Source organism: Sus scrofa, chromosome 2 (assembly GCF_054392235.1).
Source record: "Sus scrofa isolate SSC_HxYL_T2T_F1_AM1 chromosome 2, Sscrofa_HxYL_maternal_Yorkshire_Landrace_v2.0, whole genome shotgun sequence".
Taxonomy (NCBI): domain Eukaryota; kingdom Metazoa; phylum Chordata; class Mammalia; order Artiodactyla; family Suidae; genus Sus; species Sus scrofa.
This window is the reverse complement of record NC_139384.1, coordinates 3682761-3754652: the sequence shown is the minus strand read 5'-3', so window position 1 is coordinate 3754652 and position 71892 is coordinate 3682761. Positions and strand designations below refer to the sequence as shown.

Here is a 71892-nt window from a genome sequence, read left to right as displayed (position 1 = left end):
TCTCTCTGCAACCTACCAGCTGAGGATAGAGAAGGTGCCTGGCTTTGCCAAGCCTCCGTTTCCTGACTGTAACAGAGGGTCACGGCCACCTTTCTGGGTGTTGTGAGGACAGCCAAGGCAGCAAGGCCAAGGGGGTTAGCATGGCCGGAGGCTGAGAAATGTGGGTGCCTTTCTTGGAGTTCCCTGGTGGCTCAGCGCACCAAGGATCCGGCACTATCACTGCTCTGGCTCCGGTTGCTGCTGTGGCATGGGTTCGATTCCTGGCCCCAGAGCTTCTGCATGCTTTGGGCATGGAGTGCCCCTCCTCCAGTTTCCTCAGAGCCAGAGTTAGGGCCGGGCGCTGCCACTTGCACCACATTCAGGAGCCCAGGGTCCAGGGCATCCCAGAGTAGAGGCCAAATGGACACCCTCAGCTTAGAGACTGGATGGTGCATGCCGGCTGTGTTCTCGTGGCTTCCACTCTCAAGCAAAGCCTAATGGCAAAGTCAGACCCCACAGCAGAGCTGGGTCTTGGTGGAACAGGGCAATGGGCGGGGGGGGGGGGGTGGTCAGGTGTCACTCGTGTGTGTCAGCTGGGTGGCTTGCATGTGATTGACCCCACACTGAGCTCCAAGACTGGGCTCTGATTGGCCTAAGGCAGTCACACTAACCCCCGCTCGCTTACCAGAGTGATTTCATAAGGGGTGAAAAATCATACCCCATCAGTGCAAGGCATTTCCCTGGCCCAATAGTGATTGGCACAGGTTGGTCCAACCAAGGCGGGCTCAGGACTTCTGTTTACTAAGACCTCTCTCTTGTTCTGACCCACTAAAGGTGCAGGTGCAAAACCTGGAACTCCTGCAGCTACTTTGTCATCATGAGGCAAGCCAGTCTGATAACAGCCCCAACACACAGAGGCAGGCAGGACAAGAGAATAGCTGTAAGTGTGGAACTAGCGATCTGGTTAAATGATACCCAAAGCCCACCTGCCCCAGAGCTCACCCGCCACCAGACTTTTCAGATGGGTAAGCCATTTTGAGTTGGGCTTTCTACCTCCTGCAGCAAAAGAGCCTGAACTGATAGAGAATCCCCAGATGAGTTTGCTGTCATTTTAAGACCTGGGCCTGGTAACGCATAATGAACCCTCTCTACCCGGTGTCTCAAGATTTGATCTTGGAAACCCTTTTGCTTCGGGTCTGCCATGTGGTCTAAACCAGTCGATCGGTTAATGGCTCCTGGGCGATTTTCCATAAACTGTCAGCAGAACAAGAAACCCGGGCTGAAAGTGGGATGCAGACTCATCCAGGGTCACCCAGCTTCTTAGGGCCAAGCCCGGGATTCGAACCTGGGCCTTCTGCACTCCAGGACCCATGGCATTCCTGAACAAGAATTCCGCCAGCTGGCCCGCCCAGCCTGGCCAACTGAACAGCCTGCTAAATTGATACTTTGCAAAACATGCGTGTTTCCAATTGCAGAGCGTCGCTGTGCCTTTGAAGCGGCGAGCCGCCCTCCCCTGATGTGGTGGAGGAGGGAGGTGGCTGGCCTGGGGTGGAGCGGGGGGCCTCCGGAGATGCTCCGCAGGGGCCCCGGGGCAGCCGCACGCGGGAAGGAGATCAGAAAGCAGCCCCCCTCCCGCGGCCACGGGCAGCCCGCTCCCCACTCCCCGCCTGAAACCGGCCCCAGATCAATTTCACTTTTTTTTCCTTCTTGGTGCCGCCCTGATGAGACGATGGTAGAGTTGAAAATAAATAGATGTGAGGCTGGGGAGATAAATAAATAGATAAATAACACGTGGGTTTGCTCCAGAAACGCTGGCCCGCTTTCCCTCCCTGGGGCTGGAGGAGGCATGGGTTTCCGTCGAGGCCTGGGGACCGGGCGGCGGTACCCCACCTCCTGAGCCTACACTAGATGCAGGGCCCCCGGCTTCACTCACTCTCAGACTCGGGGAATAAGGAGGCCTTGCCTGGTGATCTGATAGGGCAACGAGCCAGGGTGGGGGAGTGATCGTGTTCGGAGCAAAGTCCCGAGCCGGCGGCCCACAGAGCCGTCGGGGCTCAGAGACGTCTGCTCTGTCCTGGGAGCCGCCAAGCGCTTGGAGCCCACACGGGGGCAAAGGGCTCCCTTGGGAAATGACAGCAGAACACCCCAGATGGAGAATTCTCACCCCGGTCCCTGTAGGCTTCGGGCAAGGCCACCCCCAAGACCCCCAAAAAGCACAGGGTGAGGGGGGGTGGTCCTTGGTCCCCCTTTCCAGCGCTGAGGCACCAGTGTGGCCAGGCAGTGCTTACAAACCCAGCTAGTATCCACGAGGATGCGGGTTTGATCCCAGCCCTGCTCCTTGGGTTAAGGATCCGGCATTGCCGTGAGCGGGGTGTAGGTGGTAGACACGGCTCGGATCCCGCATGGCTGTGACTGTGGTGTTGGCCGGCAGCGGTCGCTCTGATTTGAGCCCTAGCCTGGAAACGTCCATGTGCTACAGGTGCAGCCCTAAAAAGCAATAAATACATAAAAATTAGAAAATAATAAAATAAAATGTCGCCCATTCCAGACTCTCAAAAAGAAATTGTCTTTTTTCCCTGAAATTCGCATAAGGAGCGGTGTTGCTCAAAGCGCCGTGAGACCTCATCTTCCAAGTTTTACATAAAAGTTAAGGAAAACGCTTGCAAAATGAAAAAGTACAATTAAAAAAAAAAAAAAAAAACTCTGCTAAGAAAAAAATGTTTTTTAAAAAAGGCGTGAAATGACGTCGCCCTCCACGACAGAGGGACGCGTGATGGTCCAGGGTGCCCTGCTCTGGTCACCGCATGGCGAGGGCACTCATCCCCCACAGGGAAGGGCTGACATCTTCCTGGTGTCCCGGACTCTGGCCGCCACGCCCGTCTGGCCTCCGGGCTTGCAGCCACCCGGGCCTCCTACCTACCGGTCTGCCGGGAGCTCCCCTCTCGGGGCTGCCCCAGGCCCCCACAGCCGGGCACGCGCCCCTCCCTCCCTGCTGCGCATCCCCTCCCCCCGGGGTCTCAGTTCTTCCGTTCTTCCTCTAGAAACATCTCTCCAGCGGTGAGACACCCACGGCCACAGGCCCACGGCTGGACCGCCCGTGGAGTTGAGGTAGACCCTGCCTCAAACCCTCTGTCACAGGCGTACCCCCAAGGTGGGGTTACAGGGAGACGGGGCCTTTGGGAGACGGCGAGGGTTAGACGAGGTCATGAGCGTGGGGCCCTAGGGCCCGGGATGGGATTCGAGTCCTTCTGAGAAGAGAGAGAGATCGGTCCTCCCCCTTGTTGCCCAAGTAAGGACACGGCCGGAAGGCGGCCGCCTGCAAACTAGGAGGTGGGTTCTCGCCAGGAGCCAAACCAGCCAGAACCTTGATCTTGGACTTCCCATAGACCTCTCTCTTTTATTTGCTTTTTAGGACCACACCCAAGGCACATGGAGGTTCCCAGGCTAGGGGTCAAATCAGAGCGACAGCTGCCAGGCTACACCGCAGCCGCAGCCACGCCAGAGCCGAGCCACGTCTGCGACCGACACCACAGCTCACGGCAACACCAGATCCTTAACCTACCGAAGAGGCCAGGGATCGAACCCGCATCCTCTAGGATACCCGTTGGGTTCGTTACCTCTGAGCCACCATGGGAACTCCCGATAAATACATTTCCGTTGTTAATTTAAGCCGCTCCGTCAGCGGTGTTCTGCTACGGAGGCCTGAGCTGACCAAGACACCTGCAAGGGTCGGGTGGCCTTGAAAGCCAGCGCTCTCGCTGGGTCTGGTGTGAGGGCCCAGCCTCCCTCCCTGCCTCAGGGACCTCTCCCTGGACCCGTCAGGCCAGCCACCTGCCCTGGGACACCAACCCCGCACCTTGGTCCGGATGGAGCCTCTTCTCAGCTCAGAGCATCTCTGGCTCCTCCCGCCTCCTGATCTCGACTCCTCAGGGGATGTCCCCGCGCCCACCCACCCTGTGGCCACTGCCCACTGTTCCCTTTACAGCGCTGGCTGGAGGGAAGCGGTTGAGACTGAGGGATGAAGGAGCGTGAAGGAATGAACGCATGAATGCCTCCTGCCGCCACGTCTCCACCCATCCCGCTCTGCCCCGGGGGCGTTTCCTGGAGTGTGGGGTCTGTCCACCTTTTCGGTCCCAGCCATCCAGCAGGTGTTCATTCCTTACAAACGCATCAGAGAACATTTTAGGCCGAAGGTTTTTACCCACCAAGTGTGTGGAAGCTTCCTATAAATGGCAACCAGCAAGGCTGGTTATGTGATGCTAATTCGAAATGCTACACTGCTGAGCCCCCAGAGCCGCAGAGGCACCTCGGGGGGGAACGAAGACCCCAGGTGCCGCAGCCCCTCCCCATCCAGGAGCCTCTGTAACCCCAAAGTCACACGTTTTCTCTTTGGTTTTGGGGAGTTGTTTTTGTTTTTTGTTTGCTTTTGTTTGTTTGTTTTTGCTATTTTTAGGGCTGTACCACAGGCATATGGACATTCCCAGGCTAAGGGTGGAATCAGAACTGCAGCAGCCGGCCTCCACCACAGCCACAGCCACACCAGATCCGAGCCACGCCTGAGACCTACACCACAGCTCACGGCAATGCTGGATCCTTAACCCACTAAGTGAGGCCAGGGATCGAACCCGCATCCTCATGGATCCTAGCCCGGTTCATTAACCGCTAAGCCCCGAAGGGCACTCCCACTTCTTCTCTTTGAATTCTGCAAATCAACAAACTAAAATCCAGACTCCCGGAAGGTACTTGCTTCAGACACCATGTAACGGGGCCCAGATAGAGGGTGGTTGTATTTCGATTCAGGGACTTTAAAGAGGAAACGAGTGGAGGTTATGGGGTTACTAAATTCCCCCAGGTTCCAAAGCTTGAGACTCCTGGCCCTGTGCCCCGTGGGTACCCGGTGAGTAATCACGGAAAGTTCCAGAAGCCTGCCCACAGGGAGCACTTTGTCCCTTCCCAACCAGAGGGCAGTGGTTTAGGGGAACCTCGACCTTTTGACCCAGAACCCCCCCCCAACCCTTCCAGCCTTGGCTCTCAACATGCAAATCTGCTTCCTGCCTGCCCCTTCCTGATCCTCTAAAGAAAAGCCTCCTGTGTCCCCAAGTCCCTGACTTCCTCTTTGAGGCCACCACAAAGTCACTTTCTCCTTCCTTGGCCTGGAGGAACCCCACCCTGGTAAAGCGGGGTTCCCACAGCCTGGCCCCCCGGGGCGTGTTTCTTGTAGACGCACTGTTTTCAGCCAGGCAGTGTTATAGCGGGAGACTCTGATGCAGACACGAGGAAAAGGAGCTGACTGAGGTCTAGGGGCCCGGACCCAAGTCCTGGCTGGGATGGGGGACCTGGTCTGAGTCTGGCTGGATGGGGGACCCAGACTGGAGTCCAGCCGTGGCCTCTCTGGCTGAGCAACCATGGCGATCCCCTCGGTGAGTGTGCAAAGCCAGTGAGCACCTGTCGGGTGGCTGGGTGGGCTGTGAAGCACGAGCCTCCTCTCAGGTGCGTCCCTCTCGGTGGCTTTCCGGGGCCACCCGGCGCCTCTCCTCCCCTCCCCAGCTCCCCCAGGCTGCTTTCTCAGTGCCCCCGTCACGGGGAAATGCCTCCTCTGCACAGGTCCCAGCTCCCCCCTGAGAGCCCGCAGAACCAATTGTCCCCTCCTGGTGCATCCCCCACTGGGCAAGGGCCACGTCACAGTCACCGCTGTCCCTCAGGCCTCTCCCAGGGAGGAACTAGTGGATAAGTGAGTCATTGAGTGAGTCAGTGCTTTGGTTCTTTAGGGAGCCCCAGGTGTAGACAGAATCCCAGATTGTTTTCTGCCAAGGGGAGGCTGGAGAGAGAGAAGGGATGGACAAAGCCTTCGAATGCAGGTGGAGTTTTGCGGACCCTGGCTTTGCTCTCCGGCAGGAGGAGCTCAATGCTCCCTCTCAGGGTCAAAGGTGACATCTGACTCCCGCCCGCTGGGTCAACGCCCCATTCACTTCAGAGGCAGACGGAAGCCAAGTCCACTCAGCAGGGCCTTGGGCACGGCTGGTCAATAGAGGCGGTGCATCAATGGCCTCGCTCGGCCTCGCAGCCTGACCCCCCACCCCCGGGGGGGCACAGCCCTGGGGGCCAGGGTGGTGAGGACTGCTCAGGGAAGAGGACCAGCCCTCCGGACTGTGGAGCGGGGCCCCTCCTTTCCCCTGGGGGTTGGAACCAGAGAAAAGGCCTGGAGAGTGCCCTGGGCCCCTTCTCGTGGGCATGACAACACTATTGCAGAGACCTGGGTGAGAGGAGGCGAGATGGGGCAGGTGTAGGCTCAAGCAGGACATTCCCCTGCGTCAGAATTCCTGCTGCTGGGCTCTGCTGGGGGCCAGACCTCAGGGCCAGGACTGAGAGGCTCCCTGCCTGCTGCAGCCCCAGCAACCAGACCTGCCTCCCTTCCCCAGCATCCCCGAAGGCAACCCGTCCAGCGCACGGCCAGGGGACTGAAGCTCCAGATCGGCCAAGTCCAGGGCCAGGGAGCCGAGGTGCTGGACCAGCCTCAAGGAAGAGGCGGGGGCGTCTGACATCAGCCAGCCGGAGCCCCTGCTGCCCCATACGTCGTCCCCACCCCTTCCCAGCCCCCATCCACCATCAGAACCAGCCTGCCCGCCCCATCCGCCTAGAAGTTTCCAGGTGCCCTCAGTAGGCTGTGTGTGGCATGAACAACACTGTCCTGCAGCTACTGGATCTGCCGCCAGGTGTGAAGGGTGGAGGGTGGAGAGGCGTCTGCTGCGACGTGCATGGCGTCGGTGGGACGGGAACAACGGGGGCTGCGGCGGCGCTGCACTGCTTATTTTTAGATCTGGTAACGGAGTGCCCACATCAGCCGTTCAGAAACTTCAACTTGCAGGTTTAAAGACGATCAATAGAGCTGGATAACTGAATAAATAAATAGAAGACCCCCTGCTGGCATCTCTGTAAGGCCAGAGCGTTGCCCAGTCCGATGTGAGGGCTGGAGCTTCAAAACACTTGAGGGAGGAAGCGGGGCTTGATACGTGAGGGGCCCCGGAGGCCTGGAGCCGCCCTGGGCAGGGCCCTGATGGTCCGCAGGGGGCCCTGGGTGCTGCAGGGGACCCCCCTTCACCCTCGGTGCACCCCCAGGGAGGTGACCACTCTGCTGGAACACTAACCGACTGGCTTCTCAGAGAGGGGACGGGAAACCAGCGGAAGCCCCCACCCAGCTCCACCAGCCCCCAAAGAATCCGTGGGAAAGAGGCATCTTTCTGTGTGTGCGGGAGGCCAGCCCCTCCCCCCTCCCCCACCCCCCACTTCCAAGGACCCCACTCCCTTCCGGGAACGCATCAGCCGCCCCAGCCCCCAGCTGCTGTCCAGCTGCCCAGCCCCACATCCTGGGCCACTCCATGGGAGCCCCCCGGGGGCAGAGAGTTGATGCTGAAGCGGGTGCTAGGCGCTGCGAGCTTTCTCTGTTCCCCATAGGCTCTCTCCTCTCTCAGGATTACCTGGATCAAGCTCATCCTGCAAACCCATTCGGCCTCCGAGTAGGAAAAATATTGCTCCTCTGATGCAATGTTTGGAGAGACGAAGGACATGGCCTGGAGTCCCCCTTCCCCTCCCCCATCACCCAGCCCCCCCCCCGCCCCTCTCCCCACCCTTTCTCCTGAAACACACACATACACGCAGACACACATACACCGTGCTGTTTTCTCTGAACTGACAATACCAGTGCCACCGTGCACATGGGACAGCCTAGGGCCACAGAAAACCTTAAAAACGTATCCTTGGCCTCCATCGCCCATCGTGCTGGGTGGCACCAGCCAGACCAGAGTGCCTATAACCCCCAGGGAGGAGGCCCTGCCAGCCGAACCCCACCTAGTTCACCCCCGGGCCCCTGTGTCCTGCGTTGACGTCACACGTCCCGCTACCCTGTTTCGACACAGGGACCAGCAGGCCGGGGGCCCATCCGGGGACAGTCCATCTCCCAAAAACCGTTCTCAGGGCCATGGCTTTCTGGCAAATGAGCCGTAGAAGCCGAGAACCAGGGATGGGAAAGGCAGTTTGGCCAAGGCCGCAGACCAGAACATTCCACTTTTAGATTCAGGAAACAATCACACCCTCTAGGGCCCCCGACCCCGGTTTTACGGATGAGGAAACTGAGGCCCAGACAGGCATCCTGGGCACCCGGGGCGATGGGGACCGGGCAGGGGAGGACCTGGGTGCCCTGCCGCCTGGTCTGCCGGTCACTACGCCGCCTTGGAAATGCAGAGACCGTCATCTAGTCACGGAAGGGGACCCACTGGGAGAGGAAAGGGCCCCCGGGGGCTCCAGAGGACAGACAGGAAGGCTTCCTGGAGGAGGAGGGACCTGCACAGAGGGCTGGCGGGCGAGTGGAGCTACGGAGAAACGAGAGGCAGGAGGGAGGGTCTCCAGATCCTGGGAGAGGAGCGAGGGTGGGGGCAGAAAGCAAGGGCTGAGCGGCGCCCCTGAGCAGAAAACCGTGGGGACCGTGGTTCATTTTTCCACCCGACTCAACGCAGATCTGTGCCCCGAGAGCAGCGCCCTACATGAGGCAAGGTGGGGGAGCTCCTGTGGCTCAGAGGAAACGAACTCAACCAGCATCCATGAGGACGCGGATTCGATCCCTGGACTCACTCAGTGGGTTGAGGATCTGGCGTTGCCGTGGGCTGTGGTCTAGGTCGCAGATGCAGCTTGGATCCCGACCCCCAGCCTGGGAACTTCCATATGCCGCACGTGTGGCCCTGGGAAAAAAAAAAAAAATGAGGCAAGGCTGCCTGAGCCATCACGTGCACCTTCCCCCCTAAAGCTGGCACGGCCTGCTGAGACCCCCTGAGACCCCCAGACCCACGCCGCCCGCCCCCGTGAGTGGCTCTGTGCAGAGCGCAGATGCAAGTTGGCTACGTCCTGCAGTCCCCTCGCCACTGTCACTCTGTGGTGGAAGTCGCTCACAACAGCAGGGGAGAGGATGTTTGACACATAACCCCCCCAGAACGCTCTTGAAAGTCCAGGGTCCTGGGTCTCAAGCTGAGCTCAGTCGTCCTGGTGTTCAAGTTCATTCAATGTTGGCAAAATGCAACTTCCTGTTTACAAGGGGGCGAGCGGGAGGGGGCGAGGAAAGCCTTTTAAGAGATGCCCAGGGCGGCTCAGACACCAGCGAGCGCTTCTAAAGCATGCGAATGAATTAAGGATGGATGAATCAGAAACACGAGGATTAAATTTGCCTTGGAAGACACCCAGTTTTCATAATTAAACGAAAAATAACTTGGCAGATAGATGTGGGGTTTTGCTGAACCCAAAGCATTTGAAAAGATGTTTGGCTAATCCCATCCCCGGGTGTGGCCCGTCCTTTCTGAAAGGGCAGGGCTGGCGGCTAGCGATTGCGGGCCACGCGCTGGAAACCCACAAGGCCCCTGGCTTCCAAGGCTGTCCCCTCTTGTTGACGTTCAAGTTCACCTGGGGAGGGAGGGGGATTTTTTCCAAAGATCCCAACTGACTGCCTCCACCGGGATAGATTTCTTTCTTTTTTCTTTTTCTTTCTTTTTTTTTTTTTTTTTTTTTTTTTTTTGGCTGTGCCTGTGGCATGTGGAAGTTCCCAGGCCAGGGGTTGAACCCGTGCCACAACAGCAACAATGCCAGGTCCTTAACCACAAGGCCACCAGGGAACTCCTGAGAGAGATTTCTTGGTTCTCTAGTTCAAAAACTTCAGCATCATCTCTTGGGGCAGGGCGGTTGATTCCCGGGAGACTTTTAAAGAACTAATTTGGATGATTAAAATCTCAAGGCTAGAAGACTTTTGCTTAACCAAAAAAGACCCACAAATTCAAGAAAAAACAAACCCCAAATTTCAGGAGCAACAGTGCTCTCATTGTGTGAGTGAGGCCTCTCCTCATTGTCAGAGGGTTCCACGAAGGCCTCCGGGGCACCGTCCGAAATATCACAATGGTTTCCAGGAAATTCCCTGCCAGTCTCCGTGCCCGGAGAGAAACTGCCCTGGTACCATTTCTGGGGCAAAGGCAGCTCCCCGCACTGCTTTGGCTGGCAGCCGCACTGTGTCCACCCCTTTGCTCAGAACCTCCCTCCCTGGAGCCTGGTCCCTTCCTGCTGCCTGCAGGCGGCCAGGGATGGTCTGAGCCGTTTCCCACGCTCCTTTCCCACTGAGCCTCTGAGCTCAGGGTGCAATGTCTGCCACGTTTTATAAGGCAAGTCTGTTGGAGCTTCCTGGTCACCAGCACAACACACCAGATCCCCACAGGCATCAACTCAGCAGACACGTCGTGTCCCACTACGTACCAGAGACACCTGGACGAAAAGACCCATGTCCTTGAGCAACACACACAGGGGGGAACCAAACTAACAGAGCATTACAAACCACTGCACGGAGCGGTGTGTATTCATTTACCATCCACCCGCTCATCCCTGCAATCATCGACCCACCCACCCATCTAGTCATCCACCCATTTATCCACATATCCCCTAACCACCCAGCCACCCATCCACCCATCCAGCCACCCAGCCACCCATCCAGCCATCCACCTGCCCAGCCACCCAGCCACCCATCCAGCCATCCACCCGCCCAGCCACACATCCAGCCATCCATCCATCCATCCACCTGTCCACTCATCCACCCACCCATCCAGCCACCCACCCACCCATCCATCCATCCACCCATGCATCCATTCATGCATCCATTCATTCATCCATCCAACCACCCATCTGTCTATCTGTCCACTCACCCATCCACTCATCCAAATACCCACCTACCCATCCACCTACCCATCCACCTTTCCATCTATCCATCCATCCAACCATCCATCCAACCATCCAACAGTATTTATTTATTGAGAAATGTATCAGTCTCCCAAACAGGGTAACTTAAAACGGCAGATGTATTTTCTCACAGCTCTGGAAGCCAGAAGTCCAAAATGAAGGTGTTGGCAGGGCCATGCTCTCTCTGAAGGCTCTAGGAGAGGACCTTCTTGCCCCCTAGCTTCCGGCAGCTGCTAGCGATCTTCAGTGTTACTTGAATTGTGGCAGCATCACTCCAGTCTCTGCCTCCGGCATCGCTCGGCCTCCTCCCTGCATCGCTGCGACCAAACGTTCCTTCCTTATAAGGACCCAAACAGATGGGATTTAGGGTCCTCCCTACTCCAATTTGACCTCATATTCACGTCTTACATCTGCAACCCCCCTATTTCCAAATGGGGTCAACTTCAGAGATGCTGGAAGGACAGGTTTTGGGGGGAAACACTAGTCAACTCAGTACAAGAATGTTCTAGGAGCAAGCACTGTTCAAGAGTCTGTCTTCATGGAGCGTGCATTTCGGGGAGGGAGACCGAGTTAAAAATAAAGGAACAAACATCCAATGGGATGGCCAGTCGAGATGAGCTCTGTGAAGAGAAGCAAGCAGGGGATGAGGCTCTGGTGTGAGGGGTCACCACGGTCTCTAGGGCAGATTGGTTAGAAAGCGATAACTGCGTAGGGGGAGCCAGCCATCTGACTGTGGGGCAAAGACTGTTCCTGGCAGAGGGAGAACCAATGTAAACAGCTTGAGTCAGAAATATGCCCGGATCCCTCAGGGACCAGCAATGGGGCCCAGCAACTGGCATGGAGGGAGCTGAAGGAGGATGAGGGGCAGGTGGGGGCTGGCACCTTCCTGGCCGTGCCAGGGACTTGGGATTGAAGCATGCGTTTCAGAGAGTTTTATCTCCACCCTCTTGTTTCATTCTCACAATAATCCTGCAAGCGTGGGTACGACGATCCAGCCCGGAAATGCAGGTATCAAATCAGCGCCTTGGCAGTGAGCTCCAGTCCATCACTGTGATGGGGCAGGACCCTGGCCATGACTGCTGCCCCTGCCAGCAAGGGGTGGGGCTGCCCTTCCACAGCTACATGAAGTTAGGCGTGGCCATATGACATGCTGCCACAAGAAGGAGAGAGAGGGACGTGTGCCAATCCCCGGTGACAGTTTAGGAGCCAGTGTATGCTCTGCCACAGTGGCTGCTGTCAGCTGTGTCCGGGGGCAGAGACGGCAGAGACACCTGCCTCTCAGGATGGATACAGCGCAGCCAGGACCACTCCGGACTTGGACTTGCTTATTGCTACAGCATCACCCATCCTGGACTGATGCAGAGAGAGTCCCGCTAGTCTCCTGCCCGGGATCTCTTTTTCTCTCCTCCTCCCAAGAGGAGCGCCTGGACCACTCAGCGCTCACACCTGGGGCTGGCCCCGGGATGCAGAACAAGGAGAAGCCATCCACACTGGGTGGAATCTTCGAGAAAGAGCTTTAAAAGTCACATCCTGGAGCTCCCTGGCGGCTCAGGGGTTAAGGATCTGGCATCGTCACCGCTGTGGCTCAGGTCAGTGCTATGGTTTGGGTTCAATCCTTGGCTGGGGAACTTTCGCATGCCGTGGGTGCAGCCAAAAATATTTTTTTAATTTAAAAAATAAAAAATAATAGTAATGAAAAAACGCACTCCATTCTGTCTGCACAAGAAGCGCATGGGATGCCAGGGGTGAATAGCTATTGACAAGGACGGTAGAGGAAGAGAGCAAAGGACCCTGAGGACACCTGCAGCCCCGGAACCCTGAGGACCTGCCTCTGACCTTCAGTATGGACCTAGGGAACTCAATCCAGGGCCAGACCGTCCACTCCAAATCCTGCCTCCTCCACCAGCTACCAGCACTATGAACTTGGCCAAGAAACGTACCTGCCGTATCCTCACCTGAAAAAAACTGGAGCAGCAGTACTAATACTAGCCATGCAGATTCACAAGCTGTTGTGAGAATTAAATTAGGGAATAGACATGCAACACGGAGGGTAGTAATTGGCATTGAGTTTAGCTGCTACAATGCTTATTGTTACATGAGCAAAAATGAGTTTCCTATTTTGTCCAGCTGCTACAAAGCAGATGTTCCGTTAAGCATGGCTTAAAGTCTTCTGACCTGAAATAGCAGTGTTTGTGTGGGCAAATGTCAGCTAGTTCACAGAGGTTTGCATTTTTTTTTTACATTAAAATTATTTTTATTTGGAACTCATCCAGTACCTGCATTTATTTTAAAGGCAGCAAACGGGCAGATAATGAATCTTAAAAGGTCTGTGACCAACTACAAATGATGTTACAGTGCCCATTCACATGCTTATAATCAAGTTGTTCAGGTCTTCATGCCAAATCAATTTAATTTCAATGTATACAGAATCCCAATAATCTTAGTTATCTGGTTTTGAAACCCAAAGCTGGCTCAAAGCAGCCACCACGAAGCGGAATAAATTCTAGGGCTGTAACATTCAATACCACAACAGAATAGACCTATTTAATATAGGGAAATAATCCGTAATGATATAATAATTTTTTGGTATGAAAATGTTTGTTCATATTTATTTCCATTCATCTTGGATAAATTCCCACAAGTAAAAAATCACTGGGTCACAGGAAAGATGTAAGTTTAACTACATAAGAAACCTGCAAACAGGAGGTCCTGTCGCGGCTCAGCGGAAATGAATCTAACATCCATGAGGACGCAGGTTCTATCCCTGGCCGCACTCAGTGGGTTAAGGATCTGGTGTTGCCGTGACCTGTGGTGTAGGTCACAGATGCAGCTCGGATCTGGCATTGCTGTAGGCCAGCAGCTGTAGCTCTGATTCAACCCCTAGCCTGAGAACCTCCATATGCCACAGCTGCAGCCCTAAAAAGACAAAAAAAAAAAAAAAAAGAAAAAGAAAGAAAGAAACTTGCAAACAGTTTTCCAAAGTTTTTTTTTTCCCCTCTGTTATACTCACACCAGTATTATATGAGAATTCCAGTAGCTCCACATCCACGGAAATGTTTGGCGCTAGTCTTTTCAATTTCACCCATTCTGCTATGCATGTTTAAAAAATTAGCTCTAATACAATGGTTTCTCTCTGTCTCTGTGTCCACTTCCAGAGACTGGGGATAAAATACACAGCAGTGCATGGACCGTCATAGGGGATAGACATTTTCCAGAAAAGGAAATATTTTACTGCGGTTACAAAATCAACTGGTTTTCTCGGGTGCCTGGTCTCCTCCATGTGTCTGGTTTGGGGGTTCCCTTCTCCTCTCTCCCCCAAAGTAGCAGCGGCTGGGGAGGAGTGGCAACAGCCATGTAGTTGCATTCTGGACCTGCTCTTGAATGGTGGCATAACTTTGGCTCCAAAACGGGGGTTGAATTCTACCCCCTAAAAGAGCTATATTAGGAGTTCCCATTGTGGCTAGCAGGTTAAGAACCCGACATGGTGTCCTTGAGGATGCAGGTTCGATCCCTGGCCTTGCTCAGTGGGTTAAGGATCTGGTGTTGCCACAAGCTGCAGCGTAGGTTGCAGAAGCAGCTTGGATCCTGTGTTGCTGCGGCTGTGGCTTACGTTGCAGCTGCAGCTCCAACTCAACCCCTAGCCTGGGAACTTCCATATGCCGCAGATGTGGCCATAAAAGAAAAAAAAAAAAAAAAAAAGCTCCATTGAAGACCTCCTGCCATACGTGTGAAGGGGAGCTTATTTGGAAATAGGGTCTTTGTGGATGTCATCAAGCTAAGACAAGGTCTTACTGGATGAGCATGGGCCCCACATGCAATGTCTGATTCTTATAAGGAGAAGGAAATTAGGATACACGCCGAGGGAGGCCACGTGGAGAGAGAGGCAGAGATTTTGCAGTGATGCAAACTAGGGAGCATCAAGGACCTTGGACAGCCACCAGAAGCCAGGACAGAGGCAAGATCTTCCAGGAGGAGGCCACCTCACTGATTCCGATTTTGGACGTTTGGCCTCCAGACCCATGAGAGAATAAATTTCTGTTGTTTTACGCTGTCCTGTTCCTCGGTACTTTATTATGGCAGCCCCAGGAAACCACTGTGGGCCCCGACATTGGCCTCTGTGAAGTAGCTGTAATATCACTGTTCAGCATCATCCTGGAGACTCCTCAAGCACCATCCCGGGGGACAGCATCCTGTGTTCACCTGCCAGCATTGTCTTGATCCAGGTCCCATTTCAGCATCACCTGGAGGTGTGTTAGGAATGCCCCCACCTGGACCCACCGAACTAGAATCTTTGAGACAAGATCCCCAAGAAGTTCCTCTGCACAGTGAAGTTTGAGAAGCCCTCATCTCGGAAGTAGAGCCAGCGGGAGGACCCAATACTGACCCCTGATGGGGGAGGTTCAAGTGAGGGTGGCAGGAGTGAGAGCTAAGGACGTGAAGGAGGCTCGCTGTCCAGGGAAGGGGGCGCAGTGCAGAAACACACCAGGTGCCTGAGCAGGAACCTCGAAGTGACCCGCATCTCTCTTTTGCGACTCTTCAAAATCTACCTCGGGGTGACGGTGGGAGAGGATCAGGAGAAACTACTCAGCGCATAAGGTTTCCTCTCAGGACGGTCAAGAGAGTGGTGGCCACACAATGATGCAGGTGAACGGAGGCCAGCGAATGGCGATGATTCACGCGATGTCATACGAATGTCTCCTTCGCATGTAAAGTTTACTCCATGGACGGTGACCCCTCCCCGGCACTTCTTGGTGGTATCATCAGGTCTCTCCCTCCAGAGGGCCATCGGGACATCTGAATCCTACAAACTATGGTGCGGAGTGTGGGTACCCCTCCTGGGTACCACCAGGGAGAAAGGAGGTGATGGAGAAGAATCTGAAAAAGCACCTGGTGATGAAATCTGGGGGATGATTCCTTTTCTTATTCTCATCATTCTTCTCTCCAAACATTGCACTAGTTTTGCAATGGGTCCAGCCAAGCTCGGCTATCCAAGATCATTCTCATCAGCCCAGATCAAAGGCAAACCATGCCTTACATAGAGACACTGGAATATTACTCAAACATAAAAAAAAGAACAGGAGTTCCCTTGTGGTGCAGTGGAAATGAATCTGATCAGTATCCATGAGGAGGCAGATTCCATTTCTGGCCTCGCTCAGTGGGTTAAGGATCCAGCATTGCCACGAGCTGCCACACTCCACACTGTAGGTCACAGATTTGGCTCGGATCCTACATTGCTATGGCGTAGGGTGTGCCTAGGCCATGTTGTGGCTCCAATTCGACCCCTTGCCTAAGAACATCCATATGACACGTGTGTGGCCCTAAAAAGCAAAAAAATAAAATAAAATAAAAATAAAATATAAAAGAAATAATGCCATTTCCAGCAACGAGGATGGACCTGGATATTATTGTACTAAGTGAGATAAGTCAGACAAAGTAAGACAAATATCAGGTATCGCTTATGTGCAGAATCTAAAAAAAAAGAAACGATACAAAAGAACTTATTAACAAAACAGAAACAGACTCACAAACTTTGAAAACAAACTTATGGTTTCCAAATGGGAAAGGTAGAGGGGGAGAAATTAGGAGTTTGGAGTTAACATACTCACACTACTATATATATAAAATAGATAAAGAGCAAAGACCTACTGTATAACACCACTCAACAGTCAGCAATAACTTCTATGGGGAAAGACTCTGAAAAAGAATGAATATACGTGTATATGTAACTGATTCTCTTTACTGTACACCTGAAATTAACGCAACCTTGTAAATCAACTGTACTTCAATGAAAAATAAAAATTAAATTTATAAAAAGAGAAAACCACCCTGGAAAGGACAATGAGAGAAAAGAATGGTCCACACTATTGAGAGAAATGTACCAAGCTAATACTCACCTTTCAACTCCAGGTAACCTTGGGTCACAAGATTGCCGCTCGGGGTTTAGCCACACCCTCCTAAACCAAAGGGAATGAAGACGAACCTGTGAGAGGGTTGGCGTGGAAGTGGAGGCAGGATTCCTATGAGTACAAAGAGACTGGGCTCGACAAACTAGGGGAAGAACATGGACCTAGGAGTCAAAAGCCCTTGGTTCACGTCTTACCCGCCACGTCCTGCGCAGGTAGCCTTGAACGGTCGCTTAGCCATGCTGAGTCTGTTCTCTTATCTGTAAAATGGAAGCAGTATCCACAAAAACAGGGCTATTGGAAGGAACACGAGTAGATGCAACTTTAAACCCAGCCTCAAAAAATTCCCATAAAGTTTCAAGGAAAATGAGCAGCTCCCAGTAAAAAATTACAAAACATGAGGAAGTAAAAGCCGGATGAGATAACAAACAGTAGACTCAAACCTATAAAGACTTTAAAATGGGAGCGTTCCCATCATGACTCAGTGGAAATGAATCTGACTGGCATCCATGGGGAAGCAGTTTGATCCCTGGCCTTGCTCCGTGGGTTAAGGATCCTGCATTCCGTGAGCTCTGGTGTAGGTTGCAGACATGGCTTGGATCTGGCATTGCTGTGGCAGTGGCACAGGCCAGCAGCTACAGCTCTGTTTCGACCCCTAGCCTGGGGACCTCCATGTGCCATGCGCCTGGCCCTAAAAAGACAAACAACAACAACCACCACAAAAAGACTTCAAAATGGAAATTATCAAACTTAAGAGATAACACAAATATGTTAGAGGAAATAAAAGAGAAGCTTGAAAAGTAATTGAGGGGGGAAACCTATAAATAACAACCAAGGGGATTTGAAATATACATATATAATTGCTAGGAAAAACATAGCTAATACAATTTCAAACTCTTTAGACATAGAGCAGCTGTATTAGTCTCAGAGAAAGCAGATTTTGGAGCAAAGAAACTGTTGGGGATGAAGAGGGGCCCTGTACAATGATGAAAAGGATCGATGCATTACTAATGTAGCAGTCCTAAATATGTATGCACCCAATAACAGGGCTTCAAAATACATGAAGAAAAACTCATGGAACCGAAGAGGAGAAGTGTATACATCCACAGCTAAGGCTGGAGCCCTCCACACTCCTGTCTCAATAAAAGAACTAGTAGAAAACCAGCAGGATGGAAAAGAACAGAAAATACCTTTAAAATCTAAATCCAAATGACACTTTGAACATTCTACGCCACAGAGCAGAAAAACGCAAGATTTTCAAGGTCACCTTCACCAAGATAGACCATATCCTGGATCCCAGAACAAATCGTAACAAAATTTAAAAAGAATTTAAAGCCTACAAAGTTTTTCCTATGATGCAATTAAACTGAAAATTAGTAACAGGAAGATGAGCGAAGATTATCCAAGCATTTGGAAATTAAGCCACACCCTTTGAAAGAATCAATGACCCAAAGAGGAAGTCTCACGGAAAAGGAGAAAACATTGTGAACGGAACAAAAATTAAAACACAGCCCATCACGAGGTCACTGTGCAGCACCGCAGAAATGGACAGAACATTGTAACTCCACTCTAGGAGAGAAAATAAAAATCTTAAAACAATAAAAGAATGAAAATTAAATACAAGATATCGAAATGCGCAAGGTGCACCTAAGTGCTTAGAGGGAGGCTTATAGAGTCTTAAATGCTTATATAAGAACGGTCAATCACCTAAGCTTTCTTCTGAGGAACCTCGAAAAGGGAGAGCAAAGTAAACCTGAAGGAAGGAAATAATAAGGACAAGCATGGAAATCAATGAATTTTAAAACAGAAAAACGAAAGAGAAAAACCAATTGAACCAAAAGGTGGCTCTTTAAAAAGATCAATAAAATTACTGATGCTTTAGCAAGACTAACAAAGAAAAAAAGAAGACCCCATAGATATCAAAAGTCTAGCAAAGGAGTCCCATGAGCAATCCTATATGCAAAAATGCCACATCTTAGATGGAATAAATTCCTTGAACGATGCAAACTACCAAAATTCATCCAAGATGAACCAGATAAATTGAATAGCCTTGCAACAGTTAAGAACATTTAATTCATAATTTATTTTTTATGTATTCTGAAGAAAAGTCCTATGCAAATATTTTTTCTTAGTCTCTAGTTTGTTGTATTCTTTTAAGAGGATCGTTCTCAGCACAAGGTTTTTACTTTTATTTTCTTTTTAGGGCCATACCTGAGGCATATGGAAGTTCCCAGGCTAGAGGTCAAATCAGAGCTACAGCTGCAGGTCTATAAAACAGCCACAGCAATGCCAGATCCAAGCCACATCTGCAACCTCTGCTGCAGCTTGTGGCCACTCTGGCTCCTTAACCACTGAGCGAGGCCAGTGTTTGAACCCACATCCTCACGGACACTATGCTGGGTTCTTAAGCCACTGAGCCACCGTGTTAACTCCCTTTACTCTTAATAAAGTTCAGTTTATAATTTTTTTCTTTTATGATTATGCTTTTGGTGTCATATCTAAGAACTATTTGCCTAACTTGAAGTCACAAAGAGGTTCTCGTATTTTTTTCTGTGAAAGTGTCAAAGGAGCAAAAAGATAACCAGAAAAAAAACCCGTGGGTTTGCAAATTAGAAAACATGCAGCTAAAGGACTCACAGGTCGAGGAAAATAATCACAGTGGAATTTTTTTAAACACCTAGAACCGAGTGATTAAAAAATAAGATTCCATATCATAAATTATCATATGTAGCATGACGTGATGTTTGTGTCTCTCCAAATGTGTTTGTTAAAGGCCCAACTCCCAACATGATGGCATTTGGAGATGGGCTTTTCGGAGATAATTAGGCTTAGATGAGATAACGAGGACAGAACATGACCAGAGCTGTTTCTCTCCCCACCATGTGAAGATAGAGCAAGAACGCAGCCACCTGCCTACCAGGAAGAAAACTCACCAGGAACCAAATTTGCTGGCACCTTGATCTTGGACTCCCAGCCTCCAGAACCATGAGAAGTAACTTTCTATTATTTAAGCCATTCATCTATGGCATTTTGTGGTATGAGTTAAGACACAGTATATGCAATACTTAGAAGGAAATTTAGAGTCCCAGATATTTAGTGGTAAGTCACATTCAAGTTGCATGTATGTCAGCGATACAAGATTGGTTTGGAAAATTTATTCATGTGATTTACCAAATAACAGATCAAAACATAAAAATGAAATGACTGTCTTAATAAGAGCAAAAAATAAGCATTCAATAAAATTTAATATCCAATCATGGTTTTAGAAAATCTTAGCAAAACGGCAATAGAAGAGAACTTCTATAATATGATAAAGAGCATCTAGCAAAACCCCTTACAAGAAACAGACTCACAGACATAGAGAACAGACTTGTGGCTGCCAAGGGGAAGGGAAGAGGGAGTGAGTTGGACTGGGAGTTTGGGGTTAGTAGATGCAAACTATTGCATTTGGAATGGATAAGCAATGAGAGTCTGCTGTATAGCACAGGGAACTATGTCCAAACTCTTGGGTTAGAACATGATGGAAGGTAATATGAGAAAAAGAATGTGTATTATATGTGTAACTGGGTCACTTTGCTGTATGGCAGAAATTGGCACAACATTATAAATAAACTATACTTTAAAAATTCAAAAGCCACAAAAACCGTCATACTGACTGGAGAAGTGCTGAAAGAAATCCGTTTAAGATCAAGTATCACACACTTCTATATATGTCCAACTGGTGGTCCGGACCTATGCAATAAGACACGAAAAAGAAATATAAAGGAAGAAAGAGAGAGAGAAAATTGTTGTTAGTTGTGAATGAAAATATTGTCTACATCGAAAACTCAAAAACAATCTGTGGAAATTATTACTGAAAGAGTTAATCAGGTAAGTAGATATGAAACTGATACCCAAACTCAATTGCATTTCTAATGAAGTAGCAAAACCATTTGTCAAAAACAAGCAAATTTTATCAGTGCCATTTGTAATAGCAACAAAAACAAAGTGATATAGACACAGACTTTAAAAACCTAGGAGTAAATACAACAAAAATGTGTCTGTGGGTGGCAGGTTTTGGATAAGGGACTCAATGTCGTAAAGGTGTTGGTTCTCCCCCAAATTGTAGACAGATTCAGTGCAGTGTCCGTACCCGCAAAGGATGCTTCAACTCTTCTTTCATGTATTTCGGTGAAATTTGGTCGTTTTCACCATAAAGGGGTCATTGGACACTTGCCTTGGGACCTTGAACAAAGCTTAAGCTCCTCACCTGCAAAACAAAAGGATGGGAACCAATGATCCTTAAGTCCCTTCTCACCTTGAAATCCCAAGAACTCTGGGGCCCTCAGGAGCAGGGCGGGGAAGGTACACCTGACGGATCTCTCACTCCTCCTCTGCTCTGCCCACCGGGGAGAAAGGAAGCGATAAGCCAGGGTGGGAATGGGTCTAAAACTCCACCCCGAAACCTTGATTTCTAACAGGAGAAAGATGTAAAACAAATCATGACATGTCCTGAACATGATGTAATCACTGTAAATGGCTTTTCAAAGATTACATAAACGTGGAAAATATTCATGACATGTTAAGTGGGAAAAAAACTGCCCATATACTCTAATTATCATCCTAAATGCGAAGGCGAGAGCCGGGACGCAAGGTTGCCCAGACAGTAAGTCTCACCTGAAGATATGCTTTGGCTGGCCAACGCTTTATTTTTAATTCTAACTTGGAGTAACATTTCAAAGTCCAGAGACTGCACATAAAAGCCCAGATTTCTCGCTTCTCTTCAAAAATATAAAGATCAGCCAACACTGGGCCAAATTCCCCTGTGGCAAAGTGACAGGAGTGGCTCTGAGGTTGTCCCTCAGAAGTGGCCTTATCTTATCTGGCAGGTCAGGTCCCTGCCTGTCCTGCTGTTCTTATTCCAAGTGAGTGTGCGACGCCTGGACTCTAACGCTGTTCCCACGTTTCATTCATGCTCTTCCCTTTGCCCCAAATGCTTCTGCATCTTTCTCACCTGGCCAGTTCTTGACTGTCCTTGAACATTGAGCACAAGTGTCTTGGCTTCCAGGATGTCTTGAAGCACCAGACTGGACCAACTCCCACATAGCCCAGTCCCCGGGGGAGCCCAGCAGTCATGTCAGCTGCGTGTCCCTTCCGTGGGCCAAGCCATCACCCCGGAGTACGTTTTATTCCTCCTGGAAGGCCCAGCCTGTAACACCAAGCAGGGCACAGAGCTGCAAGGGACTGAATCAGAGCTAAGCGGCGAAAACAAAATTGGCATCAGGAGAGCGTGTGCTTTCTTCCCAAAGACCTCCTTTTCGTGCTGGTCTAATAGCTCCAGGTGGAAATAGGGGTGACCACATCTGAGGGGACACTGCTCCCTGCCCCGCCTGGCAGGGCCTCCAGGTGTGGCCACGCTGCTCTCTCCGCACAGCTGGACCCGGTCAGGAGCAAGCAGCCGCCTTTTGCCTTGTGGGGACCGAGGAGCAGACAGACCGTGTGACTGAGGAAGAGAATCAGACAAGTGATTCGCCAGAATACCAGCACACGCTCCTGTTTTCTCTCCTAAATCCTTTGCCAGGGAGTCCCTATCCGCTTCCTGGCTCAAAGCCTGGGAGTGCAGGGTGTGTTCAGGCCCAGGGTTCTCGGGATCTGGAGCATCTCAGCAAGATGCTCACCTTCTGCCCGGCTCCTGGAGCGTCACCAGATCCCAGCCTGTTTGTCAGCTAGGGGTCCGCTTCCCCAGCCCCCAGACCTCAGGGTACTTCCTTCCCCTCCGAGACCTGCTCCTTTCTTCATCACGAGTTTTCCTTATTGTGTGTCTCTCTCCCAAAGGTAAGACCCCAAAGCCAGAACTGGGTGTGTCTTCTCTAGACCCATGTCCCCAGCATCCATAGCCACAAATGTTTGTTGAGTGACTGACAGAACGCATGGGTCTCTATTTACTCCTGCCGCTGCCTGGCCACGGACACTCCGAACACTATAAGGATAAGCACACTGACCCCTGAGGGTGACCCTGACGTGCGTCGTGAGGCTTGACCACAGTGATGATTCCAGAGAAAACTCCCGTGTACCTGCTGTGGGTGGGTGGCCTCGAGACCGTGGATTCGGGGCAGCATCTGGTGTCTGGGTACCCAGCCCACAGGGGCCTGAGACAGAGGCAAGAGAAAGCAGTTCCTGTCGCTTTGCTCTGAAAGCAGGTGCAGGCGACGCTGTGGGTCCAGTTCCTCCATGTCGGTGTCACTGCTTTCTCGATATTCTGCAGAAACCCAGATGGGAAAAGAATCTGAAAAGCACACAAGTGTATGTGTAACTGACTCACTTGGCTGAACACCTGACACTAACACATCTTTGTAAGTCAACTGGACGCCAATAAATTTTTAAAAAAAGCAAAAGAAGTGCTCTAATACGGAAGGTCGCTAAGGAAATCAACAATGGCATTTGCTGTGCTGGTTGTTATGGCTGCCTGCACGCACGACCCGTGCAGCCGTGGTATTCACTGGGGTGGACGGGGCAGGAGGGTGGAGGGAGGTCAGGAGAGGGTCTTCCACCAGAGAGGGAAGCTCCAGCCCTCTGTGTCCCCGCTGCAGAGGGGGTTCTGATAGGCCCCGCTGTCCAGGTGCGTTTCGTGGTTTTTGCCACTGCGTTCCCAGGCAGTAAAACAGGCCCAGGTGTCTTTTAGATAATATGCAGATGCTCGAATGAATGGGCGAGGGTCTGCACAAGGACCTGCCCAGCAGAGGAAGCTTCAAGGGCCGAGAAAAAGGCCAGGCAGAGGAGGGGGTGGAGGGGGCCTTCGAGATTCCAGGGGCTCGTGGGCTCTGAGAAGTGACCCATAAGGAGCTACGGACACCCCAAAGCAAGCTGGATGGATACGCCCCACGTGCCAGCCCGGACCCACATGGCGTTGCTTCCAGGCTGCAGCTCGTGTTCAGGGTCCCAAGCAGTAGCGGGGTGGAGCAGAGGGCAATTCGGGCCACTTTCCCGTCTCTAGAAGCTCGTCCGTGGCTGCCCGCTCCTCCATCCTCGGTGTGCCCGGTAGATCTGCCTCTGGCTTTCCCTGTGCTGTGTGACTGTTACCTGGGAAGGTAAATGAAGGTGGCAGCACACGGCAAAAACTGGAGGGGAGTGGAGAAGCACTTTCCAAAGGACCCTCTGAGCATCCATCCTCCACTCCGTTAGAGCCTCGGGCAATCTGTCACACTTAGAAAACCCAAGTATCTTTCTCTCTCCTCTTCTTGCTTAGAGGCAGGGGGTTTTTTTGGTTGTTGTAAGGCCCCTGGATATACAAAACTGCTCTGGATTTTTCCGAGGGAAGAGTTTGCACCGTTTCACAAACTCGCTTTTCTGAGGAACCTGTGTCTCAAGGCACCCACCAGAAGGGGATGCTAAGCCAGAAATACACACTGGGAGAGGCTGACCTCCCCGCATCCCTTCTTCTTGAAGGTGAGACCAAAGTAAGAGGCAGAGGGCCGGGGAAGGCTGTGTGGAGAGCTGGGACGAGGGCCCTGGTCCCCAGGCCCCCAGCACTACATTGCTTCTGTGGATCAGTTATATCACTCTCGGGACCCGGGGCAAAACCAGCACTTACGGTGAAGCCAGGACCTGTTCTCTCTGCCGCCCAGAAGCGTGGAGTGGACGCCTCCTGGAACTGGAAGCCCAAGACCACAGGCCTGCCTGCCCCCTCACTGGCCCGGTGACCTTGGACATGTGACTCAGCCTCGCCGCCTCCGTCTCCTCTCCCTGAAAGTGGGTTCACAATGCCACTTGTCTCGCCTCTGTGGAGTCGTGATTGCTTGATAGCAGCCAGAACTCAGCTTCTGACTTATTGAAAAGATAAAGGGCTGGCGCTGTGTTAGGAGGGGGCTGGGTGTGCCCGCTTCTTGGATTCTAGAACCCGAGGTTCCACCCGCGATCCTGCCAAGAGCTGCGGCCACCCGCAGGTGCAGTGTGACGTCTCAGGGCCACCAGCTCATGGACTCAGGGGGTGCCTGCAGGAGCCCCCTGGCTGATTTCAGGCAGCAGGGCCACAGACGTGAATCCCAGGCCCACCTGCTCCGAGGCCTCCATGCCTCTCCTGTGTGGAGGTCAGCTTCCCACTTCACCCAGGGCTCTCAGGCTCTAACGACATACGCGGGGCTGGGGCTGTGGAAAGTAACATCGTGTCTTTTCTGTCAAAGGAAATCTTGGTGGCTCCATTTTGCTCTGGTTTCGGCTGAAATGCCCGCCTGCGACCCCCTCCTCCTTCCCTCTTCTCCCAGGAACAAGTTGTTTCAAAGGAGCCACCCGAGAAGAATGTGCGCCCTGACCTGACCCACGGGAAGGGGACAGGTCCATCCCCTGCGTTAGGGGTCAAGAGGGAGGGTCTTTTCTTCTGTGCTTTTGAGCATGCGCCCTGCTGCAGAAGGAGAGAGCCTTGTCGAGCTCTCCCCGGGTTCAGGCGTCTCAGTTTCCGACAGGAACGATCCGAGCCGTGGCCCCAACAGGGCATCGTTAGGGCTAATCACATGCCAGCTCCCGTTGCTGGCATCCTTTTTATTAGGCGCTCGCTTCGGGCATTATTAGGGAACTGTTACATAATTAACATCTTCCACCAATTTGCGCCTTTATCGCAGCTCCACTGCCATCCCGCTGTAAGTTGGGGCACGTTCCTTAACCTTGCTGTGCCGCCACTTCCCCGTCAGTAGCTTGTTAATGATGCAACCACCACCCTCGTGGGGCTGGGGAGGAGACGGGGTTAACTGACAGGCAAAGACGCTGAGCAGAGCTTTCGGCAAAAAGCAGATATTTAACCGCTGTTCGCGGGTCTTCTTACGAATCCTTGGGGATAAAGCTTATTCCTGCAACCGAGCTATGTTTTGGCTTCCCCGTCTGCTTGGGTGGCTTGTGATTGGTCGTTCCTGGGAATTCTGATGCGCAGACTAATGACATATGGATCGGTGGGTTCTTTGGACCAACTGTCTTCCGTGGGGTCATCCAGGTGAGGTACGTGGTTTGGCTGCTCGATGGAGATGCCCAAACACTCCTGTGACCGTTTTCCTGGCTCACTTTTTCTTTTTCTTTTCTTTCTTTCTTTCTTTTTTTTTTTTTTTTGCACACTTTTTTACAAGTATGGTTGCTTTACAATGTTGTGCTGTTTCTGCTGAACAGTAAAGTAACCCAGTCATGCATATATATATACATTCTTTCTCTCTATTAGCTTCCAGTCTATTCCAAACGACTGCATAGCGTTCCCTGTGTTGTACAGCAGGACCCCATGGCTTACCCATTCTAAATGGAACAGTCGGCATCCGCTAACCCCAAACTCCCCATCCAGCCCTCTCCCTCCCCCTCCCCCTTGGCAACCACACGTCTGTTCTCTATGGCTGTGATTCTGCTTTGCTTTTTTCGATAGGTGTCCACGTATAAGCCAGATCGTGTGGCATTTGTCGTTCTCTGTCTGAATTCCTTCACTTACATGAGACTCTCTGGCTGCCTCCCGTTGCTGCAAATGGCATGCTCTCACTCTTTTCATGGCCGAGTGGTGTTCCACTGTGTATATGCACCCCGTCTTCCTAACCCAGTGCCCCGTCGGTGGATATTTAGGTTGGCTCCTCGTCCTGGCTATCGGGAAGGGTGCTGCTATGAGCATAGGGGTGCGTGTGCCTTTTCGAATTGTAGTTTTGTGTCATGTTGTCTCGTGAGTCTATGGCAGGCCCCTCGCTCTGCCCCTTGGTGCCCTCCTCATTGGCTGTGTCTTAGAAAGAGCATCCTCTTCTCCAAAGGCAAGAAGCGAAGGCTTTCCGGGCATCCTTCGGGCATCCTTGGGCAGGTGCCCTCCCAGACAGAATGAAGCTCCTCCCTCCCAGGTTCTTTCCTCCTGCTGTCCCTCTCCTCCCCTTCCTGCCTCCCTCTCCCCGCCCACCCCCACCCCCAGCCTTGTCCACCGGGACAGCTGTCTGTCTGTCCTAGCATCTCGGGAACACTTTGGACCCACAAAGCGTGTGATGAGATTTCCTAAAGGGACACATCTGGTACCCCCAAAAGAACACAAACCCGAAAAAAATCACTTCAGTGCCCCCCATGCCATGCCATGTCCTGGAAGTGACAGCTCTGGGGCTTTTCTCCCGCCTGCATCCCTCTCAGATCAGCCTGGGTCACAGGGGAAAAAAAAAAAAAGAAAAAAACTACAACTATGGGGGTGGGGGGAGTGAGGAGGAGGAATAGGAAATGTGCCCGTTTATATGAAAAATGGAACAAAAGAAGACTCAGCTCTGGCAGGGGAATGGAGGGTTTCAATGCCAGCGGAGACACCGGGCGCCTATTAGCATATCTAAAGGTTCATTTTTAAGTCTGTTGATGTGTCTGGTCAGAAATGATTAACCTGAGCAGGAAGTGGCTGAGGGCCTTTTCGGAGGGCCAGGCGGACACACAAAGGAGAGACGAAGGGCACTCCAGCAGCCCCAAGCCTGCCTTTTGTCACCGAGGGACCATTCCCTAGAGAAAGCACCCAGGGCCAGGCAGAGGGACTTTGGAGCTGCAGCTGGGACTGGCCAGGCCAGCTCCCTTGAAAGACCGTCCTGCCCAACAGAGTTCACCAGCCTCTCAATTCATTGCTGTTCCTAGGAGTGACTTACACCCCCCCCCCCAACTACAGAAAATAGCCTAGGCACCCCTGAAGAGTTGTCATTATTTCCATGTTTCCTGGTTGTTGTTTTTTTTTTTTTTTTTTTTTTTTTCTTCTTGTTTTCTTGTTTCAGGTGAAATTCACCTAACAGGAAATGAACCATTTTAAAGAGGATGATTTGGGAGTTCCCACTGTGGATCAGCAGGTTAAAAACCCGACATAGTGTCCCTAAGGATGCAGGTTCGATTCCTAGCCTCGCTCAGTGGGTCACGGACCCAGCATTGCCATGTGCTGTGGTGTAGGTCGCGGACACGGCTCTGTTCTGGCGTGGCTGTGGCTGTGGTGTAGGCTGGTGGCGGCAGCTCCAATTCAACCCCTAGCCTGGGAACCTCCATGTGCCGCAGGTGCGGCCCTAAAAGGGGGGTAAAAAAATCGCAATTTGCCACCTTATTAAGTTCCAAAACACTTTTATTGCCCTCCCCCAAGTGCCGCATCCCCCACCCTGGCAACCAGTAACGTGCTGTTGTCTCCAGGGACCTGCCTGGTTTGGACATTTCATACGGATGGAATCACATGTTTTATCAGAATGAACCCACGGGCAGCCTAAGGCAGCCCTGCTTTCCTTTTATTGGCTGAGTAATACCCACCGTATAGACGGACCGCATGTGGTTTATCCGTTCACTTGGCAATGGATACGTGCGTGGGTCCCACCCTTTGGCAATGGTGCCTAACGCTGCCGTGAACATGCGTGAACAAGTTTTTGTGTGAACACCTGTGTTCAACTCTTTGGGGACACACCTACGGGTGGAATGGCTGGGTTGTGGGATCACTCTGTTTAGCTCTGTGTTGATTTTTTCCTGTTCTTTGGCTCCCATTTCCTGCATGGAACCCAAATGTTCCAGATGTTTCTCCTTCAGTTAGGTCATTTTTTTTTTTTTCTTTTGTTGCCGTGCCCATGGCCTGTGGGAGTTCACGGGCCACGGTACCACAGCAGTAACCAGAGCCACAGCTGAGACAATGCTGCCTCCATAACCTGCCGAGCCCCGGGAGAACTCCCAGGCCATCTGGATGGGGCATTCGCTGGGGTCTAGCTGGCTTATGTGCACCTCTTAGGGAGGCCCCACCTAAAGGCCAAGGATGCTGGAGACACCGTGCCAAAAATGGAACCCCCTCCCCAGCCTCTCCTGGGTGTATCACGGGCTGCGAGCGGGCGGAGCACCCTTTTCCAAGGCTGTTTTTGCTTTGGCTCCCTAACTTTTCCCTTCCCGTATCCATGGGGTCGAGTCGGACTCCGGGAGGGTCTCTCCTCGCAGGACTCACTGCCTTCGTGGATCACGACCCAAGGCAGTTGCCACCTCCATCTGCGCAGAGTCGATCTGAGCCAGGAGGAGCTGGCAAAGCCCCGGGTGACAGCAAGGTGGCCCGTGGGTCCCTCAGGAGGGCTGTCCAGCTCTGACCTCAGCATCTAAGACATGACGAGAACGCCCGGCATCACAGGGCCTGATTGCCGTATTTCTCCAAAGAACGAGACCGCCACAGACAGACAGACTCAGTTACGATGGGAAGAAAGCAGGGGCCGGCCGCACGTTACTCAAAGCTTCCAGAGGGACAGGAGAAGCCAGTGGAAGATCATACTTTGTGTCCACCTCTGGCCCACCCCCGACGGCGGGAGCATTTGAAATGGAAAGGAAGCTAAGAAGCACCGGGGCGGGGGCTGGGCGTTCAGCGGCCTCCAAGCTGGAAGTTCAGGTCCATGGCCCCTGTGGCCCCAGCAGGAGGGGCCTGGAAGAGGGGAACAGTGACAGGTGCTCAAAAATAACTCGAAAGGGCACGTCAGAGAATGCAGAGACTGTCGTTGTCATTGAAAGCAAGAGTCACTCAGCCTGGCCTCCGCGGAAGGCGCTGGCCCTGAACCTGACCTCTGCTGCAACAACGTCAACGTCCAGCCCCAGAGGCGCCTGGGGTATTGTCCCCATTGTACAGATGTACAGATGCCTGGCCTGGGGACCTGAGCGCAGGGACACTCAGCTCCAGCCACACCTCCGAGCTGTCTCTTTCTGAGGCTGGGACCTGCCTCTCGGTCCCCCATCAGTTGGTCATGGGCACGGGCTGCCCCGGGATTGACCAGGGTCACATGACTTCCTAAACAAGGTGGCTCTAGGAGCATGGGTGGAAGGGGCAGCCACTAACCCCGGGCGGCCAAGGCTCACCGCAATTGGGGAAGAGGGGGGTGTTCCCACCCTCAAAGGGGACCCAGGCACCCACAGTGTCTGCCACAGCCCCACACACAGCCTGACATCCCTAAGTCTGGGCCCGTTGACCAGCTGGTCCCACCCGAGTCCTGCCTCTTTTCTCAGCTGCTCCCCTGTTGGCCGGGCCCAGCGCCCCCACTAAGATACCAAGCCTGGCCTCGCCTCAGGCGCTCCTCCTGAAGGTGCACTGTGTGTGTGTGTGTGTGTGTGTGTGTGTGTGTGTGCGCTTACATGCAAGCGTGTAGCCCAGGCTGCAGGCACAGGAAAAGAGGTGACCCCTGTGCCTGCAAGGGACTCTGTTTCCAAAACTGCTCAGACTGGGTCAGCCACGCCGAAGGTGCCCAGCTCTCTGGCCCCCTGCACTCTGGGAGGTAAGGACAGCCGCAGGACAGGCTGCGGAGCCCTATCCGGGAGACCCTGGAAGGCCTTGGCACCCCTGGGGGCTGCCCAGACCGTGCCCGAGGGTGAATCAGGGAGCGCTTCCTGGAGGAGGTGACTGCTGAGGGGATTCTTTGAAAGCAAGACTCAGTCCAGTCATGAAGGGAGCCCTGGAATGCAAGAGCGAGAGCCTGACACAAGCAAAGGCAAGGCGGCAAAGGGGTCTTGCTTATTTAGGGACCTGAAATTTGCTGGAGCTGGAGTTCAGGCCTGGGGGGGTGGTTGGGGGGCCCGGGGGGGTGAGGCTGAAAACCCGGACCGCAGGGGCCTTTGGAGGCGGACTTGGACGTCAAGGCCAGTGAAACACCAGGAATGACGTGATCCTGTTGGATGTTCGACGGACCCTCCAGCCTAACTGTTCTAAGGGAATCGGGCATTTGCCCCCCCTGTGGCTTTCGCGGGGCGACCCCGGATCCAGCCGCCATCAGAACCCAGCTGTGACTCTGTGCTTAGTCTTCCGACTTCCAGCCCCAACGTGGGGCCCACCTCGGAGGCTCCACCGGCTCGTGTCCTAGAAGGATGGCTTAATCCTGAAGAACAAGGACGGGGGGCGCGTTTCCGTGGGTCCCTCCAGCCTCCAGCCGAGAGGGGCCTGGGCCACCAATGCCCCGTTTCTCTCGCTTTGGGCCCCAAGTACTTCTGGGGGGGGTGCGTGTCGTGTGTTTCCTCTTCGACGTCTCCATCCTTGCCAGGCCGGCGGCCAGCTCTCTGTTAGCGCAGCCAGGCTCTGGGTCCACCCGCGCGGCCTGTGCGCTGGGAGGAAGGGAGAAGTTGACCTACGGGCTTCCTGCCGCTGTGGGATGCGGGACACCTGTCTGGTTGCGGGGTAGCTGAGTTCACAAGCTGAGCCCCCAGCAGCCCTGGGTTGGGGGAGAAAGTGATGGATGAGATTTCGGGGCTCCCTGGGGAGAACCCAGACCCTGGAAAGAAGGTCCGAGGATTTTGCTGCTCTGGGCAAGATGCAAAATACCTTGGAAATTCGAGGCAAGGACTGGGAAGTTTGAGCTGATGGCGCCTGAAATGCCCAGGGCTCCCGGCTGGGTGGGTGGATCCCCTGAGCCCAGCAGAGCCCAGAGGTAAAGGAGACAAGATCGGGCCCCACTGGGTTCCCAGGGGCCTGGTTACCTCCGCATCAGCCTGGGCATCCTCGGGGCGGGGCGGGCCTGTGAGGAGCCGAGAAGCGCAGCGTCAGGAGGTCTTATCCCCACCTGCCTTCCCACCTCCTGCCATGAGCTTGGGCCCAGCCGGCCCTCCACCCACAGGCGGCCCTCCTCCAGCTGCCACTTGCCTCTACCCGCCCACCCCCCCGAAGCTCCCTTCCTCCTTCCCACCACCCGGGCACCTGTGCTTTCATCCCTGTCCCTGCCGCGTCAGTCCTTCCACTTGCACCTACTGGCAGCCCCGTGTCTTCCCCACAGAGGCCACCAAGGCCCAGGGACGCCACCAGCCAGGAGCCCCTTGGCCTCTCGGGACTGCTTCTCCCAGCCTCCTTGCCCCCTCGGGGCAATTCCTCGAGGGCCTGCTATTGTTTGTTCATGGCTCTGACAGTTGTTACAGGAACTCAGCCAGATCAATGCAAGGTCGAAGTGAGGCCAGGGACAGACCCACGTGGCCCTGTGTCACCCGGGGCTGGATGGGGGGACATGGGAGGGGCTGCCTCCAAAGTGCTGCCTGGTGGAGCCTGGGGGTCAGTGCTTTCCTTCCTGAAGTCCAAGAAGCTCACTCTTCTTTCAGTCTCTGTCTCTGTCTGTGTCTCTCTGTCTCTCTGTGTGTGTCTCTCTCTGTGTTTCTCTATCTCTCTATGAGTCTGTGTGTCCCTCTTTCTCTGTCTGTCTCGGTGTATCTTTTTGTCTCTCTCTGTGTGTCTCTCTGTCTCTGTCTCTCTGTCTCTCCATGTTTCTCTGTCTCTCTCTGTGTGTTTCTCTCTCTGTATCTCTGTCTCTCTCTGTGTCTGTCTCGGTGTATCTTTCTCTCTTCTGTGTCTCTCTCTCCATATCTCTCCGTCTCTCTCTGTCTCTGTGTGTGTTTCTCTGTCTCTGTCTCTATCTCTCTGTGTGTCTCTGTCTCTCCTCCCACACCGACTGAGCCGGGACACATCTCTCACTGCCCGCTGGTCTCTGCGGCCCTGGGCATCGCCCCGAGGGCTCTCGCGGAGGAGGAAGGAATGTACCAGAGCCGCAGGCACCTGCAGCAGGAGCTGCTGACTCACACGGCCGCGGGCTGGCTGGACCCAGGACTCAGGGCTTCAGGAGGTGGAAGGGATCATTGGCATTTGCACTCGGAATTGCTTCTCTGGGCGGGCAGCCCCGGGGCCAGCTGTGCAGACTGGGAGGCCAGAGGCCAGCTGGAGGATGGGCTGACCGGTAACCCGGCGAGTCACCCCATCCCGGCCTCGGTGTCCTAGTCAGGGAAGGAGGGGACGGGAGTTCCTGCTGTGGCTCAGCGGAAACGAACCCGACTAGGATCCATGAGGATGCAGGTTCGATCCCCGGTCCTGCTCTGTGGGTTAAGGATCCGGCATTGCCCTGAGCTGTGGTGTAGGTCACAGACACGGCTCGGATCCCGCATTGCTGTGGCTGTGGCGGAGGCCAGGAGCTGCAGCTCTGATTCAACCCCTGACTTGAGAACCTCCATATGCCGCGATGCAGCCCTGCAAAAAAAAAAAAATGGGAAAGGGGGGGGGCACAAGGGCTCCAGGAACCCCAGCCCCACACACCCAGCTCGTCCTGGGCTGGTTCAGGCAGCCTGGAGCTTGGACCTTGGCCCTTCCTGTGCTCTGCTGGTCCCCACACTCTGGAGCTGGAGGAGACCAGATTGAGCAGGTCTCAGAAGGTGGTCGGTGGGCACTGCCATGGCTGGCCAGGATGCCCTGACCTGTCTGCCACCGGCTGGCTCGCCCCGGGCGTCTCAGGAAGACCTCGCTTGGGGAAGGACTGAGGTCGGACCAGCCTGCATCCAGCCTCTGCCTGCACAGCAGACCCCAGCTCATCCTCCGGCTCAGGACACTTGCAGAGTCTCAGAGGGTGGTGGCCTCGGCGCTGCAGGAGGGACCCTGCCCTGAGTCACCCTCGCCACCACTCCGCGGCGAAGAGGTCCCTGTGGGGCCTCCTGATACCAAACGTGTCTCAGAACAATAGGGACACCCGTCCTTTAAAATCCTTGAGCCGGAAAGTCACTCCCATGACTTCATTACCACACACTGTTTTTGGAGTTTGGGGGGGGGGGTTGGTTTTCTTTTTTGGATTTATTTTATTGAAATCTAGTTGATTTGCAATGTTGTGCTTCTGGTGTACAGCAAAGTGATTCCGTTACACACACACATATATATGGAAAGAATACGGAAAAGACTACGTATGATTCTTACACAATGCGAGAGCAAGGCGATTCAGTTATGTATATGTATATGTATGGAAAGACTAGAAAGAATAGTGTGTATATATATATATGTGTGTGTACACTCGGCAGAGTGATCTGATTATACCCCTATACATTCAGTTATATGTGTATATGTGAGTCATTTATCTCTATATACATGAGTGAATCACTTTGATACAGACACCTATTCTTTTTCACATTATTTCCATTCTGGTTTCTTACAAGATATTGAATATAGTTCCCTCTCACACCCTGTGTTTGATGACAAGTCGTCGAGCACCCAGCCCGTGACCCACGTCTGCCTGAGACCTGACAGCCCCCTTGCGGAGCTGACAGCCCCCCGCAGAGCTGTCCTCAGAGCAGGGCCACCTCTGGAGGCTCCCAAATACGCTCAAGGCCCTGAGATAAGGTGAGTCCCTTCCCCAGGATCCTCCCTCGGAAAATGGAGACTCGACTTTCTGCTGGGATCTTTCCCAGCCCTCTCATATCAGGGCCCTCTCGCTCAGAAATTTGTTTTATAAGCAATAGACTTCCTTTTCTGAGCCATTTAGGGTTACAGAAAAATTGAGCTGGCGGTACAGAAAGTTCCCACATACTCCCTTACCCTCGGTCCACGGCGTCCCCTTTGTTAACCCCTTCCCTTCGTGGGGCAGGTTTGTAACCGTTGATGCGTCAATATTGATGTGTCCTTATTACGCCAAGTCCATAGCTTACCCAGGGGTCACTCTTGGGGTTGCACATTCTGTGTTCAGACAAATGCAAAAGGACACGTGTCCATCATTACAAATCATTTTCACTGCCCTAGAGATCCTCCCTGCCCCACTTCTTCATCCCTCTGTCCTCACCAACCTCCGGCCACCGTGGGAATTTGGATCGTCGCCATAGTCCTTCCAGAATGTCCTAGACTTGGGATGGTCCAGAAGGGCACCTTTGCAGGTTGGCGTCTTGCCCTTAGCGACACGCATTTACGGTTCCTCCGTGTCTCTTTGTAGCTTGAAAGCTCAGTTCTCTTCAGTGCTGGATAACATTCCATTGTCTGGGTAAACCACAGCTTAGTCATCCACCTACCTACCCAAAGGCGTCAAGTTTTAGCAAAATCATGCGTCAGCACTTCCATGCAGGTTTTTGTGTGGACATTAAGTACCCCTCTGGGTAAATACTAAGAGCATGAGTCCTGGATCACGGGGTAGCAGTATGCCTAGTTTTGCAAGAAACTGCTACACTGTCTACGGAGTGGCTGTACCATTTTGCAGCCCCACCAGCAATGAACAAGAGTTCCTGTTGCTCCACGAGCTTCCCAGCGCCTGGTGGTGTCAGTGTGTTGGATTTTGGCCAGTCTCATTGGTGTGTAGTGACATCTCATTGTTTTCATTTGCATCCCTTGATGACATGTAACGTGGAGTATCTCTTCATGCGCTTACTGGCAATCTGCACATCTTCTTTCAAGTTCACTTATTACTTTATTTATTTTAGCAAAGAAGCACCATGTAAAGAAGATACTTCAGCAAAGGTATCATCACCTGCCAGGATCTATTATTTCCTAGTGTTTTCATGGTTTTTTTTATTTGTTTTTCGGCTGCACCTGTGGCATGCAAAAGTTCCTGGGCCAGTGGCTGAAACCACTGCCACAGCAGTGACAATGCCAGATCCCTTCACTGCAAGACCACCAGGGAATTCCCAATCAGTTCCTCATTCTTTAGGAAGACTTATTAGGAAGGGCTGGGTGGGATTTCAGGGATACTCCTTACAGGGAACTGACCCAGCTAGGAGGTGTGCTCTTCCAGTGTTCCGCCTTTCCTTTTTCAGCTGCCTGGAACTTGAATATGATGGCTGAGCTCCAGCAGCCACATTAGACCATGAGGTATCTTTGAGGATAAACACCATATACTAGGATGGCAGAACAGAACTGAAGCTGGATCAGGGTTCCAAAGAAAGCCTCATAGCAGCCACGGACGGCTAACTTCCAGATTCTTCTCTCTGAGAAAGAGAAACAGATGTCTGTGACGCCTAAGACACACTTATTTGGGATATTTCGTTATAAGTATTCGCACCCCTGCCTGAAAGGGATGTTGCAGCAGAGACAACCTCCTTTCTGGTGACTTCCATGCCCGTGGACGTTCCCATGACGAGAGGACAAGGGCACGGGGCATGGACTCGGAAGTCTTCCTGCGACCGCAGCCTCACGGTATAGACCTACGAAAGGAAAGAGAAAACCTTCACCTCTCTGTGTGTGGACAGCTCTCGACGGGTCGGCAGGTGCCACGCGAGCCCAGACAGGGGAGGGGAACATGCCGTGGAAGACAGAGGAGGCGTCGGAGTAAAATTAGGTCATAACACACGAGACTAAAAAGCAAGCGCCTCCTTCTCCATGAAGAGGTTTTCTGTAATACGTGCTCTTACATGTGTGTGCGTGTGTTCTTGTGCATGTGTGGCGAGATCCATGGATGAAATAGCATTTTGCGATCCCATCTCTATCCCTAAAAGTCAGTCTAGTCAAACTAGTCAAAAATAACTCTTTTTTGGACTTCGCGTCGTGGCTCAGCAGAAACAAATCTGACTAGCATGCACGAGGACACAGGTTCCATTCCTGGCCTCGCTCGGTGGGTTAAGGATCCGGCGTTGCCGTGAGCTGTGGGGTAGGTCACAGATGCGGCTTGGATCTGATGTTGCTGTGGCTGTGGTGTAGGTCGGCGGCTTCAGCTCCGATTCGACCCCTAGCCTGGGAACCTCCATATGCCGAGGGTACAGCCCTAAAGAGACAAAAAGAAAAAAAAAAAGGTAATTCTTTTTTCATCTTTGGGGAAAGGGGGCCATCAGCCCTTTGGGATCCTTAGGTGAATTCAGTAACGAAGGTGCTGTGGGGTAACGGAGGGAAACGCAGACTTGGGGTCGGAGAAACTGGTAAACTTGAATCGTGTTACTTTACAGCTGGTGATAGTTGATATATTCTAATCAGGCAAACTCTAGTGCTCTCATCATGATATGCTCTAACGATAGTGATATTCCAATTGTGACTCTAACGCTATTTTCTAGCCATGTAAGTGTCATGTTAATTTCTCCCAAGGCGTGAGATGTGCCCTGGAACCAGCACTGCCCCTGGATGTTAGCCTAGGTCACCCAAGAGTCTTTGATAGAATGGCCACCACCAGAAGCAGCTCTGAACCAGGCTCGGACAGCTCAGACCCAGCTCCGGGCATCTTAAGCCACATCCTCCACAGGCTTTGTTTTCATGACACGAGCTCTCAGCACTGACCCAAACCCCAGCGCGACGTCTGGGCCTCTCGGGGGTGGGGCGTTGGACCACCCTTAACCCAGAGAAGACCTGGCCCCCTCAGCATCCCCGGGTTTCTATCCCTGACAGCGATGGATGGGGTACCCCTTGCTCCTCCAAGCCACTCTCTCCAGGTCCTACAGGTCCAGGACCACTGGATGTTCATCCTCATTGCCGTGAAATCTCGGGGCTGCTGGAGACCCTACAAGACTTATCACTAAGACCTCGCCAAAGGAGAAGTGGCTTCAGGAACAGCCTGCCTCCCATCCGCACGATGGCAACCAAACTTAGTGCGAAAACGTAAGCAAATAAATTCTCTGCTGTTTCGGTGGGTGGTGGGGTGAACTGTGTGTCCCCAGGGGTAAACCCCAGGACCTGTGGACATGACCTTATTTGGAAAGCAGGTCGTTGCAGATGTCATTAGTTAAGATGAGGTCATGGGGTGGGGGGCTCATTCAAGGATTGGTGTCCTTAAAAGGAGAGAAAACAGACCCTCAGTGGAGAAGGCTGTGTAAGGTCAGAGACAGAGAGCCTTCCCATTGTGGCTCAGTAGGTTAAGAACCTGACAAGTATCCATGAGGATGCGGGTTCGATCCCTGGCCTCACTCAGTGGGTTAAGAATCTGGCGTTGCCCTGAGCTGTGGTGTAGGTCACACACACAGCTTCCGGATCCCGCGTTGCTCTGGCTGTGGTGTAGGCCAGTGGCTGCAGCTCCGATTGGACCCCTAGCCTGGGAACTTCCGCACGCCGCAGGTGCAGCCCTAAAAACAAAGGCAGAGACAGAGCTCGGAGACTGGAGGGTTGCAGCCACAAGCCAAGAACACCAACTACTGGAGGCTGGAAAAGAGAAAGACGCTCCCTCGCCTAGAAACCTCAGGAAGGGCGGAGCTCCATCAACACCTTGACTCCACACCACTCACCTCCAGAAGCACGAGAGAATACGATACGTCTGTTGGTTTAATCCCTCAAGTTGGTGGTGGGTGTGTCACAGCTTCATGGGAAACCGACACAGGTGGCTAAGAACAGCTCGAATGTGATTCTGAGACGACAGTTGATACAGGGATCTAATCAAACGCCCCCTTGTTAACATGTTATCATGGTTTCATGGGCTTACACATAACACACCTCATCTGTCTTTCTTGCTGTTACGAATTGGCTGGAGGTATACAAAAACCCAGCTGGTTTAAGCATGTGGAGTTGCTGTGTTCCAGACAGGCACCTGGGATAAAATAGCATAAAGCTGTATTATAAACTGTTTCTGGTTTTCATTATTTTTTAAAGGGCTTTTGTTGGGAGGGGAGGATAAGTAGAGAATTTAGGATAAGTAGCCCTCTTAAAGATGACAAGTTGGAGTTCCCGTTGTGGCCCAGCGGAAATGAATCCAACTAGGAAACATGAGGTTTCGGGTTCCATCCCTGGCCGTGCTCAGTAGGTTAAGGATCCCATGTTGCCATGAGCTGTGGTGTAGGTGGCAGATGCTACACGGATTCTGCGTTGCTGTGGCTGTGGTGTAGGCCAACGACGGTAGCTCCGATTGGACCCCAGCCTGGGAACCTCCATGTGCCACAGGTGTGGCCCTATAAAGCAAAATAATTAATTAATTAATTAAAAAGATGACCAGTTATCAAAGTTGTTGAGCATTGCAAATAAGATCATCAAATAAGGTTCGATCCCTGGCCTCGATCGGTGGGTTAAGGATCCAGCATTGCTGCAAGCTGTGGCAGACATCACAGATTCAGCTCAGATCCCGCATTGCCATGGCTGTGGTGTCGACCTCAACGGCAGCTCCTGTTTGACCCTTGGCCCAGGAACTTCCATATGCAGGAGCTGTGGCCATTAAAAGAAAAAAATAATTTTTAAAAAGATCAGGGGTTCCCATTGTGGTGCAGCGGAAATGAATCCAACTAGTATCCATGGAGATGCAGGTTCCATCCCTGGCCTTGCTCAGTGGGTCAGGGATCTGTGTCGCCATGAGCTGTGGGGTAGGTCACAGACGCAGCTTGGAATCCACGTTGCTGTGGCTGTGGTGTAGGCCCATAGCTGCAGCTCGGATTTGACCCCTAGCCTGGGAACTCACATATGCCACAGGTGTGGCCCTAAAAAAAATTAAAATTAAAAAATTTAAAAATAAAAAAGATTATAAAATCAACTGAATTTAAGTGCGTTTAGACTCTGGAAAGACACGTCCTTTTAAGGAGATGATGGGCCATAACTCCCTTTATCCTGAGAGACTGGGCTCGCCGGCCGGAATCCCGCTGTTTCCTGGTGGTTACACAGGGCAGGTGACACAGATGGATGGACGTGCAGCCGAGTTACCTGGGGGAGGGAAAACAAAACCCCCACGAGCAACACTTCTGTCCCCACCAGGAAAACAGAATCACAGCTTGTCTGGGAGGCATCTGGCGACACGATGAAGATTTACCGTGAGCTGGAAAGATGCGGAGGCAACCCTCACGGGCTCAAGCCGGGCTTGGGGACGAGTGAGGACGGAGGGAGAAGGGTCACTGTGTGTCTGGGGTGCTTATTGCCCTGGACACGTGCTTCGCTGTAATTGGTGGCACCACTGTTTAATGGTTGGTATTTTTAGCCAATTTTTAAAACTTTCTTCTTACAAAACCAATGTACGTTCACTATAGAACAACGAGAAAACACAAGGCGAACCATAACCCCACTGTCACCAACTCTTGCAGATAATTGCACGGCTATTTCTGAACATGCGTGTTATTAATTTTTTTAAAAGGGGTCATGTCATATACACCGCTTTATTATTATTTTGAGGTCGGTATTATTAACTGTGATCAATTGTGATTAATTGTGATTAAGTTACACGCATGATGAAGCGACGCATATTAGGGTTTTTTTAACTTCATAATCTAATGATTTTTATTGTGCACCTGCTATACCCAGCCTGGGGTTTGGGCGGGGAGAGCGTGCATGGCCGCTCTTATCTGCCCTGCCTTTGTGAGGCTCACAGCCTGCAAGGGAGAGGTGGGTAATTGCTACTTAGTACACAAATCTCTTCTCCCTCTTTTTTTGTTTTGTTTTCCATTTTCTTTTTCAGCTGCACCTGAGGCATATGGAAGTTCCCAGGCCACAGCTGTGAACTATGCCACAGGTGCAGTAACACCGGATCCTTAACTCACCACACTGGGCCGGGGATCGAACTGGCGCCATTCCAGAGACAGCTGGATTATTAACACAACGCGCCGCAGCAGGAACCCCCAAAATATATTCTCTTCAACTGCCCACCACATAGACTAGCTTAGGAGAACAGACAGCAAAGCGTTGGAACTGAGATGTTGCGAAAAATAACTATACATCTCTACCGAAAACCAGACTCAGTGTCTTTTCATTTTGGGGTTGGGTTTTTTCCTGTCTTTTTTTCTGGTGGTCATATGTTAATTCCCAGGCTAGGGGTCCAATCAGAGCTGTAGCTGCTGGCCTACACCACAGCCACAACCACAGCCACACCAGATCCAAGCCATGTCTGCAACCTTCCCCGCAGCTCATGGCAATACCAGATCCTTAATCCATGGAGCGGGGACAGGGATTGAACTTACATCCTCATGGTTCCTAGTCGGATTCTTTCCCTCTGAGCCATGAGGGGAACTCAGACACAGTCTCTTTAAGTATCTTTATACGGTCAGTTAGGAAAGATGGTCTCACTTTCAGATGCTCTAACCTCTTCATCTAGCATTTTCCTGTGCAGTTTTCCCAGTTTGGGTCTTTGCTCCTTTTTTTTTTTTTTTTTTCATTCAATGATTTTCAGTCATCTGGATTTTTTTTTTTTTTTTTAGCGTAAGGTAAACTTACATTTTTTCCGTCTATTCTCTACTGATTTGAAATGCCAACTATCTCCTACATCCTGTGTGTCTGCTACCAGATTTCCTACCTCATTCCATTCATTCGTCCGTCCGTTCCCATCCTGGGTAAGATACCCTTTCTACATCTGTGCCGTGCTGTTGTTGGTATTTCCTTCACTTTTCTCCTAGAGGACTTTTAAATTCTCTTCGTCAGCTTCTTCCAAATATCCTCGTGTGTGTGTATTTGAATGATGTTCAACACAGAGATTATTTGAAGAGAGAAGTGACGTCTTTACAGTCATAGATGTTCTATCTGCTGATAGAAACGTGGTTTCTCGGAGTTCCTGCTGTGGCACAACGGGATCGGTGGTGTCCCTGCAGTGCCAAGACGCAGGTTCCATCCCTGGCCCGGCACAGTAGGTTAAGGATCTGGTGTTGCCACGGCAATTCACACAGGTCATAACTGCAGCTCGGATCTGATCCCTAGCCCGGGAACTCCATATGCTACGAGGTGGCCAAAAAACCAAAAGAAAAAAGCAAAGAAAAGTGGTTTCTCTATTCAAACCTCTATTCAAACCTCGGGAAGGTTCTATGGTTTTCTTCTCTGATAGGGTTCTTCCTACATATGGTGGGTTAATTCCTCACTAGAGGTTTTACAAATCGAGTTGCTCTTGGGAACAAGGTCTTGGCTTGGTTTTATATTCCCTTCCTACCTGGCCATTGTCCTTACGTGAGAAAGTCACTGATTTTTGTATAATTTGTTTCTTTTGTTTTCTTTTCTTTTGGTCTTTTTAGAGCCACACCCAAGCAAATATGGAGGTTCCTAGGCTAGGGGTTCAACTGGAGCTACAGCTGCCGGCCTACACCACAGCCACAGCTACGCGGGATCCGAGCCGCGTGTGCAACTTACACCACAGCTCACGGCAATGCCAGATCCGTAACCCACTGAGCGAGGCCAGGGATCGAACCTGTGTCCTCATGGATACTAGTCGGATTCGTTCTGCTGCGCCACAACAGGCACTCATGTATAATTAGTTTCTAATGGACCATTTTCCAGATTCTCCTGTATTCATTTACCATGACTATTTCAGGAGGTGTGGACAGACAATCAGATGCTGTAAACTGAGCCTGTGTCGTCCTCTCCTTACCATGGGCGCCTCTGCAGGGACTTGGGGAACAGTATTAAAGATGATCTCGGAGTGTTCTGGCCGGTCCCTGACCAGAGGAAATGTGCCCAGAGCCTCGGCACTGAGTGTAACGGTGGCTCTGGAAATTACCCAGAAGCTTACAGAAATTTTTCTTCCTTGTGACTCATTAATGTGGAGAATTACCTTAGTAGAGTTTCAAACGAGGAGCCTTTCTTTCCTCATAGAATAAACTGCCTGGCTTTTAAATTTTTTAAACCTGGAGTTCCCACCATGGCCATGGCTCAGCAGAAAGGAACCTGACAAGCATTCGTGAGGACACAGGTTCGATCCCTAGCCTCGCTCGGTGGGTTAAGGATCCGGCATTGCTCTGAACTGTGGTGTAAGTCACAGAGGTGGCTTGGATCTCACGTTGCTGTGGCTCTGACATGGGCTGGCAGCTGCAGCTCTGATTCGAACCCTAACCTGGGAACCTCCACATGCTTCAAGTGCAGCCCTAAAAAGACCAAAAAAAAGTTTTTAAACCTGTCTATGTGAGTTTTGTTTTTCTTTTCCTGTACCCGCAGCGTGCAGAAGCTCCCAGGCCAGGAACTGAACCTGCACCTGAGCAGCTACCCAAGCCACAGCAGTGACAATGCCAGATCCTTAACCTGCTGAGCCACCAGGGAGCTCCCTATGTTTTTAAAAAGTTCAGCCAGACTTGATTTTATTTGGACTCTCACTCTATAAATTTCTCCTTTTTTCCATAAAATATGGATATTTTATTCAGCTCTGGGAAAAGAAAAAAAGCAGAGGAGGGAATACATCCTTCCCCACACCATCCTTGTTCAGCTGAGATTAATTCAGAAAAGCAAAGACAAATTTACGTGTATTTGCATACATATTTACATATCTACATACATATATCTTCAGATTTTAGTCTCATCCGTGTTCATGTCTTTACTCTATTGTTTTATAAACACCCTTAAAATCACCAAATGCATCCAAATATTCCTAGCCCTACCTTTTCATTGATTATTTAATACTGTTCGGATTGTGTTCACAGTTGGTGTTTTAATCACTTAGGTGATTCGTCGAACTGTACATGAGAAGATGTGAGGGGAAAACGTCTTTTTGGGGTTTTTTTAGGGCCATACCTGCGGCCCATGGGAGTTCCTGGACTAAAGGTCGAATCAGAGCTGTAGCTGCTGGTCCACACCGCAGCCACGGCAGCGCCAGATCTGAGCCACATCTGCAACCTACACCACAGCTCACAGCAATGCTGGATCCTTACGCCACTGAGCCAGGCCAGGGATTGAACCCACATCCTCACGGATACGAGTCGGGTTCATTACCGCTGAGCCATGACGGGAACTCCAGGAAAAACTTTTTAATGCTCTATCCTTACAGTTATGTATCACCCGATTTTTTCATCGTGCTTTGCAAGTTCATGTATCTAGTAGTTGTCTACACGGACAATTTCAGCTTCTGGACTCTTTCGGCCTCTAGGGCTGTACGTATCTGCATCTGGGACTGGCCGTGATCCATGAACTTGGGGTCAGGGAAAAACTGCAGCACCTGCGATGGATTCTGTTTTGGTCTTCGTTGCAGAGCTGAGTTCTGTCGGCAAAGGCACTGCCAGGTTTCAGGTTCTGAGTGATCTTTGCAAGTATTTCTGTTTCAGCAGAGCTTCCGAGCTTCATTTTTTCTTTAGGGTCAGAGATGACTCTTTGTTGTTGTTGTTTTGTCCACAATGATTTCACTGCTTCATAAATTTGCTGGCTTGTAGCATATGCCTTTTTCCCAGTGACCTTTGCAGTTATTACTAATTGAACAGGGCAGCAACAGGGCAGCAAGCCATTGCTCCTAAGGTGGCCAGTCCCGGGGCGGGGGGTGGCAGAAGCAATTTTCCTAAACCTAGAACCTCCTCTCGCAGAAACGAAGCCCACCAATGCTGAAGCTGAAATCCCTCCCATTTTTGGAAGAACGTTTCCGGGTGGATTCTTCGTATAGACACATCCACCTTTTCCAAATTGTACTGCACCTGTGCTCCTATTTTTCACAAAGACAGAAACACCCTTGCACCAGCCAAAGTAACGACCCATGGCAGTGGAGTGGACTCAAAGCCCTTGGTAAACATCCCGGCTGCTCTTCAGCGTATCTAGACCGAAGAGGTGGTTTGGTAGTTATGGGGAGCTGCTCGGGTTTCATTAGCTGCTTTTTGGCGTCCTCCTCTTTGGCCGCGTGCCCTTTTACAGATGCAACTATTAGGCCTGCTGCCATGGTTGTCCGCTCTCCCATCCTGAAAGCTGTCACATCTGTGACCCTCTCTGACCAGGGCTTCAACACGGATTTCCGAGAGCACAGCTTATAGTGTAGAATATACACTAGATCTCCAATTTAGGTCCGTCTGTAGTTTTGTTTGTCCTTTCTTTACTAAGGACGATCCAAATTGGATCGGGCGGACCATGAGGGCATGATGGAACCCAGGCTTTGGGGGAGACGTTTCTGTGATAATTTTTCAATTTCTCCTGTGGGCATTTGTCATTTCAGGGGGCCGGCCCCTTCTTCCTCCAATCACTGTGCCGTCTGCACTTTGCTAGGTCATGGGGGGCACATCGTGGGCTCCCAGCGAACATGAGTGTTTTATCAGCAGTGAAGGGCCTTTGACCTTCTCTGCAATTGTGTGAATTTTGCCCATCTCTGTGGCCATGGCCATTCTCATTCTTACTTGTGCTTTTTTTATACCTTACCCATGAAAGTATTCCATCTGCCTCTAAAAGCAACCTCGAGCCCATCCCATGAAGGTCCCTAAGGCTGTAATTTCTGTTTTGACTTCTGCTTTGACCTGATTTTGGAGAGTGTTTTTATTTTATTTTATTATTATTTTTTTGGTCGCCACATGGCAAACAGCGGTCCCGGGCCAGGGATCGGATCAGCCACAGTTGCAACCTACGGGGCGGCTGCCACAATGCCAGATCCTTTAACCCACCGTGCTGGGCTGGGTATTGAACCTGAGTCCCTCCACTGCAGAAATGCCACCGATCCCATTGCAGCACAGAGGGAACTCGTAGAAGTGTGGTTTCTGTTTGTTTGGATTTTGTTTGTTTATTTTGTTTTTGTTTTTTAGGGCCACACCCACAGCCTATGGGAGTTCACAGCATATGGTGAGTTATACCGTTTATCAAAACGAAATGACCTTCTTCGACCTGCTTATGCTTTTGCTATTGAATTTTACTTGGGTCAATATTGTTGTGACTCCTGCTTCCTTATTATTTGCACTCACTTAGTGTATATTCATCTGTACATTTTCTTTCTATCTTCTGAAAACTCTTTTTAAGGGCACTGCCCAGAAATGGCATATATTTGAATTATTTTATCCAATTTGTCTTCATAATAAAAGAATCTGTTACATTTACATTTATTATTGTAATCAAGCTAATGTAGTCCTACGTCTGTCGCTCTAGTCTATGATGGGCTGCACATGTTTCTTGCCACGTACTTTGTTTCTGTCTTGGTTTATAGAACATATACTAAGAACCCTGAAGTGCAGATATGGGAATTTTATAAGGCTTTATAGGGTGCAGTCCGATGTATAGCCATTTCCTTTTCTTTGGCTGCTTCGTCAGTGTCGATCCGTTTCCTGGCTTTTTTTCCCCTTCCGGATTCTCTCGCAGATTGTTTTCAGGATGCTTCGTCCTCTGGATGCTGTCCTACTTCTGCTGTTTCATCCCATGTTGGTGACTTCGTTCTTTCTGGCTTGTTGATTTGTTCACTTTTTAAGTCTCTGAGCAAGGCACGATTCGTTCAGGGGCCATGTTTGTAAGTGAATATGAGCAAATCAGTCATGCTGGCCAGGTGCCCTTTCTGGGATCCCCACAGAAAAGCAAATGAACTGCTCAATTCCCAGTCCAGCCCCCAGTTTCTTTAGCAGGTCTTTACCCAGAAGACTGTTCTCTGCTCCACGGAGTGGGCTTCTTGTCATTTCTTCCCTGGTTTCATCATTCGGCTTCCTCTCTCTACTCTCTGTGGCATGTCCATGTTTTCAGGGCCTTTGGGGGCATTTTATTAGAATTTGGAAGAGAATGACCTCTGGCCTCATCCACACCAGCTGGCTAACTCACCTCCCACCAACTCACCCCGTCACGTCCCAGGTAAAGCTCGTTTTCTCCAAGTTATACCTTATGTATCTGGAGATTTCAACCTAAACCCATAACCGTAAAATGATGATGGTGAATGAAGCAGGAAGGAATCACTCACCAAAGCTTAAAACCAATAACTTCATCTAGACACATCGAACGCTTGCTTTCTCAGCCTGGTCATGTTCAAATGTCCTTTGCGGCAATCAGGCCGATGTACCCAGCAGACACTGATAATCAGGACATCAGATTTTAGCTGTTCCTGTATTAAAAGATCATGTACTGGACAACCAGTGTCAGGAGACAGATGAGATGCTGGGTAGTATCATTCGTTGCGACTGTCTTGGCTGTGCAGCTCCCTGGTGGCTGATGTTGGTTGCCACCGCACACCAGGGCTGGTGTCAGCCCTCACACCTATACCATTGTGACAGCGCTGCCATAAGGGCCTTATTCATTCAGCAGACATGTACACCCTTGCACAGGTCAAGGCATCACCTTGCACAAGTAACTCTCCCGGCCCAGACTTTTCCAAATGGGGCACCAGGTGGTGAGTTACACTGAGGACATAAGAGCATCTTTCCCTTCCCGGCTGCTGTCTTCATGAGCTTTCTAACACATCCATCTAATCGAGCCTCTCCTCGTTTAAGAAACTGCGGGATCTCCCACTGCTGAGCACCGAGACCGGACTCAGGGTAGCCCTGGGAGACAGACCCTTCCCTGCCCGGCCCCCCGGCCTCTGCAGGCTCCCCACCGAGGCCAGCTTCGCTTTACCCACAGGCCTCCCTCACGATCCCCACACAGCCTTTCAATGGCTCTGCCCCCTCCTGCAGGCTGGCGCATTCAGCTGGAAGACCCACCCACCCTGCACCCTGCTCCTCCTCTTCCTGGCAAAATCCAGCTCCTCCATCAGGGCCCACAGTCTTCCCTGATGCTCCTCAGCAGGCTGCATCCACCTGTGAACCACATCAGGACCAGATCCCCCTCCCGGCGGGCGCCCTAAGCCATCATCCCATGCTCTAAATAGCATCACGGTGCAAAGACTTTGGATGACTTGCCCGTGGATTGTCCTAGGAGGCGTGTGGCATAGGACATGGGTTTGAGCCCAGACCTCGACACACGACCCAAGGAAGGTCATGCACCTTCTCCACCCAGGCTTTCCTCCTCCACCAGCAGGATGACCGTCCACAGCACCCACCTCGTTCTTCGGACCAGAGGGTCTGTAATAGGCTTCCCTACCGATCCCACAACGGAAAAGAAGGTCTGCTTTTGCTGTCGCTGTGATTGTACTTCTGCTAATCCTCCTCACCTCAGCCTCCCGGAGCCGCAGGTGTGGTGACACAGAGTCAACACCTGGAGCATGAAGGAGCACCTGTCCTGGGGAGCAGAGCCATGCTCTCTCCACGTGTCGGTGCTGGACGCTTGCAGTCATCTTTGACTCATCGTCACGCTCCTTCCCGCAGGGACTGAAGTTTGAGGCAGAAGATGTGGCTTCCAAAGAGATGGGTCTGGAACCATGGTGGCCCTCTGGCCGGCTTGGTTTTTCAAAGCTGTTCGCAAACCACACTGAACTGCTCATCCCACATCAGAGGGTTCGCCGTCCATCCCATCCCTTGCAGTTATCAGCCAGGAGCTGGCACCCACTAGGATTCCTGGTTACACCCCGGGGAGAGAGCCAATAGCAATGTCATGAAAATTCTTTTGCACCTTGATCATGTGTTTACGTCTTCCTCCAGAAATCTAGGGCGCGTTGGTAAACACAACTGGATAGAAAACCTGCTGAATTGGGACTTTCAAACTTTGCCAGTGGCTCCTTTCCCGTCTTGGAATAATGAACCAGGGACAGGCCCAGACTTCCTCTGATGATATTCAGGAAATGAATTTTGATGACCAGAATTACGTGTATCTGTGGTGTGTTTCCGATCAATGGGAGTTCTCTAGCGGCTGGAGGGGTTTTTTTTTGGGGGGGGGGTTGTTTTTTGTTTTTTTGGATTTTTTTTTTCCTGTCCTTTAAGAGCTTGTTGGAACTGGACACAGAAGAGTTGAGTCAAGTTCCTCAAGTTAGTTCTGGATGTTCAATCAACAAGTTCAAGTTCTCTGCATGACCTAAGGCTGAATCACCCACACTCTGGCTTCTGTCCAGGAGAGTAAACTTAGATATTGTAGAGTCATTACAAAATTTTTATTAAAAAGTCCATTCACCAGGAAGACTGACGGCTGACCCAGGATAACATAAGCCCTGAGATGGTTAAGGATCCCTAATATATAAAGAGCTCTTAAAAATCAATGAGAAAAAAATGGAACACCCTATTGGCAAACGTAGAAAAGACATGAGCCAGCGATTCACAGAAAAAGCTAGCCAGTTACCAAAACGAATATGAAGAGTGTCTGACCTCACTATTAATTAAAGCAATAGAAGTTGAAATAATAAAAGGCCATTTGCTTTTGTTTCTATCAAATTGACCAGGAAAATCGATGTTGGCGGCACCCAGTATCGCTGATTGTTGGTGGGAACATAAATTGGTATTATTGGTACAGGTGGGGACTACATGGGCCTACTGATCAAACCTTAAACTGGATCCTCTTGGATAACAATTACACATCTAGGAATTAATATGGCCTACAAACATACACAAGTGTACAGATGGACATACAAAAAGATATTCACTGTGGCATTCTTCTTAAAAGCCATTTTTACAAACACCCCCTGAACCTCCCAAAAGGACCAGTCCACCTGCTTTCACGAAGAAACACTCTTGAAACCTTTCATTCCACTGCGGTTTAAAACTCTCTTAAGCAGAGAACAAGAAAGAAAACCAATAAATAATTTTCAAAAAGCAAGCCTAACATTGGTTCCAAAACTTGATGAAAGCTTTAGATAAATATCTTATGCATGCCCTGGGGAAAATCCAAAATAAAATAGAAACAAACAGAATTTAGGATCGCATTATAAGAATACTGCATTAAGAACAAGCCTAGGACAATACTAGGAAATGCGTTAATATAATGTGATCATACTAATTGACTTTCAAGGGAATTAGATTGTTTCCATAGTTGGAAAGGCGTTTGACAAAATTCCTGATAACTCATTCAATAAAATAAGAATAGATGGAAATATCCCCAAAGTGACAAAATATATCCATCCATAGCCAGCCTCAGACTTAACAGGGAAACACAAAAGATATTTCCACTGAAATCAACAACAAGCCTTCTCTCCAGTGCTATTTATTTGTTCCAGAATTATTGGCAAATATAATTGGAAAAGAAATTAGACGCATAAAAATTGAAAAAGAGGAGTTCCCGTCGTGGTACAGTGGAAACGAATCTGACTGGGAACCAGGAGGTTGCGGGTTCGATCCCTGGCCTCGCTCAGAGAGTTAAGGATCCGGCATTGCCAGGAGCGGTGGTATTGGTCGCAGACACAGCTCGGACCTGGCATTGCTGTAGCTGTGGTGTAGGCCGGCGGCTATAGCGCCAATTCGACCCCTAGCCTGGGAACCTCCATATGCCTTGGGTGCAGCCCTCAAGAGACAAGACCAAAACAAACAAACAAAAAATTGAAAAAGAGATGAAGTCTTACTCTTTGCAGATAACATGCTATTTTCCCTAGAAAACCCTGAATGTTTTTTTTAAAAGCCATTACAAACAACAAAATAAAAGAGCAAGGGAACAGCCTATATTAAAAAATCAAAAGTTTCCATACACACACACACACACGCGCACACACACACACACAAAACCAAAGTTATACTGGAAGAAAAAACTCTGATTCTCAGTTAATTTTTCTGAAAAGATAAAATATTAGAAATGAGCATAATAAGATTTAAAGATGTATATGTTTAAAACCCTTTTTGAACTATTGCAGTTCTTGCTGTAGCCCAACAGGATTGGTGGTATCTCTGGAGCACTGGGAACAGGTTCAATCCCCAGCCCAGCACAGTGGGTTCAAGATCTGGCATTGCTGCAGCTGAAGGTTGACACCGTGGCTTGGATCTGATCCCTGCTGGGGGGACTCCCATATGCCGTGGAACAGTCTAAATTAATCAATGAATGAACTAATCGATATAAATGATTGAAGAACACAAAAGAAACAGTGGAAAGGTGGACCAAGTTCTAGAGGCTGATCCTCCCTAAGCTGGCTCACAAAGTTAATTTGACGTCAGTGGAAACACAAGTGACAAGGCCATGCTAACACTGGTGTGGAAAAAGGAATGAGAGAGTCGGGAAAAGCTTGACAACCAAGAGGAGCAATGAGAAGGGTTCTCTTAGCAGGTATTAAAACATATTATCAAGCATCAATCATTAAAACAGTGTGGGACCAGAAATGAACGAGGCTGGACTGAGTCATGGATACAGAAGGTTCAGATCAATTCAGGGCACACGTGGGACTTCAGTGCGGAAAAGAGAGGGCATCTCAAATCCGCCAAGAGACGGCCCACGTGTGGTGCCGGGACAGTCCAGCTACTCACTGCATGGGCCAGGAAAAATGACAAACGGACCAAAGGCTCAAAAAAGGAAAGAAAAAAATGATCCAACAAATATAAATGTCTCATGCAACTCGGCATCAAAAAAATAAACAACCCAGTCTAAAAAGGCACAGAAGAACTGAATAGACCTTTTTCCAAAGAGAGAATGTGGGTAGCCACCAGGCGTGTGAGAAGTATTTGATATCATGAATCAATCAAAACTGCCATGAGATGTCACCTCACACGTGTCAGAAAGGCAATCACTAAAAAGAATACAAATAACAGGTGTCACTGAGGATGTGGAGAAAGGGGACCCTCCGATACTGTTGGTGGGGATGAAAATTGATGCAGCTGCGGTGGAGAACGATATGGGATTTTCTCAAAAAAATTGAAAACAGAGATACCACATGACCCAGCAATTCCAGTCCTGGGTACATACCCCCCAACAACAAAACCACTAATTAGAAAAGATACGTGCACCCCAATGCTCACAGCAGCGTTATTTACAATAGCTAAGATATGGAAGCAGCCTAGGTATCTGCCAATAGACGGATGGATAAAGAAGTTATGGCATATTACATATACCACATATATACTGTGGCATGGAATACTACTCAGCCATAAAAAAGAACAAAATTTTGCCGTTTACCGCTGCAAGGATGGACTTGGAGGGCCTTCTGCTAAGTGACATATGTCAGACGGGGAAAGACAAATATGGTATGCTATCACTTACATGTGGAATCTAAAAAAATATACAACAAACTAGTGAATAAAACAGAAAAGAAAACAGACTCGCAGATATAGAGAACAAACCAGTGGTTACCAGTGTGGAGAGGGAAGAGGAAGGAGCAATACGGGGCTAGGGGAAAAAAGGGTTATTACAGAATATGATGAAATTATGTCTGTGAAAAACACCATGAAAGTGCTAGGAAAAAAAACATGAAGGATGCCTTTGTATGATGCGGGAGGACCTTTCATTATTTTAATCTATGACAAAAAAATATAAAAAGGATTTAAAAATTCAGGTGCATAAAATGTGTAGACATCTCACAGAATGACAAGTGGGAAGACACTGCCAGCCTACTTTTGTCACATTCAGACATAACTTCTCGCTCCAAAAGATAAAGTTCACTTACCCTATCTCCCTACCACCTCCTCGTAGAGTAAAATTGAATTTCATTTCCTCTATGAGACACACTTTTACTTAATTAATTGTCATAAGATTGTGACAGGCTTTTGGAATTTATTTCCTTTTTCACAGCTGCGCACCTGCCGCCTACGGAAGTTCCCAGGCTAGGGGTCGAATCAGAGCTGCAGCTGCCAGCCTACACCACAGCCACAGCAATGCGGGATCTGAGCTGCACCTGCAACCTAAGCTGAAGCTCGCAGCAACACTGGGTCCTTAACCCACTGAGCGAGGCCAGGGATCGAACCCACATCCTCATGAATGCTAGTCGCGTTCTTAACCTGCTAGGTCACAATGGGGACTCCGGAGTTTTAGAGCCAGAAGAAACATTAATTGGGGTCCTCTAAGGTGACCCCATCCAATTACGCTGATGGGAAGCGTTTGGGGCTGAATTGTGTACCACCCCCTGCCCCCGAATAAAACTCATATTTTGAGGCGCTGATGCCCAGTGTCTCAGAAGGGAGGTGAATTTGGAGAAGGGACTTTACAGAGGTGACTGAGGTAAAATGAGGTCACGAGGAGGGGCCCCAAGCCGCAAGAGAAGGACCATGCCCCCCTCCGGCACCGTCGCGCTGCCCCAGATCCCAGGAAACAAGGAAGGACCCATTTTCCGGGGGCTTCAGCACACGGCATTTCTCACCCTGAAAAACTCTCCCAAAGCAGTGGTGTTCTTCTGGGTGCTTTTTCTTCTTTGCACCATTTTGGATGCTCAAGTATGTGGAGGAAGTATAAGCCTTATGTTCCAGATTCATTTATACTGAAATCATCAAAATGCTTTCTGTCTGAAGGGATTTGGGGTCTTCATTTTACAGACCCACCCGAGCCTTTTTGCTTGGAATCACGTTTTGGCAGCTGCACGTGAATTCAGATGACCTTCCCCCGCTCCGGTACCCTGTCCTGTTTCATTGTGAGAACATTCAAAATCCAGAGAAGTGCTGCATTTGGACGAATGATTTTTCCTCTCGTCACCTACTGCAACATCCGGAGGGAGCTGCGATGCGGGGGGGCCCAGCCGTTCCCCCACCCCCACCCCCAGCCTGGAGGGGCTTAATTGGGCTGGGGCTGCGTCTGTGGTACCAGGATCCTGGTGTCTCCCGGGGGGCCCGCAGGACCCTTCACTGGGAGGAAGGGTCCCCTCACTCCTAGTTTGAGAAACTCCCTGGTGTCTGGCCCCGTGCTTCTCAAATACGGCTGCATCTCAGCATCGCCTGGAAGCTTTACATGGATCCAGATGGATTCAGCTGCCGGTGTGTGGCCTTGGATTTTCAAGGCTGCACCTACCTCACAGCCAGGTGAGAGCTGCCTGCTCATCCCAGGTTGCACACCGAGACCCTGATGGAGGCGTGAACACGGCTTCCATGCACGAGGCCCGGGCAGCTGCGGGAAAGTGGCCGATGTCACGTCTTCCAGACCACCCCTCCCCCACACTCTGCCGTGGTGCCCGGGCCTCCACCCCTGCCCCAGCCCTGGGGCCCCTGAGCACCTCTTTAAGCTTCTTCTCCGCAGCTGGATTTTGGACCCTTTGCCTCCCCCACTCAATGTAAACTCCCAGAGGCGGGGACCATGTCTCTAAGACGTTGGTTCTCCTGGGGCCCATCCAGGGGACAGCACGGGGACGTGGTCCCCAGGGCAGGAATGAGACCCATTGCCAATTCCAGAGATCTGGGAGAGCCATCAAAAGTCATAAAAAGAGGGTGACATCGCTGTGAGTGACTGCCAAGGGGCGAATGGGGAAACCTGGGCCATATCTAGCCTGGGGCCAGGCACACCTGCCACAGGCACCTGTGACTCTTAGTGGTCAAACTGCCCTGACAGGTGGCCTGACCACCAAAAAAAGGAGGAATTGATTCCCTACCGGCAGAAGCCAAAGGTTCCCCCTCACTGTTGCTTATCAACTGGACATTTCAGTCCCACGTTCCTTCATCCTGCTGGAAGCCCTCCCACGGCTGCGAGGGAGCTTCGAGACCGCAAGGCCAAGGGCACTTCCTGCCTTCTCACCTCTGCTCACCCGATGCGAGCCCCTTCCCCACCCCCAGCCCCGCCTGCTCCTTCTCCGCTTCTCCCGCAAGGCCCAAGCTGGTGACACTCATCCCTAACCCTCTCGGGGACACCTGCACGCGCTCACAAGCGCGCACACACGTGCACAAGCAAAACACACCGTGGCCTCCTTCCAGAAGATATCAGGGCCCTGGCAGCAGCAAAGGCCAGCTCCGGTCCCCTTGGCCGTGTCCACGGCCATCTCCCTGTCCCTCCAGAGGATGGCCACCGCGGGGCATCGCCCATGAGCACCAGTGAGTCTGGCACCGCCCTCCCCCATGGCAGCGAGAGCTCCTGAAGGGCAGCGAAGGTCTTGCTTGTTCCCAGACCCCATGGCCAAGACCAGGCCAGCATCTCAACCTCAGGATGTGGGGACCAAGGGAGGAGTGACCGGCACCTGTCAAGTCCCGCCTGACACTCCGGGACCCGGAGTCGTCCTCCCATCCCCCACCAGCCCCAGGGTCCTGCCAGTTGTGGGCCACGGGGCATTCTGGCCACCGCACAGGGCCTCTGGGCACCACTGACTCAGTCTTAACTGGTTCATCCCAGATTTTTCCCTTCGACAACAGCGAGTGGACTGTAATGTGTCCCAGACCTGGCCACCACCGGCTCCTAGGGAGGCAGCAAGCTGGCCCTGCCCAGTGACACCCCGACTCAGGGCCCCTGAGGTGAGGGAGGCTGCGAGGGGGCCAGGCCACTCCAGCAATGTTTTAAATGCTGCCCCCAGAGGCCAGGGACTGGGCCTGGCTCCGCTTCTGGCTCCGCTTCTGGGTCTCCCTCTGCGGCCACGGCAGGAAGAGGCCGAGGGGCAACGAGGACCTGTCCGGTTGTCCCCACGATGAGTCCCCAGTGACGACGTGACACAGGAGGGGCTGATAGCAGCAGGGCTGCCCAGAGTCACCCCAGTTTCTGCTGCTGCCTCAGATTCAGGCTGGGGCCACCCAGTCGGACCCCAGGCCCCCGCACCTGACCCTGCCCACCCCGAGGACAGGGTTTTGCTTTGCGTGGAAATCCAGGCAGGTAGAAAGCCTGCGGGGGAAGGGGACAGCCCACCTCTGAGCCCCGAAGCCCTGCTGGTGGGGGAGGGGAGGCCCGGGAGCCCTTACGTTCTCTGCTCCTGCGGGCCGACCCCCACATCCTCTGTGCCCCAGGAGCAGCAACCCTCCAAAGGGCAGCTCCAGCCCCAGCCCGCAGCCTCCAGGAGCAGGACTGACCACCTTGTCTGCTGGGCTGCAGCAACAAAGTCCCACGAAGAAGGGAACCTAAACAGCCCTACCGACTATCCCCCGTCCTGGAGGCTGGCGTCCGAGCCCCAGGGGTGAGCAGGGCTGGTCCCTCCCGAGGCCTCTCTCCTGGGCGTGTAGACGGCCATCTGCTCCCCGTGTCCTCAGAGGGCCATCCCTCTGTGTGTGTCTGGGTCCCGACCTCCTCTTCCTCTAAGGACCCCAGTCCCGTGGGGCTAGGGCCCCACCCAGGGACCTCTTCTTGATCATCTGTAAAGACTGTTCCGAATAAGGCCGCGCTCGCAGGAACGGGGGCGAGGACTCTGACACTTTTGGGGGACACCTGTCCCTAACACAGGACAAGGGAGATGGACTCCGTGTGGCCCTGGCCTCCAGACCAAGCGACGCTTCGGTCTCCGGGGGAAGCCAGACCCGTCAGAGGATGCTCCCAGGGCTTGTGCACCTCGGGGTGGGGGGGATTACGTGGAATTCTTCCTCTTGTCTCACAGTGGCTCCAGGCAGAGGCACCAGGATGCCAAGCGTGCAGCGCCGACAGCGCCATGCCAGCTGGTCAAATGATTGTTATGTTTGAGGGCTATCACGACGCAGCTGCGGCTCTGTTCAGAAAAGACATGGCTGTGAGCCAGTATAATACCGAGACCTGGCATATATACAGGTGCCACCCAGGTGCAAGCACCTGGTGCTGGTGCCCAATGCACATGCAGGTGTGTGCTGAGCCCTGGCTTGATGGAGAGCTCCCCCCAGGACGCGACCAGGGAGACAGAACCCCTTCCACCTGTCACTCAAGTCCCAGAGTCCCAACACGCAGCTTCCCAGGCCCCTGGCAAGGAGCTTCAGAAAGAAGGATGGTGTCACCAGCAGCGCAGCCCTCCTCGCCCCTGCATTAGGCTGGGGACTGGCCCAGTCCGTCAGTGGCCCCAATATCAAACCTGGGAATCTCTGGCCAATGGGTAGTCCTTCCCCCCACCTCTGAGGGCCACGGCCAGCCAGGGAGGTGTTCACAGGTGGTCTGTCCCTTCCGTTCTGCCCCGCCACGTGGAAGGGAAGGAGACGGCATATTAGGGGTACGGGGGAGGGGCTAAGGGAAGACGCCTGCACCCACCTGGTCAAGCCTGTGGACCGCCCTCCACTCTGAACTCTCCCAGAGCTCACCCAGTACAAGAAGGCAGGGGGGAGAGCACAGCCCCTCTGCCCAGAGAGCTGCGATGGCCTCCTGGACTCCAGGCCCCAGAGCCAGAGCCCTTCGGGACTGGCAGGTGGGGAAGTGGCCCTAGAGTGTTCCCACCCCAGGTTTGGTCAGGCAGCTGTGTTCTCCTTCGAGAGGAAAAGGACCAAGGACTTGTCTCCTGGAGGCAGAGGAGAGGAAGACCCTGAGGTGGTGGAGAAGGGAGGGCGGCAGCCACCTCTGAGACGGCCCCGTGGCCTCCCGGCTGCTTAGGGATGCCGGCTGCTGTGTTGTGTGGATGCTCAAGCAGCCGGTGGAGCAGTCCACCCGGTGAGGTGCCGTGGCTCCTGGAAGCAGTTCCTCCAGCCCCAGCCGAGCCTTCGGATGAGGCAGCTCCAGCCAACACCTCAATGACCACCTCCTGAGAGACCCTAAGCCAGGGCCACTGCTCTAAGCCAGAGCTGCTCCCCACTTCCTAACCCTCAGAAACTGGGTGACATCATGAAGGTTTACGGCTGCTTTTAGGCACTAAGTCTGAGGGGTGATTTGTCTCAAGGCACTAGGTCGCCGATACACCAACCAGGCTTACAGCCTCAGGATCAAGGGGCGACGTCGGGAGGCTGGGAGGCCATAGCAAGCTCAGGTGGCAGCCCAGGATCCTAGCCAGGAGGTGGGCACCAACACCCACGGTCCCCAGTGGAAGCTAGAGTTTAAAAAGATGGGCCTAAAGCAGGGCAAAATGGCCCAAGAGACAGAGAGCAGTGGCTGGGCCATCTGGTCCCTCCTTTACTGCCTGCTGGCATGGGGGAGGCTGGTGAGTGGGCCAGGACTTGGGTGTCAGCCCCGGTTTAATTCTCCCTCCCACACCAAGATACATTTTACAGCCAGCTCTTACCAAGATGCTGGCTCACTCCAGCTGGGTACCTGAAAACAAATCCCGTTTCCCAGAGTTGAAAACGGAGACTAACATGCCCCCCAGTGTTCACGGCAGCTCCTATATCACAGCCAAGACGTGCAAACACCCTAAATGCCCATCGACAGAGGAGTGGATTGAGAAGCTGTGGTCCATATACACGATGGAATATTACTCAGCCATTAAAAGGAAAGAAATAATGGCCTTTGCGGCAACGTGAATGGACCTAGAAATGACCACGCTAAGGGAAGCCAGTCAGACAGTGAGACACCAGCCTCCAAGGCTCTCACTGACATGTGGCATCTAAAAAAAGGACACAGTGAACTTTTTGCAGAACAGATACTGACTCACAGACTTTGAAAAACGTATGGTTTCCAAAGGAGACAGGTTGGGGGGTGGGGAGATGCACTGGGGGTTTGGGATGGACAGGCTATAAAATTGGGTTGTGATGATCATTGTACATCTCTAAATGTAATAAAATTCACTGAGTAATAAAAAAAAAAAGAAAAAGAAAACAGAGCAGAACAGTTAAATAAATGTCTCGAAGTCAAAGGCAGAGAACCCCCGGCCCCGCCACCGCCCAGTGTTCCTGGTGGGTGGGGCACAGTGGAAGGGCAGCTGGGTTGGGGGGAAGCAAACCACCTCCCCCCTGCCCCGGGCACATGGTTCCCTGGCTCTACGGGGCCTTGGCCACACCCGCTTGGCCTCAGTATCCCCCAAATGTAGCTCCCATGATAGAGCAAACTGGTCAGCCCGAGGCACCACCTCCTTAGCATCTGGATCCAGGTATCCACGCTAAGCAAGAAGGAACAGCTGACTGAATGCAAGGAAACGGGTTAACCAAACCGGGGAGGCAGAGGATTTGGGGTCCCAGCTCATCCTGGAGGCTCGAGCAGCCTTGCAGAGACAGTCTTGGGTGGCCGCGATGCTGAGGCGGTTAGCAGCAGCAGGCAGCTCCTTCGGCGGCGTTCCCAGCCCTCCGCATACCTCCGCCTGGTGAAACCGGATCCCGCAGGACAGGTAAGCCTTCAGATGCCTGTAATTCCTCGGCTAATGCTTCGCTTAATTAAGACATTGACTCTCACGGCATTCTCACCGATTACTTGAAGAAATGGCAGGTCTGTAAGATGATATTTCCTAGTGAGCGAGGATATCAGGATGAAATCTCCAAGTCATCATTTCAACACAGGAAGTTATCCGCTACCTGGGGCAGCGCGGGCCCTGCCGCACAATTGGCCCGCTGTTCCGAGCGTTATTTAAGAGGCCGAGGCCTCCACGGTGCCCAGCAGTCAGTGAGGGGGGGAAGGATCCATTGAGTCTGTTCGCTCTGCCTATGGGCCTTCTCGATGTTGGGTTTGCTTTGATGCAGAGAAGTAAGCCCTCTACATTTGAACTCGTGGCTTTATCTTTTCCAGACTTATGACACGCCTTCCAGTCGGCTGAAAAAAAAAAAAAAAAAAAAAAGCCAGCTTGGGTTGAATTAGCATCTCTCCCTTTTCTTCTTTGTCTGTCTTTATGCGCCTCGGTTTTACAAATAAACAGCATATTTTGGTAAAATTAAGAGACCAGAATGTTTGCAGCGCGGCGGTCCCTCGGGGGATGAGGCCACCAAGCACTGGCTCACCCAGGGTGATGGGAAGCTGGCTTTCACTCGCATCGACAGACAGGCGAGCCAACCACCTGGTCGTCGGGAGGGTGGACCAAGGGGAGAAGCTAAACTATTCTGGAAGGAATGGAATACACAGCTTCTCAAAGCTCTTTCTCTCTCTAACATGAGGGGGTCTGCCCCTTGCTAGGATATGGTCGCTTTTTATAACCTGCAGCTCTGTTTTCTAAAGGAACTGTCTGACATGAGCAAAAAAGGAACTGTCTGAGCTTGGGGACACTTCCCTAAGCTGACCTCTGGGTGTGGGTGATGGGGCTTTGCTGGGGTCTTTCTTCCTCAGGGAAACAGAATCAAAACGGAGACCCCATCGGAGCTGGGTCAGCGGCCCCATCCCTACACTGCACCCCTGAAGCCCTGCATGGATTCAGTGGACAGGGCGTTGGTGGCTCAAGTTTCATTCAGGGTCCTAAAGAGACATCCAAGCTGGTGTCCACGGCGAGAAGAAATACGGACGAGTCGGCTTGAGATCCCCCACGTGCATCTCACACGAAGCATCAAAGGACGCCAACGCCGGAGAGAATGGTTCCCGGGACGGATTCACGCCATGAACCCCTCCCCGCCTGCGTTTGATGCCAAATTCAGACCTGGCGGAATTCCTGCCTGCTTGGGAAATTCAAAGTGTTACCATCCTCCAGCCAGCTATGACGATGGTGACAAAACCAGGAAGGCTCCCCTCAAGCCAACAGTGGATGGAGCTGACGGTGCAGGTGAGCACAGGACTGGCACCAACAGATGCGGGGAGGGAGACAGACCCCCGATGCTCATCACCTCCTCCCTCTGACTCCCTCACTCTGTGCCCACGGGCCCTCCCCATCCCTCTTAGGAAGGGGGACCAGTGCCCACCCCCATGGCTGACACCGTCCGTGTCCTCCTTGGCTTGGCCGCTAGACACCTGACTTCTCTGCACAGATGCCCAGACTCACACCCGCAGCATATGGGGGTTCCCAGGCCAGGGGCTGAATCCAAGCTGCAGCTGCCAGCCTTCGCCACAGCCACAGCAGCAGTGGATCTGAGCCACGTCTGTGACCTACCTTGCAGCTTGCCGCAACACCGGATCCTTAACCCACGGAGCGAGGCCAGGGATGGAGCCTGCATCCTCATGGACGCCAGTCAGGTTCTTAACCCACTGAGCCCCAACAGGAATGCGACCTCTTTTTAATAACAGCCCAGAAAGTGGCAATGGCAGAAGTTCTAAGGAGGCAGAGGCTGGTCCAAGGCTGGTCGGCACGGCTCTGGGGCTGGTCTACACAAGTTTTCTCGTAACCCCTCTTGCAGGGTCCCTGCCAAGTGCCAGCCCCCCAGGCAGGGGCGCAGGGCAGAGAGGCCAGGGCAGCAGGGTGGCTGATTCATACCTGTTTTTTCTCCTTTGCGGCAGCTCTGCCCACCCCACCATGCCCTCTGCCACTTCAGGTGCCTGTGATCAACCCACCAGTGCAGCCGCTTTGCCCCCTGCCCCAAAGCTCACTGTGCCTCTGGGAAGTCGCCCGTCCTGCCCAGAGGACGGGCGCCCCCAGCTTCTGATGTCGGCTGCTCAGGACTCCCAAGCGCCTCCTTGACCAGGGACCACCCCCACCCCGACTTCATGGGAGCCCTGGCCTGGACCGTCACACCACCCTGGGTGACCACAGCTAGTGCCTGACCAACCCAGGGTACCAAAGGCCCCGTGGTGTCCTCAAGGCGGGGCCAAGTCAGTGGTACAGTGGACACTCCAGAGCTCCCCAAGGGATCAGGCCCCAGCTGGGACCACGCCCTGCTGAGCTGTTCCCCCCCCATCCTGCTGCATGACTTCCTTTCCCTCGAGAGGCCGCTCTCAGGAACCCTTGCCTCAAGCTCTGCATCCAGGAAACGTGACCCAAGACCCCGCCCTGTTGTATCTCTGGCTTTGCTGCCTCTGCCTCCTCAGTGGAAAGACAGCCTTCCCTTGTTTGGGGCTGAACTGTGTCCCCCAAGTAGCCATATCCTGGGGTCCTGACCCCCCAGCCCCTCAAGATGTGACTATACATGGATCTGGGCCTTTAAAGGGGTGATTTAAGTAAAACAAGGTTTCTGGGCTGAAGCCCCGATCCCGTAGGACCGGGGTCCTTAGAGGAAGAGGAGGTCAGGACACAGACATACCCAGACGGACGGCCCTGCAAGGACACGGGGAGCAGACGGCTGTCTACACGCTCAGGAGAGAGGCCTCGGGAGCCACCAGCCCTGCCCACCCCTGGGGCTCGGACGCCAGTCTCCAGAACGGGGAGACAGTGACTGTTTAAGCCTCTCGGGCTGTGGTGCTTTGTGACGTAGCTCAGCAAGTTCCACGGAGCTCTGCTCTCACTGAGTGTCCATTTATCCCTTCAGAATCCAGCTGGAATATCATCCCGGGTTCTCTGAGACATTTCTCTGGAACATTCTTGTGTCTCTCTTTATAGATGTGTGTGTGTGTGTGTGTGTGTGTGTGTGTGTGTGTATAGTATATATATAATAAATTATAATATATTATACATATATACTACATACCCACAAATAAAGGTATTACATGCAAGCAAATCTATTTACATATATGTCTGTGTGTATGTAGTACATACATGTATATATAATAATATATTATACATATATAATACATACATATATATGTTATATACACACAAATCTATTTACATATGTGTGTGTATGTAACATAGATTTGTATGAGTAATATATAATAATATACATATATAATATATACACATATATATGTTATATATACACAAATCTACATGTGTGTATATATGTAGTATATATATGTATATAAAATATATAATAACAGAGTATACATATATAATATAGACACACATATATGGTGTATACACACAAATCTATTTACATATATGTCTGTGTGTCTGAGGTATAAATGTATATATAATATATAATAACACATTATACATACACGCTATAGACACACATGTACTATAGTATTATATGTACACAAATCTATTTGCATATATAAAATTTCATCCTCGCTGGCCTTACGGGAGTCACACACACTCCCGTCCCTCCAGGGGCGAGTTTGTTTCCAGCGCCTCCATCCTTGCCTTCCACACAGGACCTCGTGGAGTCCCCATCGATGCTCGTCCAGCTAAAACGGGCTGGGCCGGTCCTTGACTCCCCAGGCCGACCACCTTTTTCTCTTCCCCAGCCGGCCCAGGTCAGGGGCAGCCCTGAGAGTGACCCCAAGCTGGCACGGGGCCCAGGACAGGTTCCCAGTCAGCTCGCCAACCCCGGCTCCATCGCGACAGCCCTGGAGCCAGACGCTGGGCACTTAAATTTCTCTCCACGGGGCAGCGTCTTCCTGGGGAGTCGCCGACCGAACACACCTCACCGAGAAGCTGACAGACGAAACCGAGCACCTGAATCCGTCTCGGTTCCCCGGGGCCCCTAATCTGGGGCTGCCTGCCCCCCACCCCGCCCCCGCAGGAGCCAGGCTGCTGGGCCCCGGAGGTCCCTCGCCCTATACGGCCCAGCCAAGGCTGCCTGGGTCCAAATCAGCAACCATCAGCCTAGATGCTGGGGGGTTTTCTTCCCTATTGAAATGGATCTTTGGAGAGCCAGTCAAGGGGAAAGAATGCAAAAGGATGCAGTGAGTGTGGTCCCTCTCGGTGAGAGGCCCCCCATGACACGGAACGTGAAACACAGGGACTTCCCTCTCCCCCACCCTCCCACCCCCCCCTGCAGGCTTCCTCCCATTACCTATAAACCACACCGTCGGAGAAACTACCCATCTGTTCTCACCGAGAAGCGGGGAGAAAGCCTCCAGAGCGAGGCACATTCCCAGCAAACGTTGTCCATTGTCAGCAGCCGAGGTTTTGAAGTCCAGGTCCGAGCCCCTCTCCCTGCGCCCCCCCCCCCCGCGCCGTAAGAATACTAAGAGCTGCTTTGTATGAGCTGCCTTTGGGCAGAAGGGGAAGCTAATGCAAATATCATCGGATGGATTATGACGGCTCGGCCCCCGCCTTCTGGACAATAGATTTCTCGCCAGACGCAACATCAGCCACGGCCCGCAGCCAGGTTGCATTTTTAAAAGGACTTTTGTGCATTTCGCTCCTTCTTGGTACTTAAGCGGCCCTGAAAAGACATCAAACGTGTTTAGTGCAGGTATTCAGAATAAATGAAACCCCTTTTTTTTTGGCCCTGTGCGGTTGCCTTTGTAATATCAGTCGTCTTATGTGTTGCAAACTTATGTAACTTAAGACGAAAAGACATTTTATAGCCTCCCGGCGGAATGATGGGAAAGGGACAGCATACCTGCAGCTCCTATCCGCCTGGGAAGGAGCCTCGGTTCGGGCCATGGGAAAGGGGACGTTCGCGCTGCTCCTTGGGACTGACCTCCTGCCTTCCAATATCCCCATACAGCGACTTTTCCCACAAGCACGTAAAAAAATACCTCGGTTAGTTGGTTGTGAGGAAAGAACATGGGAGCCAGGGGGTCACCGAGACCTGTGGGAGGTTCGCCCAGGAATCCCTTAAGCAGGTGGTTTCGGTGTAGACGTGTTTCAATTTTCGTGTCCCTCTCTGAGTTGGTGGCATTAAAGGCAAGTGGGAGTGGAAAACAGGAAAGTAGGAATCCATGTGTGCGAGTCAGCTCGTCTTAATGGGCCTCAGATGACCCAGCGGGAAAATGGGTCTGATTCTACCCAGTGCATCCGGTTGTTGCGGATCGTAATGAATGCCTGACAGGGGTTTGAGAGCCTCGGACGAGAATCGACCACAAACACAGAGGGTTATTGTGGAATCCAATCGATGCCTTCCTTTCTCAGCGAAATGCGGTGGCCGTCACCGCACCTGCATCCCTTCTGGCCATGCCAACTTCCAGGATGCCCCATCCGCTAGGCCCCACACCGGCTTCTGAGCCCCTTTAAAGCCCTCTGATTTCTATGGGCCACTCAAGAGGCCTCTAGATATTAGTCATCTATTCTGAACACACTCCTTAGCAGCGTAATTTCCAGGAGAGAAAACACGTCTTTGTGTCTCCTGCGGATTCTTGTTCATGTCTTCAGCAGCAGCAGCAGCATGTGGGGATGAAGGCGGGACCCACCACACCTGGCTCGGATGGTGCCCAATCGCAATGGCCTTTCTTAAAGAACAGCTCAAGAGAGGTCTTGGGCTGGTCCTCTTTCATGCATTCTTTTGCGTCATGACAAACTAGAGCCACCGGCCGTCATCCCCAGGACAAGTCCCACCCCCCACCCCCGGTCACTGAGGGACAGGCCCTCCGTGGGCACTAGACCTCCATACAGCTCCTGCCCACTCCCCTGGGTCTACCTCCAGACTCACTTGGCCCTGATCTCACTTTGTTCCCTCCAGGCTCCTGTCCCACCAGCCAAGCCATTTGCCCACGTCCAGGAGGTTAGGAGACTCTTGTTTCTGGGCAGTGGTCCTTCCTTGTGGGGTGGACGGCCAGCGTGCTGCCTGAGAGATGCCCCACTTTCAGAGCTACTCCTCAGTGGGGGTGAAACGCAAAAGGAGGCAGTCTTCCGCCCTCTCCAACACATGGCGCCAACCCTCTGGGAACCAGGTCCGAGTTCCTTTCCCTCGGTGGGTTGCAGAGCTCATCGCCCCATCAGACCAGAGGTGCGAGCCAAGGGAGGGAAGAGGTGCTGCAGAGACGCGGGAGTTGAGGTACTTGTTCATGTCACTTACGCCTTCCCGACCTGCGTACACCCGGTCCCCACGCCCCCTGGGTGTCGTAGTATAGTCCTGCTCTGAGACTAGGGGGGGATCCAGCCAGCTCACGCGGGACACCTGGCCATGAGCTGTTCTTCAAATGGCAAGTCGTTCCCATTGTCAAGAGCGCATCTTTGCTCCAGACGTCTGCAGGTTCACGCTGACCTGCTCCAGGAGAGGCTTTCTGCACATTCCACCTGCAGAAGCCTTCATCACCAGGTCTAGCATCCCTAGTGGCAGAGGAGCTTCCACCTGCTCCAGAGCCCTCTCCTGCTCTGGGTCTCACGCGAAACAGAGAGCCTTTCCTCCCTTTATTTTATTGTTTTTCGGTTATATATACATAATATACATGTACATACATATATATATATATATACACACACACATATATATTCTTTTTGAGATTCTTTTCCATTATAAGTTATTACAGAATATTGCCTACCCATACTGTATGTCCCTGTGGCTTATCTATTTTACTTACAGTGGTGTGTATCTGTTAATGCCAAACTCCTAAGTTATCCCTTTCTCCTACCTTGCCCCTTCGGTGACTGTGTATCTTCTATGCCTGTGAGTCTTTTTTTTAAATAAGTTCATCTTTATCATGTTTTTACATTCCACAAATAAGTGAGATCATATAATATTTGTCTTTGTCTAACTGATTTCACTTAATATGATCATCTCTGGGTCCATCCATGTTGCTGCAAATGGCATTATTCCATTCTTTTTTATGGCTGCATAATATTCTTTTATGTATACGTATCACATCTTTTTTTTTTTTTTTTTTTGTCTTTTTGCCATTTCTTGGGCCGCTCCTGCGGCATATGGAGGTTCCCAGGCTAGGGGTCAAATCGGAGCTGTAGCCACCGGCCTACGCCAGAGCCACAGCAACGCAGGATCCGAGCCGCGTCTGCAACCTACACCACAGCTCACGGCAACGCCGGATCGTTAACCCACTGAGCAAGGGCAGGGACTGAACCCGCAACCTCATGGTTCCTAGTCGGATTCGTTAACCACTGCACCACGACGGGAACTCCTATCACATCTTCTTTATCCAGTCCTCTACTGATGGGCATTTAGGTTGTTTCCATATCTTGGCTCTTGTAAATAGTGCTGCTATGAACATTGGGGAACATGGATGCCTTCGAATGAGATTTTTCTCCAGATGCATGCCCAGGAGTGGGATTGTAGAATCATATGGTAACTCTCTTTTTAGTTTTTTAAGGAACCTCCATACTTTCTCCATAGTGGCTGCACCAATTTACATGCCCATAAGCAGTGAAGGAAGTTTTCTTCTTCTCCACACCCTCTCCAGCACTTATTTGTAAATTTCAGTGATGGCCATTCTGACTGGTGTGAGATGATACCCCACTGCCGTCTGCAACAGAAAACCTTTCAAACCACCTGGTAAACTTGCTAAAACAGAATTTCTAAAGGGGGAATATATATATATATTCCATGATATATATATATATATATATATATATATTCCATGATATATATATATATATATATATATATATATATATCACTTAAATTCAAACATTAAGTGTCGTGTTTTTTCATAGTAGAATGAGAAGGAGGATGGGCAACAAATTGGTCTTTGCCTTCAGGGGCTATCCAAGCAGGTCCCAGACATGGGATCCCTACTCATTGCATTGATATGCTGTCCCATAAATCCTCATGCATTTGTCTCTCCCTTTCTGGGTCCTGGCCACTCCCCGCTCTCCACGTCCAGTTGGCGTATGTTATCAGGTTAGCAGACCGGCATGATCTAAGAATACTGAGAAGACTCTGGTCCCGTGAGCTGCCTTATTTGGAGAACAGGAGAGTGGACACAGATCTGGAGTAAGACAGTGCATGTGAACAGCTATCCTTCTCCTATAATGACAAATTGCTTTTTATCCTCTCCACCAAAAAGCCTAGAGACTAGATGCATATCCTCCAACTTCCATTTCTGGCTCCAAGATGGAAAAATAATGACCAGAGTAACTTCCCTGCTGTAAACAATAAAACCAGGGGAGGGGGGAATATGAAGCAATTTCATTTGGGCAACGGGCAACAGGCATTAAAGACTGTGATCCCTGAGAGAGGGGAAACTCATAAGGTAATTCCATTAATTGCCCTGCCCTCTGCCTAGGAAAAATGCCCTGATTTTGGTGCAGGAGCTGAAGCAGAACAGGGTATGCCAATCGAATTGAGCTGAGGAGGCTGCCAAAGCAACTTGAATCTGTGGTCAGGGCACCAGAGAGGGGGTAGCTCTGCCAAGGAGGAGCACCTCAGACATTTGACCAGGGATTGCTTGCAAGTGCTTGGCCAAGGGTGGGGCTGTGCATATAGGGGAAAGACTACACAAGAATTACCTGAGAGCAGCTGCTATGGGGTTGAGAGATCAAACATACCTGAGACATACTGAAGTTCCTGGCAAGCCAAAAAGGAGAGGGTTTATTTCTATTCTAGACTTAAAAGACATCAGAAAAGTCATGCCTTGTGAGTAAAGACCATAGCCTAGAGTAAGGTCTAATCCACACATTCTCTATCAGAGCCTTAAATCAAGTCTCAAAAGGCCTTTCTTATGGTTAGAAGACGGAATTCAAAGGATGAGTCAAATCAACTTAGAGGACTCAGAAAACACCAGAGCCAAGTCTATGCAAGTTCAAATTATCAGCCAGGAATCCAACCACCTACAAGAATGAAAACCAACACACTCAGAGGCAAATATCAGAATTCCACACCTCTATGATTTGTCATAAGCAGCTCCAGATGATAGAAAAAATTCTAGACGTGCAAAGCACCAGGAAAATATGACTCACAGGTAAAAAAAAAAAAAAAGCAGCCAGTTGAAACTGACCCTCAGATGGCTCCGATGTTGGACTTAGCAGATACAGACTACAGCTGTTATTATAAATATGTTCAAGGACTTAAAGGAAAATATGGCCTTAATGGGTGAGTGAATACAGAATATCAGCAAAGAAATTAGAGCTTGAAAAGAGAACTAAGTGGAAATTCAAGAATTCAAAAGCACAATAACAAGCAAAAAGAGTAAGTGGATTTACATAAGAGAAGATTAGAAAAGATAGAAAAAATCATCTGAAGACTGATTCATAGAAATTATCCAATCTAAAAAAAGAGAGCTAAAACTTTAAAGAAAATTAACAACTTTCCAAAGACCTTTGGAACAAAATCAAATGACCTGGCATACATATAATTGCAATCCAGAAGTACAGGCGAGTTAAAATGAGGCAGAAAAACATTTAATAAATAAAGCAAAAAATTCCCAGAGTTCCCATTGTGACTCAGCAGTAAGGAATGCAACCAGTATCCATGAGGATGCGAGTTCAATCCCTGGCCCCACTCAGTGGGTTGAGGATCTGGCATTGCCACAAGCTGTAACTAGGTCATCACAGATGTGGCTTGGATCCAGCATTGCTGGGGTTTTGGCATAGGCCAGCAGCTGCAGCTCTGATTCCACCCCTAGCCTGGGAACTTCCATATGCCATGGGTGTGGCCCTAAAATTTAAAAAAAAATTTGTTTAAATTCCCAAAGCTGAAAGACGTCCATATAATAGGAGAAAAACTACTTACAGATCCAAGAAATTCATTAAGCCCCAAACAGGATAATTACAAACCAAAACAAAACAAAACCAAAAACCTCTCAAAACCACACCTACACACATCATAGTAAAACTACTGAAAACTAAATATAAAGAGAAAATCTTGAAAATAGGCTGAGAAAAAACAACATCACATAAAGGAGAATGACCCAGTGATGATGGCTGATATCTCTTCAGAAACAATGAAGGTCAGAAGATAGTGGAAGGGAATTAAATATCTTAAATAAGTTTATTTTTATTAAAATAAAATATCTTAAAATAAGTTTATTAAATATCTTAAGATTAGTGAATATCATAAATAAATTTAAATATTTAAATAAGATAAATAAAATAATATAAATAATATAAGATAAAGTAATATTAAATATCTTACATGTAATCTGAAATATCTTACATTTTATTAAGACCTTACTAATAGAAGATTATTAATATCTTAAATAAATTATTAAATATACTGAATAAATATCTTAAGTGTTGAAAGAAACCACTGGCCAACTCAGAATGTTATATCCAGTGATGACGTCCTTCGAAATCAAGAGAATTGAAATAAAGGCTTTTTCTTTCTTTTTTTTCTGACATGTCTGCCATATGCAGAAATTCCCGGGCCAGGGATCAGACCCACACCACAGCAGTGACGATACTGGATCCTTAATCCCTAGGCCATCTGGGAACTCCCAAAGGCATTGTCGTGTCAATAACATGTGAGAAAATGTATTGCCCGCAGACCTACACTATCAGAATGTTCTTGAGGCTGAAGTTTTACCAATTGGAGATAAGAGTCTACAGGAAGGAAGGAAAAGAGCCTAAACCTGTAAATATGTGGATTCGTAACCACACACCATCATCAGAAGTTGTGTCAGTTTCCTCCAGGAGATACACCAGATCTGAGGCATTTCTCAGTAACCGTGCACATGACCCAGCTGGTGTTTTCAGGGGCCAGACAGGTGTGTTGGATGTGGATGTGACAAGGCAGCACCCCTGCATCCTCCAGTGTCTTGTGATGCACGGAGTCTCTGCCATGCCTCCCAGGGTGGTATTGTTTCTGACCAACTGTCTCAGCCGGGAAGGGACCGTTTCTTGAGCTTCCACTTGGCTTCTCCCACTGAATGGCTCCTTTTCCACACGCCACAGAATCCTGCCAACTCTGGCTACTCCAGTTACACAAAAAGGGACCAAAAACATGATCACAGGGTGAGTCCCTGGACCCACCGTGAGATGGACTCAGGCGGGGACTCCACTTATCGCCTGGTCTCCATGAGCCCCTCCCCCCACCCCCAACCAGGAAACGACAGGGTTTCAGGATTCCTGGTATCAGACCCTAGTCCAGTGTCCTTGAAAGTCCTTTCTCAGGACACGTCACTCTGGGGAAGGATCGGGAAATAATCAGGACAGAAACTGTCACGAAAATGATGACATTGCAGGACCCTTCCTCAGGGGCCCGACGCAGCTTCGAATGAGTTAACCAGTGGGGTCTGAGTCTGTGAACTGAGCTAGGTCCCCCACCGTGTGTATTTGCCGGTTCCCGTTGGCACATATTGACCAGCTCCTGCTTTCTCCACTGCCTGGTGTATTTCTCCACTGCGACCGCACTGAGGGCTGACTCTAGTTATCAGCCTCATGGGCCCTGATGTATCGAGGGACAGTGGGGACAAGTCGGAGATGACAGAGGTCAAGGGCCTTGAGTGAGTCTTTGGGGAACCTCTAGGCAAGGGGATACCTCCCCTCTGTCAGGGGCAAGGAGATGGCCTCTGATGAGGTAGCGGGTTTAGGGAGTCTGGAAGTGCAGTATTTTCCAGCTCCTCTACCTAAATGTCCCATCCTGCATCCCAGAGTCCCCGCTTTTCCCACGAGGACCGTGGCTTGGACCCAGCCTATCATGGTGTTAAGGCTGCGCTCCATCTCCTGGGTGGCTCTGCCGCTCCTGCAATCAGAACCTGGGTCTGATCACCCAAACAGTCCGTCCTGCAGGAGACGGACGTCTCTACGGGCCGCCCGAGGCCCTCTGGCTTCCCCAGCGTGACTTGAATCGACAGTTGGCTGCTCGAATCCTCTCACTTTCCTTTTCAAGCCGCCCAGGGCCATTTAACAACAGGCAGCCGATTCTACGCCATCCAAGTGCCACCCAGTTCTTCACTCTCTTGGAGCACCTCGGCCCTGGCGACCACAGGTGAGATCCTTGGCAGCCGTGTTCCAGGGTCATCACCCCCAGTTTACCTCCAGGAATGGGGTCCTCATTGCTCACTGACTGCTAAGTAATCTAACACCAAAAACCCATCCTGGGGCTCTGCTTTCAGAGGCGGCTTTGTACCAACCACCCTAGCCAGATGCTCTTAGCAAATCCTGAAGCCAGGGCCTGCCTGCACGTGCTTTCCTGGGGAGTGGTCCAGTGTTGAAGGGCGATGGATTGGGGGACAGCAGGGCAGGGGGAAGCCCGTCTAAGCCTCTTCGAACCAACAAGCATCTGCTGGCTGAAGGGATGGATCGTGATGGTGGCCCTGTCTCGACCGTGAGACATTTACACGCAGGCGGCTGCCTCCATTCAGGACTAGGGTTTAAGCAGAGAGGGTGAAAGAGTTTGGGATCAGAATCATTCTCATTTCTGCCTCAGTTCCCTGACCTTGAGGGGACGATGAAGACGTCGGAGCCCAGGGGTAAGTGTGACTTGAGTTCCTGACCGAAGACCATTCCCGGCCCAGCCCCCTCAGCACTGAGCACCTGGAAATTAACATGGTCGGACAATACGCTGCCCTGTATTACAAACAGAAACGCTGGGCTCTACAGACAGAGCGAAATCTGGAGTTCCCACCGTGGCTCAACAGGTTAGAAGGCAATGTTGTCTCCATGGGGGTGCGGGCTCGATCCCTAGCCTGGAGCCGTGGGTGAAGGATCCGGCGTTGCCACAAGCAGACGAGGCTCCAAGCTGGGGCTGCTGTGGCTGGGGTGTAGGCAGGCAGCTGCAGCTCCAATTTGACCCCTAGCCTGGGAACCTCCATAGACCACGGGTGCAGCCCTTAAAAAAGGAAAGTAAAGACATGTTGAAATCCCACTGCAAGTTCTGAACTTCACACCAGAGTCTGCCTCAGTCCAAACCTCTTATTCTGCCTGCTGGACCATGGCCCATATTCTGTTCTGCGAATTCAGGACCACCAGCCCAAACAGGCCCCTAATCACCTGAAGAATAATGCAAGCAGGGTTAGTGAGGTTCTAGGTCGTTTAAGGAAGGTGCCCAACCAGTCAGTGGGTTCATCACGGGATGGTTAGGACGGCTCACTCCATGGCTAGGAAAGTTGGTCTTTCCCCGTGGTTTTTGTTTGTTTGTTTATTTTGCTTTATTTTCTGCTTTTTAGGGCCCCACCCGTGGCATATGGAAGGTCCCAGGCTAGGGGCCAAATCTGAGCTGCACCTGCCTGTGTACACCACAGCCACAGCAACTCAGAATCAGAGCTACATCTGCCACCTACCCCACAGCTCACGGCAACGCGGGATCCTTAACCCACCGAGAGGCCAGGGAGGGAACCCGCAACCTCATGAATCCTAGTCGGGTTCGTTAACCTCTGAGCCACAAAGGGAACTCTTCCCCAAGGTTGTTTTTGCTAAACCGTCAACACAGCTTTTCTTCTTCCCCTCCCCCACCTCCTTCTTCCTTCCGTGGGATTTTCTTCTTTGACTACACAGTTTGCCAAAAATGAACATTTCGATAAGAAAAATATGTGGACATTTGGGGCAGGAGGGAAGATGTGAATTCCCTGCCCACTCTCCTAGAAGGGAAGGGAGAGGAGCCAGCCGAGTGTCCCTGCTCGAGAACTAAGTGACTCCGCTTGGTCCTGTCACGTGGTGTGGGTGAGTCTGGTGTCCCAGGTCCTCTCCTGCAGGCCGGCCCCTGGTGTCCTACAAGCCACCCTCACGGTGAGACCACAGGCTGCGGGGTCACTGGCCTTAGGCCACGTCCTCTGGGGGAGCATCGCGGCTCAGAGAGGTGGAGCACAGAAGGGACAGGGTTCAAGGTCAAAGCCAATTCTTTGGACCTCAGGTCCCTCGCCTCATTTCTGCCCCACCCTGGCCCAGAGGAACAAGGGGACAAGGCACAGAGCAGAGGAGCCTGGGGGAGCCTGTCCAGTTCCTCCTTAGCAGGTGTCCTAGGGCACACTCCCGGAAGCATGGACCGGCCACAATTTGGGGGGGGGCGGTGTTTAAATTTCTCTTTCATTCCCGTGACCATGTCTTTCACGAATCACACCCACAGGGAATTATCTGGGAAGCTCTGAGGTCAGGTCTCAGGTTTGCATTTCTCACTCCTT

The 71892-nt window shown here is 51.3% G+C and overlaps 1 pseudogene; it reads right to left on the bottom strand.

Moving 5' to 3' along the window:
- Positions 1 to 42955: 42955 nt before the first annotated feature.
- LOC100519465 (MICOS complex subunit MIC27 pseudogene) lies at positions 42956 to 53593 on the bottom strand (annotated as a pseudogene).
- Between the last annotated feature and the right edge of the window lie 18299 nt (positions 53594 to 71892).